At 46.7% G+C, this 71,895-nt stretch overlaps 1 protein-coding gene and 1 non-coding gene across 2 annotated transcripts; both read left to right on the forward strand.

Moving 5' to 3' along the window:
* The first annotated feature begins 27,563 nt into the window (after nt 1-27,563).
* LOC148144841 (uncharacterized) lies at nt 27,564-53,462 on the forward strand. Its single transcript, XM_087975097.1, has 5 exons — nt 27,564-27,714; nt 29,308-31,320; nt 33,780-33,851; nt 34,546-34,718; nt 50,858-53,462. The coding sequence occupies exon 5, from the start codon at nt 51,231-51,233 to the stop codon at nt 52,365-52,367; it is 1,137 nt and encodes a 378-aa protein (XP_087831223.1). The 5' UTR covers nt 27,564-27,714; nt 29,308-31,320; nt 33,780-33,851; nt 34,546-34,718; nt 50,858-51,230; the 3' UTR covers nt 52,368-53,462.
* Nucleotides 53,463-62,576: 9,114 nt separating this feature from the next.
* trnae-cuc (transfer RNA glutamic acid (anticodon CUC)) lies at nt 62,577-62,648 on the forward strand. The gene has a single exon. It is a non-coding gene; the product is annotated as a tRNA-Glu (tRNA).
* Nucleotides 62,649-71,895: the final 9,247 nt, after the last annotated feature.

Consider the following 71,895-nt stretch of genomic DNA (forward strand, 5'->3'; position numbering starts at 1 on the left):
GGCAAGTAACATGAATGCCATGCAAATGTCACAGAATGACTCATCCCCAAAAGAGATAATCTGACCACTGACCTGTGATTCAACAATGTTACTGTCACTAAATACCCCACGATCAACATCCTTGGGGTCTACCATTGAACAGAAACACAACTAGATGAACCATATATACACAGTGGCTACAAGAGCAGGTCAGAGGCCAGAAATACTGTAGTGAGTAACTCACCTCCTGACTCTCTAAAACCTGTTCCAACTTCTACAAGCCACAAGTCAGCAGTGTAATGGAATACTCCCCACTAGCTTGGATGGGGTTGCAGCTTCAACTGTATTTGAAACACTGCTTCCATCCAGGTCAATGTTGCCTGCTTGATTGGTACCATATACACTGTTCAGAAGCAGTCGTGTGTAGTGTCTGCAAGATGCACTGCAAGAATTTACCAAAGCACCTTACAAATTGCCTAACAACCACTTCCATCTAGAAGGACCAGGAAAACAGATACATGGGAACACAACCTCTTGCAAGTATCCCTGCAAGCCACTCACCATCTTCACTTGGAAATGTTCCTTCAGTGTCACTGGTCCAAATCCTGGAATTCCTTCCCTCAAGACATTGTGGGTCACTGTACAGGATGTGGACTGCAACGGTTCAAGAAGGCAGCACATTCTCAAGGAGAACCAAATGCTGGCCAGCCAGTGACGCCCATGTACCAGAAGTAGATTTTAATAAATTATTGAAACAGTGTTGGAATCTGCAAACTAAAGAAAATCAACGTTAAGAAGGGTCAGATGGAGTGCATTGATTCGGTGCTTATTTTAGAGCAGATAAAAAGCGATTATACTGACACTGAATTGGAACTAGAGTTTAGAGTTAAACACCTGTAGTGTTCCACTCAATGTATAAATCTAAAATCGATGAATGATTTACCCCTGACGTGTACTTCATTAAGGAGGAGAAAGTGAGGACTGCAGATGCTGGAGATCAGAGCTGAAAATGTGCTGCTGGAAAAGCGCAGCAGGTCAGGCAGCATCGAAGGAGCAGGAGATTCGACGTTTCGGGCATGAGCCCTTCTTCATTAACACGTGAATAGGACAGTTAAGAAGGCATATGGGATACTGGATTTCACGACATTAATGGCGCCTTCAGTTCCCACGATCCCATGCGATCGAGAAACCTCTCTATGGGCCCCTGGCAGTGCGCATGCGTGCGGTGAGGCAAAGTTACTGACTGCGGGAGAGTAATGGCGCCGGCAGCGGAAGGAGCAAGAACAGGAGCCGCTGGAAAAGCTGAGCAGGTCCGGCAGCTCGTGTCGGGAGGAATGTGAGGAGGTGTTTCGGGTCCGGGGATCCTCCTTCAGAACAGGACCAGGTTTCAGGAACATCCCGGGGAGGTGGCCAGGCCCGAGCGCCAAGACCTGGCTCCTGCCCCCGGGGAGAGGAGACAGTGAGACAGGGTAGGATTGGGAACCGCGGGAGGAGGGAGACTGGGGAGTTTGTACACTCCTGGGGGAGGCCTGAGGCCGTGAATAAAACCTCCCCAGGCCCACTTCACCACCGAAGGAGCTCTCGTATTGCCCGGGCAACAGGGCGCCATCATTGTAAGGGTAAGGCGCATGTTGACTTGGGGCGGGGAGCGCGGGCGGCCATCTTGGTGAGGGCACCATCCGCTGTCATTTCCGGGAGAGAAGTGACAGTTGGTGTCATTCAACTAGAATTTCCTCATTTCACTCTGAGAGACCTGGCCCTGAGCTTGGTCTGTGTGGCCTTAAAACAGGAAAAGGGAGTGGGAGGGAGAGAGACATCTAGAATGACACGAAGGCGGACTGTGAATTTGAGGTGAATGAATCTGATCATTTGAGGCGCTGGAACAGAAACTGGGTACTTCCAAGACCGCAATGACCAGGAGAGCATTGATGTGTTGATGTTATTTTCAGTTTGTAGACAGGAGAAAAGAGAACGCCAGGAGTGGAGGAAAGACATGATGAAGATGGATTTGAAATTCAATGCAGGAGGAGGGATAACTTGAGCCAGCACCCAGCCCATATCCCTCCGAACCCTTCCTGTTCGTATACCCATCCAGATGCCTTTTAAATGTTGAAATTGCACGAGCCTCCTCCACTTCCTCCAGCAGCTCATTCCATACACTTGCCACTCTCTGCGTGAAAAAGTTGCCGCTTACATCTCCTTTAAATCTTTCCCCCCCTCACCCTAAACCTATGTTCTAGAGTTATCAACTACCCCACCCCAGGGAAGACTTTGTCTATTTATTCTATCCGTGCACCTCATCATTTTATAAACCTTTAGAAGGTCACCCATCAGCGTCCGACTCTCCACGGAAAACTGCCAGCCTGATTAACTTCTCCCTATAGCTCAAATCCCTCAACCCTAACATCATCCTTGTAAATCTTTTCTGAATCCTTTCAAGGTTCATACATCCTTCTGATAGGAAGGAGACCAGAATTGCATGCAATATTCCAAAAGTGACCTATTCAATGTCATGTACAGCTGAAACATGACCTCCCAACTTCTGTACTCAATACTCTGACCGATGAAGGAAAGCATACCAAACACCTTCTTCAGTATCCTATCTATCTGTGATTCTACTTTCAAGGAGCTATGAACTTGCACTCCAAGGTCACTTTGTTCAGCAACACTCTGTAGGACCTTACCATTAAACAGTTCTGCTAAGATCAGCCCAAGATTTGCGAATTGCATGACCTCGGACCATTGTTTGGGGTGTGGATTACCAGCACCAGGATTTGTAAACTTTTAATCCCATCAGTTTCCCCAACACCACTTCCCCACAACTGCTCATTTCCTTCAGTTCTGCTCTCATTGGACCATGTGTTCCCCAACATGGGATGTTACCTGTGTTTTGATAGAAGCAACATATGTGGTTAATTGGTCTGCCATCTCTTTGTTCCACATGAGAACTTTGCCTGTTCTCATTGTTATTGTTTATTTTGAGCCAATTTGTACGCCAATCCTTTGGATCTCGTCCTATCCATCATGTCCCTTGTTAGCCGTGGCTGTGCCACCTTCTGTGTTTTATTTTTTCAGACAGGAATGGACAACTGTCGCAGTTCCTCCAGGTGCTCTTTAAATGTTTGTCATTTCTTTCAATAATGTTCCCTCATTTGTTGTGGCCTGTTTGTGCCTCTGCCATTGTAATTTCCTTGCTTTAGATTTAAGTCCCCAGTCACAGAATCACCTCTGTTCCTCTCCATTTTAATGGAAAGTTCTCTCACTCAGTTCTTCACTCTTCTGCAAGAGGCCTCTTACAGCTACATTGCCAACTATCCCCTTCTCATGAAGAAATTAATATTTTGGAATTAAATTGCCATTGTTCAGAAGAACCATAGCCACTTTTGGAATGTTGTGTGCAGTTCTGGTCTCCCTCCTATCAGAAGGATGTTGTGAAACTTGAAAGGGTTCAGAAAAGATTTACATGGATGTTGCCAGGGTTGGAGGGTTTGAGTGATAGAGAGAGGCCAAGCAGACTGAGGCTGTTTCCCCTTGCGCGCTGGAGGCTGAAGTTGATAAAATCATGAGAGGCATGGATAGGGTAAATAGTCAAGGTCTTTTCCTTGAAATGATACTGCAGAATGTAAGCGTAATAGGTTCAGGGTGGGCAGATGGGGTGAGGAAGGGAAGGTTTAAAAGGGATGTAAGGGGCAACGTTTTCATTCAGAAGGCAGTGTGTGTAAGGAATGAGCTGCCAGAGGAAGTGGTGGAGGCTGGTACAGTCACAACATTTAAAAGGTATCTGGATGGGTATATGAATAGGAAGGTGTTAAAGGAAAATGGGCCAAGTGCTGGCAAACGGGCCTAGATTGTTTCTGGATACCTGATCGGCATGTTACCTTTCTCTCTGGTGTCTGTGTCAATACCTTGATGTCTCCTTTTCTTCCCCTTCCTGGGGATGTTAACCATTTCGTGTCTCATTGTTCGTCAAGAAGCTGCATTGCAGGTTCACCCTGAATTGACACAGTATTTGTTTCCCAAAATCAGACCTGTTCAGTCTCAGCAGTATTCCAATGTTGGGAAAGATATTAACTTTCAAGTGGAGTTATCCAAAATTCAGAGAGATGTCAGTCTTGACATTTTTCCTTTTCTGCCCCTGTAAGATCCTGAATCGGCACGTTCAGGGGAATTAAAGTGGAGTGAGAACAGAGGGGGAGAGAGAGAGAGTGGGATGATGCTTTCAATTTTGTGGAGTAACAAAAGAAAAGAACGTTCTGCAGAAAGTAGAGTTGCTTGTTCTGAATTTCTACCCTGCACTGACAGTGATGATTTTTGTAATCTCTTTTTACAGATTATTTGAAGATCTGAATTTGGAAGTTTCAAAATCAACAAATGAAGGGCTTATGCTTGAAACATCGACTCTCCTGCTCCTCGGATGCTGCCTGACCTGCTGCGCTTTTCCAGCACCGCACTTTTCGACACTGAGTGTCCAGTGTCTGCAGTCCTCACTTTGATGTCAATGTCTGACAGTCACTCAATCCATTGGGAACGCAACGATTTTCAACTGTGATTCTGTGAGAAGGAGCAAAGCTTTTTAGTTCCTGTTTCTGTATGTTTTCAGAATCAGTGGGACTGGATGAGAGACCGTACTGTTGCACTGCACTGAGTGTGGAGCCAGAAATAGTTATACAGCCTGGAAAGAGGAATTCACGGCAGGGAGGGGCTCTACACATTTTTGTGCGTAGTTTTGGCCATGGAAAAACCTGAGGGATCCTGCCCCGTAGAGAAACCATGAAAGTGTGGTGACTGTGGGAAAAGTGTCCATTTCCCGTCTGCCCTGGAGACTCATTGGCGCACTCACACCGGGGAGAGGCCGTTCCCCTGCACAGAGTGCGGTCAGGCCTTCAGCAATTCCTCTGACCTGCTGAAGCACCAACGGGTCCACACGGTGGAAAGGCCCTTCAGCTGTCCCAAATGCAGGAAGGGCTTTACCCAGGCCTCCAGTCTGCTGACCCACCGGCAGGGCCACATCGGGGAGAGGCCGTTCCTTTGCACCGAGTGCAGGAAGGCCTTCAGCAATTCCTCAGCCCTGCTGAGGCACCAGCGGGTCCACACGGGGGAGAGGCCCTTCAGCTGCCCCGAGTGCGGGAAGGCCTTCAGCAATTCCTCCGACAGACTTAAGCACCAGCGGGTCCACACTGGAGAGAAGCCCTTCAGCTGCCCCAAATGCGGCAAGTGCTTTTCCCATGCTGACCCACCGGCGGGTCCACACCGGGGAGAGGCCCTTCACCTGCCCCGAGTGCGGGAAAGCCTTCAGCAATTCATCCGACGGACTGAAGCACCAGTGGGTCCACACTGGGGAGAGACCCTTCAGTTGCCTGAGTGTGGGAAGGGCTTTACACAGGCCTCCACCCTGCTGGCCCACTAGCGGGTCCACACTGGGGAGTGGCCATTCACCTGCTCTCAGTGTGGGAAGGGATTCACCCGCTCTTCCCACCTGCAGAGGCACCAGTGAGTTCACATGCCATGGCAGGAGGATTGAAGGAGCAATGGCAGAGTCCCATTATCGACTGGACCCCTGGGTTTGAATCCCGTCGTGGCAGATGGCGGAATTGGAATTCGGTCAGAAGTCTGGAGTTTGGAATCTAACGATGAAACCATTTTTGGGGGCTGGGGCGTGAGATCCCCCATCTGCATCACTCATGCCCTTGTTAGGAAAGGAAACTGCCTTTGCAGGAAAGGATTCACTCAGTTGTCCCAGCTGCACCCTTTACCCGGGTGGCCTACATGTGACTCCAGACCTAGAGCAGTGTGGTTGACTCCCCCACCTGCAGAAATGAACAGGGAGAAACTTACTTGGATACAGGGTATGGGTTGAAATTGCTGAGTGAGGCAATACTTCCTCCGGGTTAAGGCTGTACCAAGGATCCAATTACAAAGGGATAACTTGGTGCTGACTAATAGTAAAGAAAGTGGGGGGTGGGGAGACTGTGTACTCTTTGACCTTGATCTGTTTTAAAAAAAAAAGCTACTTTATCTACACCTTATTGCTGGGGGGATCTGAAGCTGTAATAAAGTTGGGTCTTGATAAAGGTTACCTGAACTTACTGCTGGGCTCAGACTTTCATTGAAAGCTTTGAGCTCCAAGAGGTTTTTATTTTAAAGCTGCTTATTTCTTTCAGCCTCCTGCACTAAGTTTGCAATGTCATGTATCAGATGGAGCAGTGAATGAGAAGCTAGTATCATTAAAAATTGTAAATTTTTCATGAGTGCAGGCACTGCGTCATTTCATCAGCATTGTAAAGTTTACTGGCAGCACCGGGAGGGGTGGGCTGTCTTCATGAGAAATGATGTGGAGGAGCCAGAGATGGACTGGGTTGGATCAAGTTAAAAAATCACACATCAGGTTATAGTGGTTTATTTGGAACCACTAGCTTTTGAAGTGCTGCTCCTTCATCAGGAAGCTGTGGAGCAGGATCATAAGACAGAATTTATAGCAAAAGATCACAGTATAGTGCAACTGATCGGATATATTGAACAAACCTAGATTGTTGTGAAGTCTTTTGTCTTTTAGAATAGGTTGCAAGTTTTAGTTCATTAATGTGTAAATCCCAGAAAGTCTTTGAAGTCAGATTCTCGAGATGACTTAAGGTTTTATATAAATAGGTTTCATCTCAGTTCAGACAATAATGAAATGTGTGAGGTTTGAGTCTGTCTGTATCCCAATCTTGAATCAGACTGGTTCTATTTCCAAAGTGGGAATTTACAAATATTACATGTATCAACTGCGTGCAGGTTGTGTGCTTTTTGATCAAAATTGAATGTATCTGCAAATGCAAATTCACCCCATAGACCTGTGTGTGCATGAGAGAGTGTGTGTGCATGAGAGCGCGTGTGTCTGTTTGCGTGTGTGCATGCTTGAAGTGTGAGTGTGATGGAGGAGAAGCCTGTGAGAGGGTGTGAGTGTCTCAGAGAGAGCATGTGTATGAGAGAGGTATGGATAAAAGCGAGGGGTTGCATTTTGCTAAAACAAGGAAGGGCAGGATTTGTATAGTTAATGATAGGGCCCTGGGTTGCGTTGTAGAACAGAGACATGGTGGGTTTCAGGTACATTGTTCTATGAAAGTTGCATCATTGGTAGACAGAGTGGTTAAGAGGCGTTCATTACACTTGCCTTCATTGTTCACAGCGTTGTGTATAGGAGTTGGGACATCATGTTGGTAAGACCACTTTCAGAGTACTGAGTACAGTTCTGGTCGCCCTGTTATAGCATGTCGGAGAAATTTGCCCAATAAGATAGAGATCACAAAGCACAGTTCAAAGTGAAATTAACAAACAATTTATTACAAGCAATGTCACTGGAAGAGAAACTGACTAGGCTGACACAGAACTGACAGTCTGTACAGGTAGATCAGAATTTCTCTTCTAAGAGCTGAGGATGAGACCAGTTTTTATAATAATGCTGTACAATAAGGCTGATTAAGAAATGGGGAATATACAATGTATCTGGAAATGGAGTAATCTAGTTACAAGGATGCTAATTGGAAAACAGTTATCAGATGAATGTCCTGTTCCTTCACACAGTGTAACATCCTGACTATCGATGGTTCCATTCCTCTTCACAGGTAGGTGTTAACTTCTCCTCTGAAGTGGTGAGGTGCTTCCATTTCTTGTTCCGGAAGCAAGTCCTTGCTGGTGCCTCTCTGTCTGACCTGCTCTTTGTGTGGCTTTGGTATTGTTGGGTTGTGAAACTGCCCTTGGGGCTTTGAGATACCTGTGGTGCTCTGTCATTGTTAGTGAGGTTGAAGTGCATTCCTTTGTCCGTGTGTGCTGTCAGGTTTGGTTTGCGAGCCTGCATGGGCATTCTGGGTGTTTTAGGTACAGTTTGGCCAATTTTGCTTTTGTGGGCCTATTGTGGGTTGGCAGAGTGGCAGATCTTTTTTCACAACTTCCCCCCCACTTTTCTTTTTGTTTTGCTTAGGGGAGGGACGAGAAGGGGCAATGTAGCCGGAGCCAGGGGGATTGTCGGGTGGGGGGTCTCGGTATCAGACAGATAGCTCTCAGTGTCCGAGTCTGGTCCAGGAGAGGCTATTTTAGGGACAGGGATGTTCTCCCAGTGGATCTGTGCTAGCTGAGTGGTGAGGGGGGACAGAGGGTAACACAATTGTACGTACGTGTGAACAGCACAGTCGGATAGCCATGGCTAGCACTCTAAGCCTGGCAATGATAGCGATGAGGGCTATCAGTCCCTGCAGTCAGGCTCTGCGCGTGCCCTCTTTCACAGTGAATAGGTAGTCCAGAGCCATCCTGTTCTGCAGAGTCACAGTACAGATGGCAACAGCCTCCACATTCAGCTGGGCGAATGCGTCTGCTGTGGAGTTTGCCACCTCCTGTACTGTGACAGCAAGTTTGTGGGCTTCTACCTGTAACTGTAAGGTTGCGGAGTGGGGTGACATCAGGTAGAGAGCTGCTTCAATGGCAGCGAGGGCTCGTCTGCTGCCTGGCATGGGCTTTGGGAAGGGAGGGGACTGGAAGTGATAAATGAATGGTACCGCATACCCAACATTGTAGCTCCCAGTCCAAGACAACAGCAGCCAGGGGTAGGCTTTGTGGCCACAGATAAAATAGGTGCCGTTGTCGGTCTGGAGATGGAGTGTCTGGGTCCCTGTCCAGCTGGTGAGGAAGGTGGTATTCTGGGTGATCCTGTTGAGGACCTGTCGGTTTAAAATGCTGCCTTCTGCAGCGGATCTGCGTGCTGCGGGAGTTTGGAGCAGGGAGTCAGTGCACCGGCTCCAGCCAGCCTCCCATCCAGATGGCTGTGTATGTTTCAAACAGATGGATCCTGCAGGTGGCCCGTGTGTGTTAGTGTCAGCAATGGTCAGGGCTGGGGGCTCATGGGAGAGGTTGTAGGCCGGGTAAAACCACCCTTTATATTTTTCCAGGTGGTAACCCGCAGACCTCCAGCGGGCTGGGCTGTTGCCTCTATATTTGGTCATTGCTGGTGGTATTTTGAGTGTGGTAACTTCAGGGGACCTGTCCAGTTCGAGGCACCATTCCGCCATGTCAGAGATATTTAAGGGGATTGAGGCTAAGGAAATGCCCCCCGTGAGAGTGGACAGGGACCTAGTGCAGACCCAGCAGCGGGTCTGATTAAATCGCTGGGCATACCCATGGGCCATTTTGAGGAAGGTGTTGGCCTGCAAATCACAGTGGGTTATGAAATATGCTGCCCCTTGGGCCTGTTTACCAGCAAGCCACAGTGTGATGGTCAGACAGATCAGATGGTGATGGCTGCCGCGAGCAGCTGGATCCATCCTCGGTGGTCGGAGTGGTGCCTTCCTCTGTGTGGTCCCTGTTCAGAGGTTGTGGAGCCCTCTTGCAGCGGGTGGCATGTGTCTATTCGGGCCATCCTTCCGGTTTCACAGCAGTCTGGATTGTCATCAGGATCCGGTACAGACCTTTTCACCGAGGGGAGAGAGAATCTTTTTCTAGTGATTTTATCATGGCATAGTCCCCAGGTCAGAACAGATGAATGGGCACTGATTGGGGTGTGGGCAATGCAGACCTGACCTGGTTGTGTGAGCACTAATGCTCCTGCTAAGGGCCTGGACATACCCTAGTGGGGCCTCTTGTGTCAGAAGCAGGGCTGTGTCTGTGGTGAGTGTCAGGGGTCTGGTGGCAGTGGGCATAGGCTGCCCCATAAGTACTTGAAAAGGGGTGAGCACAGCTGTTCAGTTTGGCTGCGCATGTGTAGCATAGAGGGCAAGTGGCAAGGTGTCTAACCAGGTCAGTCCTGTTTTCTGGGTGGTTTTAGTCAGTGTGGTCTTCAGGATGCCATTCATCCGCTCGACCATGCCTGACGACGGGTTGGTTGGGGATGGGGTGTCGCCGTGGTATCCCTAGTGCCTCGCTAATGCTGGTCACAAGCTAAGCCGTGAGTGAATCCCCCTCTCCGTCTCTATGCTACTCGGAACTCCAGATCTGGGGTGACATCCTTTAGAAGACATTTTACTACCATGCATGCATCATCCTTTCTTGTGGGAAATGCTTCCACCCATTTGGAGAACATATCTCTGATGACCAGAATGTACTTGTAACCCTGTTTTTGGGGCATGTGTGTGAAGTCAATCTGTAAGAGGCTGAAAGGCCCTTCAGGAACTGGCAGGTACTTGGCAACTGGCTTCCCTGCATTGTTCTGCAGGCAGATGAGGCACTGTGACAGCAGGACTTGGGCAGTGGCAGTGAATCCTGGTGCATACCAGGACTGCAATACAGTGTGTATCATGCCACTCTTGCCTGTATGGCCAATGCTGTGGGCTGCTAGGGCCAGTGTGTGTAGGTGGGCACTTGGGCAAATGATGTGGCCATCAGTGTGTATTAGAAGTTGAGGGAAGGAGATTGTGTGGCCCCAATGCAGGCCCAGCTGTCCTTTTCCTGCTGTGGAGCAGTTTCTTGGGTATCTTGCACAGCCTCCATGGGGTCAGGGAATACTGGGGCCTGCGCTATTCTGGGAGCCTGCAGGATGTAGATGGTGGGGTGCAGTGCGACTTCCGGGCTGCTGTGTCAGCTTAGGCATTCCTGAGGGTGACCGGGTCAGTGGCTGAGGTATGGGCGCGGCATTTGATAATTGCTAGGACTGAGGGTAACAGGGCTGCTTCCAGGAGATTAGAAATCAGCATAGCATGTTGTAGTGGCCTCCCTGCTGACGTGATGAAGCCTCTCTGTTTCCAGAATGTGGCAAAATTGTGGATGACTCCAAAGGCATATCTGGAGTCAGGATAAATATTTGCTGTGTGTCCTTTAGCAATGACACCAGCCCTAGTGAGTGCAAACAGCTCTGCAGCTTATGCAGATGTGCCATTTGGCAGTGCAGCTTACTCTAGAACTGTGAAAGGAGTACAGAGGGCATATCCTGCCAGTGTGCAGTGGTCTGAGGGCCTGAAGGATGAGCCATCTGTATAGAGTATGAGGTCAGAGTTGTCTAGAGGTGTTTCAGAGAGGTCAGGGCACGGGACAACGACCTGCTGGACAAGGTCTAAACAGTCGTGGTCATCCGTAATGGTGGTCAGAGTGAGTGGGAGCAGGGTGGTGGGATTCAGGGCAGCGGTACGTTGTAGGGACAGGATGGCTTTGGATCGTAAAGCAACCTCATAGCCAATTCTCTGGGTGGCAGTGAAATGTTGTTGCTGGAAATGGAGTAATCTAGTTACAATGATGCTAATTGGAAAACAGTTATCAGAGGAATGTCCTAATTCTCTACACAAAGAAACATTCTGACAGTATCGATGGATCAGGAGCTTCCGTTCCTCTTCGCAGGTAGGTGCTAATGTCTCCTCTGAAGCGGTGAGGTGCTTCCATTGTCCTGTCCTGGGAGCAATGCTCTTGCTGGTGCCTCTCTGTCTGACCTGTCCTTTGTGTGGCTTTGGTATTGCTGGGTTGTGAAACTGCCCTCAGGGCTTTGGGATAGATGTGGTACTCTGTCATTGTTAGTGGGTGCTTGAAGTGTACAGGTATTCCCTTGTCTGCAAGTGCTGTCTAGTTTCGCTTGTCAGCCTGCTTGGTCCCTGCTGAGGCATTCTGGGTGTTTTGGTACAATTTGGCCAATTTTGCTTTTGTGGGCCTATTGTGGGTTGCCAGGGTGGCAGATCTTTTCTCACATACAATTACCAGGAATACTTGGAATCCTGAGAAGGATTCAAGTGAATCCTAGAGAGATGTTGCATCCCTTGGACTATTCCCAGAAAGTGAATGAACTATCAAGACACTTGTAAAGATTTGTGGGAACTCTTGAAGGGATGTAAAGGGAACTAGATTTACAATTTAAGGCCAGAAATCCCATTCTGCTAAGTTACTCCAGTTAATTGGTAATTTTTATTTGTTTAAAAATGTGAAAACTTAATGAAGAGTTCTTCCAGTTAATCATTGGGTATTCAAATTTCTCTTCAGAATTAAAGATCATAACAAAACTGGGTATCATTGTGGGATGTTGAATCTGTAGTATGTGCTTGGTAATATTTGGATGAACAATATTTCAAAGTGAATTTTATCGTGTTAAGTACTAAGACTTTCTGGAGAGGAAAGATTTGCCCTTGTGTGTTTTGCAACACTTAATCAAGGTCAGTTCAATAGAATACGCAGACAAGTTGATGCTAGAGTTGAGAGCTGTGGCAAAATATCAGAAATAATGCAGGCAGTAGCACGGCAATTAGGGTTAGTAAGTTAGCTAAAAAAATTTATAAAAACAGGTTGGAAAGTTTTGTCAGCTTTTCTTAAAAAAAGTTAACAAAATAAGTGTTGGCTCTGCAGAAAATGAGTCTGGGGATTCAGTAACGGAGGATAAAGAGATGGCAGATGAATTGAAAAGAGTTTGAATCTGACTTCACTAGAAAGGATTCAAGTAACACACTAGAACTAGCTGTAAATCAGGAATTGAAAGGGAGGGAGGAACTGAAGAAAATTACAATTACCAGGGAACTAGTACTGAGTAAACTGTTGGAACTACGAGCTGATAAGTGCCGGGTATTTGAAGGAATTCATCCTGGACTCTTAAAGAGAAATTAGCGAATGAAATAGTTTATGTAAAGGTTTTATTTTACCAAACCTCATTAGTTTCAGTCATGGTTTCTTTAGATTGGAAAATCCTTTCTTCCAAAAGGGAGGCCGAGAACAGGAAACTGCAGACCATTTAACTTAACATATGTAATGGGAAAAATGCTCAAAGCTATTATCAAAGATATTATGACAGGGCACTTGTCTAAGTTCAAGGTAATCAGGCAGCGTGAATGTGTTTTTGTCAATGGGAAATAATGTTGTAATAATTTTTTGAAGAACGGCCTCTCCGCACTGCGACTGAGCTGATGAATCTCCAGTGCCCACGGGGAATGGAATCCCTTCCCTCAGTCCCCACATTTCCACAACTTCTCCGCAGTTCTGGTGTCCTTTTGGCTCTGTGTTTCCGATGAACAATTGAAAGTGTGATCACACTCAGGAAACGTGTACAGTCACTCCCTCCTGCGAATAGTGTAATGTTTCTTCAGTCTGTGTAACTGGTTAAAGCGCTGCCCACAGTCAGCTCACGGGGAGACTCTCTCAACAAGGGGAAAAGACATACAAAGGTGGGGCAGCGAGACAAAATGCAAAAGCAATAAAATGTTGAACCACCGGGAAAAAATATTGTGGACCAACCCTTTTTTTTCTATTGGCATTTGGACATTTAAAATCTGTCAGTAACACCATCCCGATAGAGCATACAGCGCATGTTTGCCGGTGTCAGCAACGCCATGCGCATGCTCGCCGGGTGTCAGCAAAACACTGGGCATGCTCATCGCAGTCCGCACAAAAAAGGGCGCGATCTTCTTTTGATTGACCAATAGGGAGTACTGGAGGACTGGAAGGAGTCTAGTCCTCCTGCCAATCAGAGCCATCCCATTGTCTGAATGCGGAAGTTGGACCATGAGCTTCTGAAACTGCTGCTGCTCCTGTTTCCCATCTATGAAGATTGAGCTTCACCCCAGACTGCAATCTCCTTTCTCTGTCCAACATTTGTGAGTACGGCACTCTCTTTTCTCACCACCTTTTCCATTTCTTTTTTTCATTCTGGGGTTCAGTTGTTGACTTGCAGCAACTGAAAGGAAAGGGAGTGAATCGGGGTGGGGACAGACTCTGGAAACTTTGCTCCACGTCTGTGTCGCAATTGGCAAAATAGACAGAAGGCTGGAAGAACAGAACAAGCCAGGTAGCATCAGGAGGTGGAGAAGTCGACGTTTCAGGTGTAACCCTTCTTCAGGATTGGGGATGGGTGCAGATAAAGGGTGTCCTGGGAGCAGGGATGGGAAGTGGGGACAGGTGAAGGGTCTGACCTGGTTGGTGAATGGGAGGAATAAATCTGGTTAGTGTCAGGGAGGAGTGGAAATGAGGGGGAGGGGCTGAGAAGGGAGTCTAAGGGGGGGGGGGGGGGGGGCGGTGGATGGGAAGTGAGGTTATTTGAGACTGGAGAACTCAATGTTGAGTTCTCTGGGCTGTAGGCTGCCCAGGCGGAAGATGAGGTGTTGTTCCTCCAATTTGCTGTTTGGTTCATTGTGGCAATGGATAAGGCCTAAGATAGTCTTTTCAGAAAGGGAGTGGGAAGGGGAATTAAAGTGGGTAGTGACTGGGAGGTCCAGTCAACCTCTGCGGACCTGCCTGCGACGCTCAGCAAACCGTTCCCAAGTTTATGCTCAGTCTCCCCAATGTAGAGAAGACCACAATTGGAAAACATGTGAGAAAGAGTACAACAATGTGAAGTTGTGAAAAAGAGCAGAAAGGAAGTGTATTATTTAAATGGTGATATACTGAGATGTGGAGAAAGTGAGATCTGCAGGTACTGGTGATTAGAGTCAGTAAGTGTGGCGCTGAAAAAGCACAGCAGGTCAGACAGCATCTGAGGGGCAGGACAGTCTATGTTTCGGGCAAAAGGGAATAGGGAATGATACGTGGATATAGAAAGGGGGCTCAGTGTCTTTCTACACCAGTCACTGCCAGTTGTTAGACAGGTGCAGCAAGCAACCAGCAAAGCAAGTGGTATATTAACAAGAGGAATTGTGTTCAGAATTGTGGATGTTTTCCTGCAGTTAGGGGTCATTGAATATATTCAAGGCTGAGTTCATCTGAGTTTTGAGCAACAGTGAAGTGGATGTTTATGGGGGGAAGCAAGAAAATGTTTTTAAGACAACTACAGAACAGTTACAGAGTCATACAGCACAGAAACAGACCATTCCGTCCAACTAGTTCACGCTGAATATATTCACAAACTAATCTAGTGCCACCTGCCAGTGTTTGGCCCATATCCCTCCAAACCTTTCCTGTTCATGTATTTAACCAAATGTCTTTTGAAAGTAACATCACTTCCTCTGGACATTCATTCCACACATGAACTACTGTATTTAAAAAAAAAGCTGCCTCAAGTCTTCCCAAAACCAGTCTCCTCTCTCCTTCCAAATTTGCTGCCTAATCCTGAAACCCCCACCTGAGGGAAATGACACCTGCCATTCACCTCATGTATACTTCTCATGATTTTATAAACCTCTATAAGGTCACTTCTCAACCTCCTGTGCTCCAGTGAAGAAAGTCCCAGCCTATCCACCGAGATGTAGGAAGATTCATATCCAGTTATGGTCTGTTCAATGCTGGTTCAGGCTCCAAAGACCAAATGACCAACTCCTGCTCCCAATTCTCACGCTCTGTGTCCAAAGTTAAAAATCATAAACACAGGGTTATGGTCCAACAGGTTGATTTGGAAGCACTAGCTTTGAGACTGCTGCTCCTTCATCGGGTGGTTGTGAAGAATAAGATTGTAAGACACTGAATTTATAGCAAAAGTTTACAGTGGGGTGTAACTGAAATTATATATTGAAAAAGACCTGGGTTATTTGTTAAGTCTCTCATCTTTTAGAATAACCATGTTGGTTTTAGTTCTTTCATATGGAAATAGCAAAACCTTTTTTAAAAGTTACATTCCCAATTGGTGTCATGTTGTTCCAGATAACGTATTGAAGGTGTGAGTTTCCCTGTTTGAGGCTATCTGTACCACAACGGTTAGACTGATTCTAATCTTAAAAAATGGATTAACAGAATCTTACTTGGATTCATGCAGTTTGTGTCCAGGACAGCAAGAGACCATCAGATATAGGAACAGCAATTAGGCCATTCAGCCCATTGGGTTTGCTCATACCATTCAATCATGGCTGTTAAGTTTCTTATCCGCGTTCTCCTGCTTTTTCCACGTAACCCTCGATCCCCTTGATACTCAAGAACCTATCTATCTCAGTCTTACATATCCTCAGTGACCTGGCCTCCACAGCCTCCTGTGGCAGTTAATTCCATAGATTCCACTCTCTGGCTGAAGACGTTTCTCCTTATCTCCAATGTAAAGAGTCTTCCCTTTACTCTTAGACTGTGCCTCGAGCCCTAGTCTCTCCTCCCAATGGAAAGATCTTCCCAACGTCTACGCTCTCCAGGCCATTCAGTATTCTGTATGTTTCAATTAGATCTCCCCTGAGTGTGGGTCTGTTAAACAGCATGAACCAGACCCTTCAGGATGAGATACAGCAGGATTAGGTTTTACAAAGTGAGAAGGGAGTGAGAGTGTGTGGGATGGAGATTTTCAGCTTCGAGAGAATAAGAGAGGAAGCAGAATTCACTATAAATTGGAATTGATCGGATGGACCAATGGGCTAAGGAATGGCAGATGGAGTTTAATTTAGAGAAATGTGAGGTTTTGCATTTTGATCAAGCAATCCAGGCAGGACTGGCACAGTGAAGGGGAGTGTTGCAGAACAAAGAGACCTTGGAGTGCAGGGTCATAGCTCCTTGAAAGTGGAGTTGCAGGTAGACAGGATAGTGGTGGTGGTGTTTGGTATGCTTTCCTTTATTGGTCAGAGTATTGAGTATAGGTGTTGGGAGATCATGTTGTGGCTGTACATTGGTAAGGCGACTTTTGGAATAGTGTGTCCAGTTCTGGTCTCCCTGCTTTAGGAAAGAACTTGTGAAACTTTGAGAGGAGTCAGAAAAGATTTGTGAGGATGTTGCTCGACTTGGAGGATTTGAACTACAGGGAAAGGCTGAGTAGATCCAGGATATTTTCCATGGAGCATCAGAGCCTGAGGGGCAGCCTTATAGAGGTTTATAACGGGCATGGATAGGGTGAATATCCAAGGTCTTTTCCCCAAGGTAGGAGAGTCCAAAACTAGAGGGCATATGTTTGAGGTGAGAGGGGAATGATTTAAAAGGGCCCTGAGGGGCAACTTTTTCATGCAGAGGGTTGTGGATGTATGGAACGAGCTGCCAGAGGAAGTGGTGAGGCTGGTACAATTATCTTTAAAATGTATCTGGCTGGGTACATGAATAGGAATGGTTTAGAACCATAAGAGCCACATGCTGGCAAATGGGACCAGATTAATTTCGGTTATCTGTTTGGCACAGACGAGTTTGACCAAAGGGTCTGTTTCCGTGCTGTATGACTAATTGTCTTCGGTGAAAGCAGGAGTGTGGTTGTGAAGACTGGACTTTCAGAGCAACTTTCAAAGATGTTTTGCCCTTACTGGGAGCAGAAGAAGTTACAATGAAATATTTGATTTGTGAGAGAGCAACTGAGTGAGTGTGGACATTTGGGATTTTGGTGGAAAGTGGGAATTCATTGCCCTGTGGGGATCAAGCCCTCCCTATCCAGTCATTTCAGCTGGTGGATGAGACTCGGCAGTTCATGCAGGCAGTCAATCCAGATAATATTTTATAAATTCCGGCTTTGGAAATAGAACCAGTCCGACTCACGACTGAGATACAGGCAAACTCTGACCTCATACCTTTAATGCATTGTCTGAGCTGAGATGCCACCTTTTGTTGTAAAGCCTTATGTTATCTTGAGAGGGTGCCTTACAGGAAGTTCTGGGACTTACATATTAATGATACCTGCAATCCATTCTAAAAGATGAAAGACTTAACGATCCAGATTTGTTCAATATATCATTTCAGTGGCAGGCCACAAATGTCTTTCCATAAATTCTGTGCCTTATGGTCTTATTCTCCACAACCACCTGATGAAGGAGCAGTGCTCCGAACGCTGGTCCTTCCAAATAAACCTGTTGGACTATAACCCGGGTTTGTGTGATTTTTAACTTTGTCCAGGTTAGGGTGGCTTGATCATGCTAACTTACACATAGTGCCCAGGGATGTGCAGGTGAGGGTGGATTGGCCGTGTTAAAGTACCCATCGTGCCCAAGGAGGTGCAGGTTTGTGTGGGTTAGCCATGCTAACTTACAAATAGTGTCCAGGGATGTGCAAAGTAGGGTGGATTGGCCAAGGGATATGGGCCAAGTGCTGACAAATGGGACTAAATTGATTTACAATATCTGGTCAGCATAGACGAATTGGACCAAAAGGTCTGTTACTGTGCAGTATATCTTAATGACTCTGGCTTTCTACTAAAGTTTGCCACGTCTCTTCTGTTCAGTTTCTCTCTGGTGTCTGTGTTAATACCTTGATGTGTCTGGTTATTCCTCAAGCTGCATTCCCGATTCATCCTGAATTGACACATTTTGTTTTGCTTCCCAAAATCAGACCTGCTCACTCTCAGCAGTATCCCAATGTTGTGAAAGATATTAACTTTCAGTGGAGTTATCCAATATGTAAGTCTTGACGTTTTTGCTGTTCTGATCCTGAATCAGCACCTTCAGGAGAATTACTTAGAGCGGAGTGAGAACAGAGGGGTGAGGGGGTGGGGAGAGAGAGAGAAGGAAGTTGCTTTCAATTTTGTGGAATAACAAAAGAAAAGAATGCTGCACAGAAAGTAGAATAGCTTGTTCTGAATTTCTACCCTGCATTGACAGTGATGACTTTTGTAATCTCTTTTTCCAGAGTATTTGAAGATCCGAAGACAGAAGTTTTAATATGAACAGATGAAGGGCTTATGCCCGAAATGTTGACTCTCCTGCTCCTTGGATGCTGCCTGACCTGCTGTGCTTTTCCAGCGCCGCACTGTTCAACACTGACTCTCCCCCATCTGCGGTCCTCACTTTCACGTCAATATCTGACAGTCACTCAATCGATTGGGGCAGCCACGATTTTTTATTACAATTCTGTGAGAAGGAGCAAAGCTTGTTGGTTCCTATTTCAGTACATTTTCATTATCAGTGGGACTGGATGAGAGACCTTACTGTTGCTGCGCACTGAGTGTGGAGCCTGAAACTGTTATACGGCCTGGAAAGAGGAATTCACAGCAGTGAGGGGCAGTACATGCATTTGCTTGTGGCTGAAACTTCGGACATGGAGAAACCGTGGAAGTGTGGTAACTGTGGGAAAGGCTTCCGTACTCCGTCTGACCTGGAGATTCATCGGCGCATCCACACCGGGGAGAGGCCGTTCTCCTGTCCCAAGTGTGAGAAGGGCTTTACCCAGGTCTCTGCCCTGCTTAGGCACCAGCGGATCCACACGGGGGAGAGGCCCTTCAGCTGTCCCGAGTGTGGGAAGGCCTTCAGCGATTCCTCCACCCTGCTGAGGCACCAGCGGGTCCACACGGGGGAGACCCCTTCAGCTGCCCCGAGTGCGGGAAGGCCTTCAGCCGTTCCTCCAATTTGCCGGCCCACCAGCAGGTCCACACGGGGGAGAGGCCCTTCTGCTGTCCTGATTGCGGGAAGGCCTTCAGCGATTCCTCCTCCCTGCTGACCCACCAGCGAGTCCATACGGGGGAGAGGCCCTTCTGGTGTCCCGAGTGCGGGAAGGCCTTCAGCGATTCCTCCTCCCTGCTGACCCACTGGCGAGTCCATACGGGGGAGAGGCCCTTCAGCTGCCCTGAGTGTGGGAAGGCTTTCACCTGCTCCTCCCACCTCCGGAGCCACCAGCGACTTCACGTGCCATCGCAGGGGGACTGACAAAGCGACTGCCGAGTGCCGTTATCGACTGGACTATTAACCCAGTTCTGGGATCTGTTGGGTTTGAATATCACCGCGGCAGATGGCGGAATTGGAATACGGTCAGAATCTAACGATGAAACGATTTTCTGTTGGGGGGGGAGGGGAGAAAACCCCAATCTGATTCACGCCCTTTTTAGGGAAGGGAACTGCTGTTGTAGGGAAGGATTCACTCAGTCGTCCCAGCTGCATCCTTTACCTGGTCTGGCCTACACGTGACTCCAGACCCACAGCAGTCTGTTTCACTCCACACTACCCCCTATTCACGGCCCCATGGGTTAAGTCTGTACCAAGGATCCAATTACAAAGGGACAACTCTGTGCTGACCGATAGTAAAGAAAGTGAGGTGGGGTGGGGTGGGGAGGGGGAGTGAGTGCGCTTTGACCTTGAGCTGTTTAAAAAGCCGCTACCTTCTCTCCATCTTTTTGCTGGGGGCGGATCTGAAGCTGTAACAAAGTTGGGTCACAATAAAGATTACCTGAACTTACTGCTGGGCTCAGACTCTCATTGAAAGCTTTGAGCTCCAGATGGATTTTTGTTTTAAAGCTGCTCATTTCTTCCAGCCTCCTGCACCAAGTTTCTAATGTTGTGTATCAGATGGAGCAGTGAATGAGTAGCTAGTATCATTAGAAATTGTAAAGTTTTAAGGAGTCCAGGTACTGCATCGATTTATCAACATTGTAAAGGTTACTGGCTGCACTGGGAGGGGTGGGCTGTGTTCACTCGAAACTCTTATCTTTAAAATTGAGAATAGCTAAAATGATATATTCAGAAACATCATTGAAGTCTAAACGCATTTCAGTTTTTTAAGAACTGCTGAAATCTTTCTGAAACTTGCACTGGAATATGTGCAGTTAGGCCACAGCTCAGGACAGGCTGTAAGGGGTGAATGACCTATTCCCCATTTTATGAAATTGGTTTCCAACTATGTAGACCTAGTCATAGAGTTGTAGAGCCTGAAACAAACCCTTCAGTCCATATCTTAAATGAATCTGGTGACCCATTTGCCAGCATTTGGCCTATGTTCATCTGTACCCTTCCTATTCGTATCCCCATCCAGGTGCCTTTTAAATGTTATTTGTTAAATGTACCAGCCTCCACCACTTCTGCTGGCAGGTCATTCCATACACGCACCACCCTCTGCGTGAAAATGTTGCCCCTCCGGTCCCTTTCACCACTCACCTTCAACCTATGCCCCTTTAGTACTGGACTCCCCTACCTGGGGAAAGACCTTGGGTATTCACCCTGTCCATGCCCCTTACAAATGTCTACAATTTTGAGGAGAAAATGAGGACTGCAGATGCTAGACATCATTTTCCATCCACCCCCCCCCCCACTTTATCCCAGTCCCATGCCTTCAACTCAGCACCGCCCTCCTGATCTGTCTCTGTCCATCAACTTTTCAATCTATCACCTCCACCCACTTCTCCAACCTATCCATTGCCAAACCGTTACTACCCGATGCCTGGAAGAGGAACGCCTCATATTCTGCCTTGCGATCCTGTCCGCAAGGACAAATGTGGAATTCAACAGTTTCCTCACTTCGGGGTAAAAACAATGACTGCAGATACTGAAAACCAGATTCTGGATAAGTGGTACTGGAAAAGCACAGCAGTTCAGGCAGCATCCAAGGGGCTTCGAAATCGACGTTTCGGGCAAAAGCCCTTCAGGAATAAAGGCAGTGAGCCTGAAGCGTGGAGAGATAAGCTAGAGGAAGGTGGGGATGGGGATAGAGTAGCATAGAGTACAATGGGTGAGTGGGGGAGGGGATGAAGGTGATAGGTCAGGGAGGAGAGGGTGGAGTGGATAGATGGAAAAGGAGATAGGCAGGTAGGACAAGTCATGGGGACAATGCTGAGCTAGAAGTTTAGAACTCGGGTGAGGTGGGGGAAGGGGAAATGAGGAAATTGTTGCAGTCCACATTGATGCCCTGGGGTTGAAGTGTTCCGAGGCGGAAGATGAGGCGTTCTTCCTCCAGCCGTCTGGTGGTGAGAGAGCGGTGGTGAAGGAGGCCCAGGACCTCCATGTCCTCGGCAGAGTGGGAGGGGGAGTTGAAATGTTGGGCCACGGGGCGGTGTGGTTGATTGGTGCGGGTGTCCCGGAGATGTTCCCTAAAGCGCTCTGCTAGGAGGCGCCCAGTCTCCCCAATGTAGAGGAGACCGCATCGGGAGCAACGGATACAATAAATGATATTAGTGGATGTGCAAGTAAAACGCATCTCGTCTACATCCCGCACCACCGCCCTCAGACCCCACCCCTCCAACCGTAACAAGGACAGAACGCCCCTGGTGCTCACCTTCCACCCTACCAACCTTCACATAAACCAAATCATCCGCCGACATTTCTGCCACCTCCAAACAGACCCCACCACCAGGGATATAATTCTCTCCCCACCCCTTTCTGCAAAGACCATTCCCTCTGTGACTACCTGGTCAGTTCCATGCCCCCCCCTACAACCCACCCTCCCATCCTAGCACTTTCCACTGCCACCGCAGGAACTGTAAAACCTGCGCCCACACCTCCTCCCTCACCTCTATCCAAGGCCCTAAAGGAGCCTTCCACATCCATCAAAGTTTTACTTGCACATCCACTAATATCATTTATTGTATCCGTTGCTCCCGATGCGGTCTCCTCTACATTGGGGAGACTGGGCCCCTCCTAGCAGAGCGCTTTATGGAACATCTCCGGGACACCCGCACCAATCAACCATACCGCCGCGTGGCCCAACATTTCACCTCCCCCTCCCACTCTGCCAAGGACATGGAGGTCCTGGGCCTCCTTCACCGCCGCTCCCTCACCACCAGATGCCTGGAGGAAGAACGCCTCATCTTCCGCCTTGGAACACTTCAACCCCAGGGCATCAATGTGGACTTCAACAGTTTCCTCATTTCCCCTTCCCCCACCTCACCCTAGTTCTAAACTTCCAGCTCAGCACTGTCCCCATGACTTGTCCTACCTGCCTATCTCCTTTTCCATCTATCCACTCCACCCTCTCCTCCCTGACCTATCACCTTCATCCCCTCTCCCACTCACCCATTGTACTCTATGCTACTTTCTCTCCACCCCCACCCCCACCCCCACCCTCCCCTAGCTTACCTCTCCACGCTTCAGGCTCACTGCCTTTATTCTTGATGAAGGGCTTTTGCCCGAAACATCGATTTCGAAGCCCCTTGGATGCTGTCTGAACTGCTGTGCTCTTCCAGCACCACTAATCAGTTTCCTCACTTTCCCCACTTTATCTCAATCCCAAGCCTCCAACTCAGCGCTGCCCCTTCTGACCTGTCCATCATTTTTCCTATCTATCTGCATCATAGGTCGGAGGGGGTTATCATCTTGCCACCGCACCTCTCTCTCTCTCTCTCTCTCTCTCTCTCTCTCACACACACTCTCACACACACACACACATACACACTCACACCTTCATCTACCTATGGAATTCTCAGCTACCTTCTCCCCCAACCCCACCTTCTTCCCATTTATCTCAGCACCCCAGGCCCACAAACCTCGTTCCTGATGAAGGGCTTATGCCCAAAACGTCAATTCTCCTGCTCCTTGGCTGCTACCTGACCTGCTATAGTTTTCCAGCACCACACTCTCAGCATAATTTTAAGATAATTGGAGGAAGGTTTCGGGGAGATGTCAGAGTAGTTTCTCTACTCAGATAGTGGTGGCCGTGTGAAATGCACTGTCAACAGTGGTAGTAGAGTCAGATACATTAGGGACATTTAATCGACTCTTGGATAGGTACATGAAAGTTAGTGCAATAAATGGTATGTAGGTCAGTCTGATCTTAGAGTAGGATAAAGGACCGGTACTGCATCGAGTGCCGAAGGGCCTGTACTGTGCTATGTACCTAAGTAGAGTTAAAAGTTTTGTTTTATCAGCAGTACAGTCAGATCCGAGCAAACCAAGGACATGCAGGTCATACTGCACTTAGACAGAGTGAGGCGTACAGGGTTACAGCTGCATAGGAGGTGCGCAGAAGCAAGGTCAACAGTAGATTTCAAATTGGAGAGCACCATTCAGCAGTCTAATAATTGCAGGGAAGAAGCTATTCTTGAACCTGTGGTACATGTGTTCAAGCTTCTGTATCTTCTGCCTGACAGGAGATCATTCCCGGGGTGGGAGGGGTCTTTGAGGTTGGTAGCCTTTCCATGACAATGAGAAGTGAAGATGGATTTCATGGGTGGGAGGTTGGCTTCCGTGATGGACTGTGCTGTGCACACCACCTTCTGTAGTTTCTTCCGGTCCTGGGCAGAGCAGTTGCCGTAGCCGGACGTGATGCACCCAGATTCAATGCTTTCTGTGGTGCATCTGTAAATGTTGGTGAGTGTCATTATGGACATGCCGAATTTCTTGAGCATCTTGAGGAAGAAAAGGCGTTGTTGTGCCTCTTGACCGTTGCATGGGTACGTTTAGATATTTAGCCACTCCTTTCTCATTCTTACTAACTCCTTTTACTTGATGCAGTCACAGTCAGTTTCATACCTTGTGCTTATCTCTTTTGAAGGTCTTCTTCAGAAGGATAAAATATTATAAGGGGCAAAGGTAGTGTACATACATAATATGAAATCTTTAAACTTGTATTCATTTTAAAGAACAGAACAACGTATTTATGGTAAAAATGGGTAAACTTAACAGGTTTTATAAAGGGTGAGTGTTGGAAGTATGTGGAGGTGCATGTTAAAACAGGACCGAGTCTGCATGGCTTTGACAACAGGAGGTCATGTCTGACAAATCTATTAGGATTCTTTGAGCAGGTAATGAGTAAGTTAGACAAAGGGAGAGCCAGTGGACGTGAGCGATTTGGATTTCCAGAAGGCCTTTGACAAGGGGCCGTGCAGGAGGCTGCTAAGTAAGATAAGAGTCCCTGGTGTAGGAGCAAGGTACTGGCACGGATAGAGGATTGGCTGACTGGCAGAAGGCAGAGAGTTGGCATAAAGGGGTCTTTGGAGTTCCAAAGGGGTCCATGCTGAGAATGCTTGGACAGCCCAGGAGAATGGTCAGAGAAGGGGCAGATGGAATACAATGTGGTAAAGTCTGAGGTTATGCACTTTGGTGGGAAGACCAGAAACAGACACTGTTCTCAAAATGGGAAAGGCTTCGGAAATGTGAAAAAGAAAGGGATAGGGGAATCCCAGCTCAGGGAGAGGATTGTACCATTCATTCGGGGTGGTGTAGAAAGGATCGTACCATTGAGACTTTGGAGAATTGTACCCTTAATGGCTGTGGGGGAGTAAAGGATTATACCATTCAGAGGGGGCGATTGCATCATTCGAAGGTGGAGGGGTGTGGAGGAGGAAAAGGGGAGGGGAGATTGTACCATTCACATCACGGGGTGTGGATTGTACCATTCACAGGGAGAATTATTTATTTTTATTTTTCAGAATTTCCAGGATACAGGACATATGCCAATTTTCCCCACCAGAAATCGACTGAAACTGGGTGCACTAAAAAAATCCAGCAGGAAGATTATCAGTAAAAAGGTCTCGTTTCGGTCATAGCAGTTATAGATTTAGAGTCACAACGCACAGAAACAGACACTTCAGTTCAACTCATCCATGCCGACCAGATGTTCCAATCTGGCCCAGTCCCAAGTTCCAGCATTTGCTCCATATTCCTCTAAATCCGAACTATTCATCTAGACACCTTTTAAATATTGTAATTGTACCCATCTCCACCACTACCTCTGGCTGCTCATTCCATACACGCTCTACCTTCTGCGTGAAAACGTTGCCCCTTAGTTCCCTTTTAAATCTTTCCCCCTCTCATCTTAAACTTATACCTTCTAGTTTTGGACTCCTCCATTTCGGGGGGTAAAAGACGTTGGCTGTTCGCCCTATCCGTGATTTTCATGATTTTATAAACCTCTCAGGTCACCCCTCAGCCGCCTCCACTCCAGGGAGAACAGCCTCAGCCTAGTCAACTTCTCCCTATAGCTCAAATCCTCCAACCCTGGGAACATCCTTGTAAATCTTTTCTGAACCCTTTCAAGTTTCACAACATCCTTCCAAGAGGAAGGATGCCGGAATTGTACACTTATTCCAAAAGGGTCCTAAACATTCTCCTGTACAGCCACAACATGACCTCTCAAATCCTATACTCAATACTCTGACCAATAAAGGAAAGTATACCAAACACCACCTTCACTATCCTATCTATCTGCAACTCCACTTTCAAGGAACTGTGAACCTGCACTCCAAGGTCTCTTTGTTCAACAACACTCCCTAGAACCTTACCATTAAGTGTAGATGTGCTGCTCTGATTTGTTTTTCCAAAATGCAGCACCTTGCATTCATCGAAATTAAACTCCATCTGCCACCCTTCAGCCCATTGGCACATCTGATCAAGATCCCATTGTAATCTGAGGTAACCTTCCTCGTTGTTCACTACACCTCCAATTTTGGTGTCATCAGCAAACCTACTAACTATACATTTATGTTCACATCCAAGTCATTTGCATAAAAAATACAGAAAGTAGTGGACCTTGCACTGATCCTTGTGGCACTCCACTGGTCATAAGCCAGTGGAGTGCCACAAGGCAACTGAAAAACAACTCTCCACCATTACCTTCTACCTTTGAGCCAGTTCTGTATCCAAATGGTTAGTTCTCTCTGTATTCCATAAGATCTAACCTTGCTAACCAGTCTCCCTTGGGGAACCTTGTCAAACACCTTACTGAAGTCCATATAGATCACGTCCATTGCTCTGCCCTCATCAATCTTCTTTGTTACTTCTTCAAAGCACTCAATCAAGTTTGGGAGACATGATTTCCCATGCATAAAGCTATGCCGACTATCCCTAATCAGTCCTTGCCTTTCCAAATATGTGTAAATCCTGTCTCTCAGGTTTCACTCCAATAACCTGCCCACCACCGATGTCAGGTTCCCTGGCTTTTCCTTATCACCTTTCTTAACTAGTGGTACCATGTTAACCAACTTCCAGTTTTCTGGCACCTCTCCTGTGACTATCACTGATACAAATATTTCAGCAAGGGGCCCCACAATCACTTCCCGTAGCCTCCCACAGAGTTCTTGGGTACACCTGATCAGGTCCTGGAGATTTATCCACCTTCGTGTTTCAAGACATCCAGCACCACCACCTCTGTAATATGGACATTTTTAAAGATGTTATAATCTATTTCCCTACATTCTATATTTTTCATGTCCTTTGCCAGAATAAACATTGATGCAAAATATTCATTTAATATCTCCCCTATCTCCTGTAGTTCCACACATTGGCTGCCTTGCTCATCTTTGATGTGCTGGAAATGTGTTGCTGGAAAAGCGCAGCAGGTCAGGCAGCATCCAGGGAACAGGAGAATCGATGTTTCGGGCATAAGCCCTTCTTCATCTTTGATGTGCCCTATTCTCTCCCCAGTGACCCTTTTGTCCTTAATGTATTTGTAAAAACCCTTTGGATTCTCCTTAACCCTATTTGCCAAAGTTGGGGGGATTTGTCTCAGTCAAATCCCTCGAACTCAGCACCGCCTTCCTAACCTGCAATCTTTTTCCTGACCTCTCCACCCCCACCCCCACCCCCACCCCCACTCCGGCCTATCACCCTCACCTTGACCTCCTTCCACCTATCACATTTCCAAAGCCCCTCCCCCAAGTCACTCCTCCCTGCCTTTTATCTTAGGCTGCTGGACACACTTTCCTCATTCCTGAAAAAGGGCTCATGCCCGAAACGTTGATTCTCCTGTTCCTTGGATGCTGCCTGACCTGCTGCGCTTTTCCAGCAACACATTTTCAGCTCTGATCTCCAGCATCTGCAGCCCTCGCTTTCTCCTCTTTCGTAATTTACCTGACCTATTTCTATTCATCTTTGAAAATCCCTTTGTTTGTGTCTGGAAGTTTCCCGATGTTTCAGCTTTCCAAACATTCCTGAACAGGCTGAAAATTAAAAAGAAACCCACCTTTCAGGTGGCTGGGGGCGGGGACAACCAACCCCCATTGTCCCCTATTGGTTGGACGGCTCCCCAACCACGCCCCCTCCGTTGGTGACGACGTCGTCGGGACCACGCCCCCTGTGTGTTGGCGCATGTGCAGTGTCGGTCCCGCGGCCGGACAGAGACAGTGTTACTGAGTGTGGGGGAGGGATGGCGCCGGCGGCTGAAGGAACAAGAACAGGAGCCGCTGGAAAAGCTGAGCAGGTCCGGCAGCTCGTGTCGGGAGGAATGTGAGGAGGTGTTTCGGGTCCGGGGATCCTCCTTCAGAACAGGACCAGGTTTCAGGAACATCCCGGGGAGGTCGCCAGGCCCGAGCGCCAAGACCTGGCTCCTGCCCCCGGGGAGAGGAGACAGTGAGACAGGGTAGGATTGGGAACCGCGGGAGGAGGGAGACTGGGGAGTTTATAAACTCCGAGGGGGAGGCCTGAGGCCTCCAATAGAAGCCCCACAGGCCCAGTGTTTACTTCACCGGCGAAGGAGCTCTCGGGTTGCCCGGGCAACCGGCCGCCAGCTTTGTGAGGGTCAGGCGCCTGTTGTCTTGGGACGGGGTTGTTGGATTGTTGTATAATATTGATCTCCTCTGTGCTTTTAATCTTAAATATTATAAAAATGTGCACTGGCTTCAATTTATGAATTCTAAGTACAGAAGCAAAATATAAACGTCTCCTTACGTGTATCCCAACATGTGCATAGGAGCCAAGACTGTTTCAAGATTTACTGAGGTGCTGAATCAATAGCTCTTTCCCTTTTGATTAATGAAGGTGGTGCCCAGCAGACTCCTGTACACAGCCTGTTCTGTCAGCCTTTATGGGAAAGATAGGATAGCAAAACCGAGACACCAATGTAGCCAAGTAATCTGAAGTCACATTTTGGTGTTTTAATCGCCTCAAACGCATGCCATTCAGAATAATGTCAAGGCTATAGGGGTACCAGGCTCCCCAAGATAGCCAGGATGGATAACAAAGAGGAGAGCTGAAGTGTTATCCTTATCAAGCCTGGAACGTCTTCACAAATCTCTAACAAGTTAGTTAAATGCAGTGTCCCCGTCAGAAATCCCATGCAGACTCTTCCTAATCAATCCACCTTTCTCCATGTGACTACTAATTTTGACCAGAATAAGTATTACTGGAAGCTTCTCCACCAAATTTAAACTGGCAGGTGGGACTAGATTGGGTTGGGATATCTGGTCGGCATGGACGGGTTGGACCGAAGGGTCTGTTTCCAAGCTGTACATCTCTGTGACTCTATATTTGCTGAGATTAACTTTACAACCTTTCTTAAACCAGGCTGCAATGTTTGCAATTCTCCAGTCTTCTGACACCTCCTCCAAGTCCCTTCCTTCAAGATTGTTGGATGCATTTCATCAGTGCCTTGTCAAAATTTAAGTACCAAATGCTTATCGAAGACTTCTTTCATGTTAATTTTGAACTCTTGGGAGGTCATGTTGCGGCTGTACAGAACATTGGTTAGGACACTGTTGGAATATTGCGTGCAATTCTGGTCTCCTTCCAACGAAAAGATGTTGTGAAACTTGAAACGGTTCAGAAACGATTTACAAGGATGTCGCCAGGGTTGGAGGATTTGAGCTATAGGGAGAGACTGAACAGACTGGAGCTGTTTTCCCTGGAGTTTTGGAGCCTGAGGGATAACCTTATAGAGGTTTACAAATTTATGAGGGTCATGTATAGGATAAATAGACAGTCTTTTCCCTGGGTTCAGGTCTGTTTCCATGCTGTACATCTCTATGACTCTATGTTGGTTGCATCTGTAAGATCCTGAATCAGGACCTTGAGGAGAATTAGAGCGGAGTGAGAACAGAGGGGGTGAGAGTGTGGGATGGTGTGTTCAATTTTGTGGAATAATAAAAGAAAAGTATAATCTGCAGAAAGTAGAATTGCTTGTTCAGAATTGTTACACTGCACTAAGTGTAATGACTTTTGTAATCTCTTTTTACAGAGTATTTGAAGATCTGAAGACGGAAATTTCAAAATCGCCTTCTGCTTCTCTGATGCTGCCTGACCTACAGTGCTTTTCCAGCGTCATACTTTTGAACTCTTGACTCTCCAGCATCTGCAGTCCTCACTTTCACATCAATGTCTGACAGTGACACTGGGACATCGGGACTGCAACGATTTTTGACTGTGATTCTGTGAGAAGGAGCAAAGCGTTTGCTTCCGGCTTGAATACATTTTCAGAATCAGTGGGACTGGATGAGAGACCCTACGTTGCAGCGCAGTGAGTATGGAGCCTGAAACAGTTATACGGCCTGGAAAGAGGAATTCACGGCAGGGTGGGGCTGTACCCACGTTTGTGTGCGGCTGAAACTTCGGCCATGGAGAATCCCGAGGAATCCCGCCCCGTGAAGAAACCGTGGAAGTGTGGCGACTGTGGGAAAGGCTTCTGTGCCCCGTCTGCTCTGTAGACTCATCGGCGCAGTCACACCGGTGAGAGGCCCTTCAGCTGCCCCGAGTGCAGGAAGGGCTTTACCCAGGCATCTGCCCTGCTGACCCACAGGCGGGTCCACACGGGGGAGAGGCCTTTCAGCTGCCCCGAGTGTGGGAAGGTCTTCAGCAATTCCTTCGCCCTGCTGAGGCACCAGCGAATCCACAAGGGGGAGAGGCCACTCTCCTGCCCCGAGTGCGGGAAGGCCTTCAGTGATTCCTCCCACCTGCTGACCCACCGGCGGGTCCACACGGGGGAGAGGCCCTTCAGCTGCTCCGAGTGCAGGAAGGCCTTTACCCAGGCCTCTGCCCTGCTGATCCACCAGTGGCTCCACACAGGGGAGCGGCCCTTCAGCTGCCCAGAGTGTGGTAAAGGCTTCAGTGATTCCTCCACCCTGCAGACCCACCAGCAGGTCCACACATGGGAGAGGCCCTTCAGCTGCTGTGAATGCGGGAAGTGCTTTACCCAGGCCTCTGCCCGGCTGAGACACCAGCAGTCCCACACCGGGGAGAGGCCCTTCAGGTGCCCCGAGTGTGGGAAGGGCTTTGCCCGGGCCTCCAACCTCCAGACCCGCCAGCGGACCCACACGGGGGAGAGGCCCTTTCGTTGTCCCGAGTGCGGAAAGTGCTTTACCCAGGCCATCACACTTCAGAAACACCAGCAGGTCCACATAGGGGAGAGGCCCTTCAGTTGCCCCAGGTATAGTAAGGTGTTCACTCACCTGCAGAGGCACCAGCAAGTTCACGTGCCATAGCAGGGGCATTGAAGGAGTGACGGCTGAGTGCCATTATCGACTGGAGTATTAACCCAGTTCCGGGGCCTTCCAGGTTCCAATCCTGCTGTGGCAGATGGTGAAATTGGAATTCAGTCAGTAATCTGGAGTTCCAAGTCTAATGATGAAGCCATTTTTTGGGGGGAGGGGGAAGAAAACCCCCATCTGATTCACTCACGTCATTTTTCAGGAAGGAAACTGCCGTTGTGGGAAAGGATTCACTCAGTCGTCCCAGCTGCATCCTTTACCCTGTCTGGCCTATGGTTGACTCTACACTGCCTCCCCCCACCCCTCCCACCCTCCTCCCCCACCCCATCCTCCCCCCCCCCCTCCCTCCCCCACTCTGTTCTCTCCCCCACTGGGCCCCTCCCTCTCCCCAGCAAATGAACAGGGAGAAACCTACTTGGATATAGAGTATATGTTGAAATTGCTGAATGAGGCAATACTTCCTACAGGTTAAGAAAGGGAGTGTGCGCTTTGACTTTGAGCTGTTTTTAAATAAAAAGCTACTTTTTCCATGCCTTTTTGCTGGGGGGAATTTGAAGCTGTAACAAAGTTGTGTCACAATAAAGGGTTACCTGAACTTACCGCCAGGCTCAGACTCTCATTGAAGGCTTTGAGCTTCAAATGGTTTTTGTTTTAAACCTGTTGATTTCTTTCAGCCTCCTGCACTAATTTTCCAATGTCGTGTATCAGATGGAGCAGTGAATGAGTAGCTAGTATCGTTGGAAATTGCAAATATTTCAGGAGTGCAGGTACTGTGTCGTTTTATCGGCATTGTAAAGTTTACTGGCAGCACCAGGAGGTATGGGCTGTGTTAATTAGAAATGATGTGGAGTTGCTGGTGTTGGACTGAAGTGGATAAAGTTAAAATCTACACAACTCCAGGTTATCGTCCCAACAGATTTATTTGGAAGTGCTAGCTTTCGGAGCGCTGCTCCTTCATTGGGTAGCTGTTGAGCAGGATCATAAGACACAGAATTTATCGCCAAACATTACAGTGTCATGCAGTTGATAAGATTTCCTGAACCAGTCCAGTTGCAATTCAGTCTTTCATCTTTTAGAATGGGTTGCAGGTTTCGGTTCATTAACATGTATATCCCAGAATTACTTTTAAGTCACATTCTCCCGATGACTTAAGATGTTATAAAATTAGGTGACATCTCAGCTCAGACAATGCAAGAAAGGTGTGAGGTTCAAGTCTGTCTGTATCCCAGTCCTGAGTCACACATGTTCTATTTCCAAAGTAGGAATTTATAAAATATTACATAGATTGACTGCCTGCAGATTGTGTTTTGCTCAAATAGCACAATGTATCTGCAAATGCAAATTCACTGCATAGGTTTGTGTGTGTGTGCGCGCATGAGAGAGACAGTGTGTGTGTTTGCATGTGCATGCTTGATAAAGTGTGTCGATGCAATGGAGTATAAGCCTGTGAGAAGGTGTGTGCATGGATTTGAGTGTGGGAGGTGTATGTGTGTGAGAGAGGGTCTGCGTGACTGGGTGTGTTTGTGTGCGTGTGGGAGTGAGAGACAGTGTTAAGTGCAGTGAAGGTCCCGGTTGAGACCGTCCTCATGGGTTCCAAACTTGCCTATCGGCCTCTGCTTGGCCAGTAGAAACAATTAATCAGTTACTGGGTGGCATGGTGGCTCGGTGGTTAGCAGTGCTGCCTCGCAGCACCAGGGATCCAGGTTCGATTCCCACTTTGGGCAACTGTCTATGTGGTGTTGGCACATTCTCCCCAATGCTTGCATGAGTTTCCTCCGGGTGCTCCAGTTTCCTCCCACAATCCAAAAGATATGCAGGTCAGGTGAATTGGCCATGCTAAATTCCACATAGTGTTGGGTGCGTTAGTCACGGGTAAATATAGGGAGGGGAACGGGTCTGGGTGGATTACTCTTTGGAGGGTCAGTGTGGACATTTTGGGCCAAAGGGCCAGTTTCCATACTGTATGGAATCAAATCTAATCTACACGTACACACATTGGAGCGGGCAGGGTGAGACTTGTCTTTCACTTTGCAGAAGGTGGGAGGTTCTGGATGCTGTGATTTAGGGTAAACACACGCTGGAAGACCTTTGGCTCAGAGAGATGGAGTTGGAAGCCAGGCTGCAGAGATGTCACGGGGAAAGTTAACCGGACACTTTATTCCAGAAGATAGTCATTCCCCTCTGGACAGAGCCTTCTGATTAGGTCATTGGACAGGCTCAGAAGGGTGAGAGTGTGAATCACACAGGTAAAGGGGATCTGAGATTGGGCAGCGGGGAGGAGCTAACTGGCTGAGTGGTGGGAGGGGGGGCGCTGGGGGTAAGGGGCAGAATATTGACAGGTGATTGTCGTCTTTCTCTGCAGTTAGCAGCAGGAGGCCAGATGGCATCGGTGTCTGGCACCAGGTTCAGGAACCGACGTGCTCAGGACAGGAGAAGTGGGAAAGGGAGGCTGCAGTGGGTGTGGTCCACAAATCTCAGGAGGGGAGAGCTTCTGCTGAGGGCGCATGAGAAGTCAGAAGCTATGAAGACAAAGCAGAACATCAAAGCTCTGGGTGGCATGATGGCTCAGTGGTTTGTACTGCTGCCTCAGTGCTGGGTTTGATTACAGCCTCAGGTGACTTTGGTACATTGTCCCCCTTGTGTCTGCATGGGTTTCCTCCAGGTGCTCCAGTTTCCTCCCATAGTCCAAAGATCTGCAGTTTAGGGTGGATCAGCTGTGCTGAAATGTCCAGGGATATGCATTTTCGGGTGTGTAAGCCATGGGGAACTGCAGGGTTTTATGGTAAGTGCGTTGGTCTGGTGGGATGCTGTTTGGAAGATCAGTGTGAGGTGAATGGGCTGAATGGCCTGCAGGGATTATGTGATTCTACTGCTTTAGCCATTTGTATATTGAGAAATGATTACTGTGGTCCTGGGAAAGGTGGGATTTGTAGTGTCACTGTCCTCTGTCCATTCTCTTTCTGTCCCCCGGTCCATTTTCTCTCTCTTGACACCCACCCTCAGCTCCTCCTCCCCCCCCCCAACCATTCTCTTTCCCCACCACCTATTATTTCTCGTGCCTCCATCCCTCTTTGTTCGCTGTATCAAGCCCTTCTAAGAAGAGAGAGACAGATGGTGATGACTCTACCTGGGAGATGGGGGTGCACAAGAAATGGCTGATCTTTAACATTGAGAATAGCTACTCAGAAACAACATTAAAGCATGTTCAATTCTATTTTTAAAAAAGCTGCAGGCATCCTTCTGAAACTTGCGTTGAAAAATGTGCAGTCTGGCCACAGTTGAGGACAGGCTGTAAGGGGTGAGTTGCCCATTCTAATATTGTCAAATTGGTTCTGATTATGAAGAAATAGAGTCATGGAGCATGGAATGAAACAGTTTGGTCTGTGCCGACCAGATATCCTAAATTAATCTACTCCTATTTGCCAACACTTAGCCCAAACCCCTTTAAACCTTCCTATTCGTACACCCATCCAGATGCCTTTTAAAAGTTGTAATTGTACCAGCCTCCACTCCGGTAGCTCATTCAATACATTTACCATCCTCTGCGTGAAACAAGTTACCCCTTAGGTCCCTTTTAAACCTTTCCCCAATCACCCAAAACTAATGTCCTCTCGTTCTGGCATTTCTTGACGCAAATTAAATGTCTCACGTTTTTTCTCTCCTTTGGTCCCTCATCTTTCCCCACTCAACCTAAACCTAACCCTCCAGTTTGTGACTCCTCTAACCGAGGGAAAAGATATACAAAATATATACAAAAGATATACAATGTCGAGCCACAGGGGGGAAAAAATTGTGGTTCAACTTTTTTTTCCTCCGATTGGCATTTGGACACTTCAAATCTGTCAGTAACGTAAGCGTCTCTGAAGAGCATAATGCGCATGCCCCTCGGTGTCAGCAAGCACTGCGCATGTCCGCTGGTGTCAGCAAAAGACTGTGCATGCTCCTGGTTGTACACACAAACGACTCATGACCTACTTTTGATGTACCAATAGGGAACTCGGGAGGACCGGAAGGTGTCTTGTCCTCCTGCCAATCAGAGCACCGCTATTGCCTGAATGCGGAAGTTGGACAATGAGCTTCTGAAGTTGCTGCTGCTGCTGCTGTCTCTCTGAATGAAGATTGAGCTTTACCCCAAACTGCAACTTTCTTCCTCTGTCCAACAACTGTGAGTACAGCACTCTCTTTTCTCGCCATCTGTTCCACTTTTTTTTTCATTCTGGCGTTCAATTGTTGACTTGCAACAACTGAAAGGAAAGGGAGTGAATTCAGGGAGGGGACAGAGTGTGGTGCTGGAAAAGCATAGCAGGTCAGGCAGCGTCCGAGGAGCAAGAAAATCGATGTTTCGGGCAAAAGTCCTTCATCAGGAATTTTCCTGTTCCTCAGATGCTGCCTGACCTGCGTGCTTTTCCAGCACCACACTCTCGACTCTAATCTCCGGCATCTGCAGTACTCACTTTTTTGTCTAGAAATGTTGATCCAGATCTGTGTCTCAATTGGCAAACACATGGCAAATGCATTACCATAATGTGATAATATAGCCTTTGCTGTGGAAAGGAGGTGCATTGTTTTAATGGTGACATGTTGGGATATGGAGAAAGTGAGGAGTGCCAATGCTGGAGATCAGAGTTGACAAGTGTGGCCCTGGAAAAGAACAGCGGGTCAGACAGCATCCGAGGACCAGGAGAGTTGACGTTTTGGACACGAGCCGTTCATCAGGAATGTTATGTGGATGTACAAAGAGGTTTCAATGTCTTTCTACACCAGTCAATACCCGTTGTCAGACAGGTGCACTAAGCAGTCAGCAGGGCAAATGGTTTATTAGCAAGAGGAATTGAGTTCAGAAATGGGGTGGGGCCTTCCTGCGGTGAGGGGGTCATTGAATATATTCAAGGCTGAGTTCATCTGATTTTTGAACAACAATGAAGTGGATGGTTATGAGGGAACAGAAAAAAATGGTTTTAAGAACAGTTACAGAATCATACAGCACAGAAACAGATACTTGATTTCATGCTGACTATATTCATAAACTAAACTAGTGCTACCTTGTTTGGCCTATATATCTCTGAACCTTTCCTATTCATAAGAGCAGAAATTAAGCCATTCAGCCCACTGGGTCTGCGGCTGATAAGTGTCTCAGCCCCATTCTCCTGTTTTCTCCCTGTAACCCTCAATCCCCTTGATACTCAAGAACTGTTTCTGTCTCAGTGTTAAATATCCTCAGTTACCTGGCCTCCACAGCCTTCTGTGGCAATGAATTCCATCAGTTCACCATTCTCTAGCTAAAGAAATTTCTCCTAATCTCCGTTCTGAAATGTCTTCCCTTTACTCTAAGGCTGTGCCCTCGGCTGCTAGTCTCTCCTTCCAATGGAAACATCTTCCCAACATCAACTCGTCCAGGCCATTGAGTATTCTGTTTGTTTCAGTTAGATTCCCCTGAGTGTGACCCTGTTAATCAGCATGAACCAGACCCTTCAGGATGAGGTACAGCAGGGATTAGGGTCAATAAAGTGAGAATGGAGGGAGTGTGTGGGATGGAGATTTTGAACTTCCAGGGAATAAGAATTACAGAGAGTTTGCTATAAATTAGAATTGATTGGATGGGGCAATGGGCCAGGGAGTGGCAGATGGAGATTAATTTAGGGAAATGTGATGTTTGCATTATGGTAAGGCAATCCAGGCAGGACAGTTAAGGGAGTGTTTCAGAACAAAGAGACCTTGGAGTGCAGGTTCATTGTTCCTTGAAAGTGCAGTCTCAGGTAGCCAGAACAGTGAAGAAGGCATTTTGTATGCTTTCCTTTATTAGTCAGAGCATTGAGTATCGGAGTTGGGAGGTCATGTTGTGGCTGTACAGGACATCGGTTAGGCCACTTTTAAAATACTGCATTCAGTTCTGGTCTCCCTGCTACAGGAAGGATGGTGTGAAACTTTGAAAGGGGTCAGAAAAGACTTGAAAGGCTGTTGTCAGAGTTGGAGGGTTTGATCTACAGAGAGAGGCTGAATCGGTCAGGGATATTTTCCTGGAGCATCGGATGCTCAGGGGTGACCGTATAAATATGTATAAGGAGCATGGATAGGGTGAATGCAAAACTAGAGAGCATATGTTTGAGGAGAGAGGGGAATGATTTAAAAGGGACATGAAGGGCAACTTGTTTCACGCAGAAGGTGGTGCATGTATTGAATGAGCTGTCATAGGAAGGGGTGGAGCCTGATACAATTACAGCATTTAAAAGGCATCTGGATGGGTACAAGAATAGGAAGCATTTAGAGGGATATGGGCCAAATGCTGGTAAATGGGACGAGATTAAGTTAGGATATCTGGGCGGCACATATGAGTTGGACTGAAGGGTCTGTTTCTGTGCTGTATGACTCTCTGGGTCTTTGGTGAAACCAGAGTGTCATTGTGAAGACTGGACTTTCAGAGCAGCCTTCAAAGATGTTTTGTCCTTACTGGGAGCAGAAGAAGTTACAATGAAATCTTTCATTTGAGACAGCAAAAGAGTGAGTGAGTACATCTGAGATTTTGTGGAAAGTGGGATTTCATTGCACTGTGGGGATGAAACCCTACCCTATCCAGTCATTTCTGCTGGTGGGTGAGACCAGACCTCAAGATTAGTTGGAGTAGATTTAGGATAGAGATGAGGAAGAACTGTTTTTCCCAGAGAATCGTGAATCTATGTAATTCTCTGCCCAGGGAAGCAGTAGAGGCAGCTTAATTGAGTATATTCAGGACACAGTTAGATGGGTTTTTGCATGGTAACGGTATTAAGGGTAGTTGGGACAATGCAGGGAGGAGAAGCTGAGACAATGGAGAGATCAGTCATGATCTAAATGAATGGCGAAGCAGGCTCGACAGGACAAATGACCTACTCCTGCTTCTATTACTATGAATCTCTAACCCTGCACTTCCCATGGCTAACCCACCTAACCTGCACATCTCTGGATACTATGGGCAATTTAGCATGGCCAATCCAAATCCAGGCCAGTGGGCAATACAGTGATGTGAAAAATGAACATCCGAGAATGACAGAAAGACATGGAGAGTAAATGTCCCAGCAATCAAAACTGGATTCTAAAGATCACAAAAACTGAAACTAAAAATGGTATGTCTGAATGTGTGCTGCATTGCAGCAAAAGCGAATGAATTGACTGCACACGTTGAAGGGAACTCCTTCAATTAAAATATGGGACTCCTTACAGAGATATGGCTCCAGGATGACAAGGATTGGATCCTCAATATTGAGGAGGTGATCAAATGGAAAGCAAGATAAAGGTAGAGGGTTAGCACAGGTAATCAAAGCACTGATCACAGGGTAATCTGGTGTCAGCTCAGATTTCAGGTCCTGATTTCTCACCTCTCCTGGATTTCTGCTGACGCTTTGGACCCCCTTTTTTTTTACACCTTCTGGAACAATAAGTCAATCCAGACCCACAATCTCCCAGCCTGTTAACCATCCAGACACCGAGTGTAGTCATAGCAGGGAATAAAACAAGAAATGTGAACCAAAATTAGAAATAAGTAGGTGCTTTTGCTTAATATTGTTCAATAGGACGTAAACCAGAAATACTATTCTCCCTGGATTCCTACAGTGCCTTATTTGAGGAATTCTCTCACCCTTACATCGAGCTATTAGTCCCCACTATGATCTACAACAATATTTATACCATCAGAAAAAAAAGTATCTGTTGTCAAATTCACATAGAGATATACAGCATGGAAACATACTTTTTCTCTCTCTCATGCACACACATGCACAAGTCCATGGGGGTGAATTTGTGTTTGCAGAATGATATTTGCATATGCATTCTATTTTCCTCAAAAAATGCACAATCTGCAGGCAGTTAATATATGTAATATTTTGTAAATTTCACATTGGAAATGGAACCAGTCTGACACTAGACTGGGATACAGACAAATTCTGACCTTACACCTTTAATGCATTGTTTGAGCTGAGGTGTCTCCTTTTGTTATAAAGTTATCCTGAGAAGGTGCCTTACAGGAAGTTCTGGGATTTACATATTAATGGTATCTGTAATCCATTGTAAAAGATGAAAGACTTAACGATCCAGGTTTGTTCAATATATCATTTCAATGCCAGGACACTGTAATGCTTTTCCAGAAATTCTGTGTCTTATGATCTTACACTCCACAGCCACCTGATGAAGGAGCAGTGCTCCAAATGCTAGTGCTTCCAAATAAACCCATTGGACGATAACCTGGTGTTGTGCGATTTTTAACTTTGTCCAGGTAAGGTTTGATTGGCCAGGTCAAATTACACATAGTCCCCAGGGATGTGCAGGTTAGGGTGGATTGGCGATGCTAAATTACCCACAGTGCCCAGGGATGTGCAGGTTAGATGTGTTAGTCAAGGGGTAAATGTAGAGCAATAGGAGTAGGGGAATAGGTGTGGTGAGGTTGCCATTCGGAGGTTGGTGTGGACTTGTTAGAACAGTGAGGGTTGTGTGAAGAGAAGGGATTTTTGTTAACTGTTCAGGAAGAGGGGGGAGGGGGGAAGCGGTGGGTGGAGTGCGGGGGGGAAGTAATTTGTTCACTTGTAGCAACTAGAGTGAACCCAGGGAGGGAGCAGACTCTGTAAACTCAGATATGTGTCTTAATTACCCAGGGAAGGAGGGTTGGAAGGATAGGGTGTTGCTGTTTTCCCTAGTGCATCAGAGTGTGAGGAGTAACCTGATAGACTTTTTTTAAAATCATGAGGGGCATGGATTGGGTAAATAGACGAGGTCTTTTCCTTGGGATGAGGAGTCCAGAACTCGAGGGTAATAGATTTAAGGTGAGGACAGGGGGAGGGAGACTGCAAAGAGACCTAAGGGGCAACATTTTCACGCAGAGGATGGTGCATGTATGGAATGAGCTGCCAAAGGAAGTGGTGAAGGCTGGTACAATGACAACATTTAAAAGTCATCAGCATGAGTGTATGAAAAGGAAGGGTTCAAAGGGATATGGGCAAAGCGCTGGCAAATGGGACGAGATTAATTTTGGATATCAGGTTGGGCACAGAAGAATTTGACCGAAGTGTCTGTTTCTGTGTTGTACATCTCGATGACTGTGGCTTTCCACAAAAGTTTGTCATGTCTGTATGTTCAGTTTCTCTCTGGTGGCGGTGTCAATGCCTTGATGTCTCATTTTGCTTTCCCCCCCACTTCCTGGGAATGTTAACCATTTTGTGTCTGGTTGTTCTTCAAGAACCTGCATTGCAGGTTCACCCTGAATTGACATTTTTTTGCTTCCCAAAATCCGACCTCACTCTCAGCAATATCCCAGTGTAGTGAAAGATATTAAATTTCAGGTGGAGTTATCCAAAACTCAGAGATGTCAGTCTTGACGTTTTTGCTTTTCTGCCCCTATAAGACCCTGAATCAACACCTTCAGGAGAATGAGTTAGAGTGGAGGGCGGGAGAGAGAGAGTGTGGGATAGTGCTTTCAATTTTGTGGAATAACAACACAAACAAATTGCTTGTTCTGAATTTTTATTCTGGACTGACAGTAATGAATTTTGTAATCTCTTTTGACAGAGTATTTGAAGATATGAAGACGGAAGTTTCAAAATCAACAGATGAAGACCTTATGCCCAAAATGTCGACTCTCCTGCTCCTCAGGTGCTGCCTGACTTGCTGTGCTTTTCCAGTGCCGCACTTTTCGATACTGACTCTCCAGTGTCTGCAGTCCTCACTTTGACGTCAATGTCTGACAGTCACTCAATCCATCGGGACCACAACCATTTTTGACTGATTCTGTGAGAAGGAGCAAAACGTTTTGGTTCCTGTTTCAGTCCGTTCTCGGCATCAGTGGGACTGGACGAGAGACCCTACTGTTGGAGTGCACGGAGTGTGGAGCCTGAAACAGTTATAAGGCCTGGGAAGAGGAATTCACAGAGGGGAGGAGCTCTACACGTGTTGTGTGCGGCTGAAGCTTTGGCCATGGAGAAACCAGAGGAATCCCGCCCCGTGGAGAAACCGTGGAAGTGTGGCGACTGTGGGAAAGGCTTCCGTTTCCCATCTGCTCTGGTGATTCATCGTCGCAGTCACACCGGGGAAAGGCCATTCCCCTGCAGAGAGTGTGGGAAGGCCTTCAGCAATTCCTCCGACCTGGTGAGGCACCGGCGGGTCCACACCAGGGAGAGGCCCTTCAGCTGCTCCGAGTGTGGGAAGGCCTTCAGCAATTGCTCTGACCTGTTGAGGCACCGGCGGGTCCACACAGGGGAGCGGCCCTTCAGGTGCTCCGCATGCGGGAAGGGCTTTACCCAGGCATCCACCCTGTTGGCCCACCGGCAGGTCCACACTGGGGAGAGGCTGTTCCTCTGCACCGAGTGCGGGAAGGGCTTCAGCAATTCCTTCGCCCTGCTGACCCACCAGCGGGTCCACACAGGGGAGAGGCCATTCCCCTGCACAGAGTGCAGGAAGGGCTTCAACAGTTCCTCCGACAGGCTGAAGCACCAGCGGGTCCACACGGGGGAGAGGCCCTTCAGCTGCCCAGAGTGCAGGAAGGGCTTTACCCAGGCCTCTGACCTGCTGAGGCACCAGTGGGTCCACACAGGGGAGAGACCATTCACCTGCTGTCAGTGCGGGAAGAGCTTTAGCCGCTCCTCCCACCTGCGGAGGCACCAGAGAGTTCACATGCCATCGCAGGGAGTTTAAAGCAGTGACGGCTGAGTGCCTTTATCGACTGGACTATCAACCCAGTTCTGGGAGCTGCCAAGGCTGATGGCGGAATTGGAATTCGGTTAGATTCTGAACTCCAGATTTCTAACAATGAAACAATTGTCAGGGAGGGGAGGGGGAACCCCCATCTGATTTACTCACAACCTTTTAAGGGAAGGAAACTGCTAATGTGGGAACGGATTCACTCACTTGTCCCAGTGCATCCTTTACCCGAGCTGGCTTACACGTGACTCCAGACCCACAGCAGTCTGGATGACTATTCTGCACTCCTTTCCCCCTCCCCACCCGATGAGGGGGGAGAAACTTACTTGGAGACAAGGTATGGGTTTAAATTGGTGCATGAGGCAATACTTCTAGTTTATGGCTATACTAAGGATCCAATTTCAAAAGGACAACTCTGTGCTGACAAATAGTAAAGAAAGTGGGGGTGAGGGGGAGAGAAGTGTGTGTGCTTTGAGCTTGAGCTGTTTTTTTAAAAAAAGATACTTTTTCTAGACCTTTTTGCTGGGGGGATCTGAAGCTGTAACAAAGTTGGGTCGCAATAAAGGTTACCTGAACTTACTGCCGGGCTCAGACTCTCATTGAAAGCTTTGAGCTCCAAGAGGTTTTTGTTTTAAAGCTGCTCATTTCTTTCAGCCTCCTGCACTAAGTTTCCAATGTCATGTATCAGATGGAGCAGTGAATGAGTAGCTAGTATCATTAAAAATTATAAAGTTTTTAGGAATGCACGTACTGCGTTGTTTTATCAGCATTGTAAAGTTTCCTGGCGGAAGTATGGACTGTGATCACTAGAAACGTTGTGGAGGTGTCACTGTTGGACTGATGTGCACAAAGGTAAAATCTCACAACACCAGGTTATAGTCCAACAGGTTTATTTGGAAGCACTAGCTTTCAGAGCACTGCAGTGAAGCAGGATCAGAAGACACAGATTTTATAGCAAAAGATCACAGTTTCATGCAACTAATAGGATGTATTGAACAAACCTTGATTGCTGTTAAGTCTTCCATCTTTTCGAATGGGTTGCAGGTTTCTGTTCATTTAATATATAAATCCCAGAACTACTTTTAATTCAGGTTCTCAAGATGACTTAAGGTTTTATAAAAATAGGTGACATCTCAGCTCAGACAATGCATGAAAGGTGAGAGGTTCAGTCTGTCTGTATCCCAATCTTGAATCAGACTGGTTCTATTTCCAAAGTATGAGTTGATAAAATATTACATGGATTGATTGCCTTCATTAACTGCCTGCCGATTTTTCCACAAAAAGCACACATTGAATCTATCTGCAAATATGATACTGCAAACGCAAATTCGTCCCATGGACTTGTATGTGCGTGCATGAGAGTAGTGTGAGTGTGTGTTTTTGCATGTGTGTATGATGGAGTATGAGCCTGTGAGAGGGTGTGTGCATTGGTGGATTTGTGTGTGTCTGAGAGAGACCGTGAGTGTAGAGTGTAGTGGGGTCACCCAAGGTTATCCTCTTGGGTTCTGAACTTGGCCATCAACCTCTGCTCAGTCACTGGAAACAGTTAAGCAGTGACACAACACACATCGGAGAGGACAGAGTGGCACTTGTCTCACAGAAGGTGGGAGGCTCTGGATGCTATCATCCAGGGTAAACACGCTGGAGAACCTTCGGCTCAGATTCAGCTGGACGCCAGGCTGCAGACACGGTGGTGGTGGTGGGTGGGGGGATCTTAACCGGACACTTTATTCTGGGAGACGGTCATTGCCCTCCGGACAGCCTTCTGATTGGGTCAGGGATTGTCTCCGTTCTCTGCAGTTGCCAGCAGGAGGCCAGATGATATTGGTGTCTGCCTGGTGCCAGGATTCAGGAACCGATAAGAAGAGGGAGAGAGAATGGATGGTGATGACTCTACCTGGGAAATGGCTTATTTTTAAAATTAAGAATAGCTAAAATGATATATTCAGAAACATTATTAAAGCATGTTTAATTTTATAAAAAACCTGCAGACATCTTTAGAAACTCGGATTGAAATATGTGCAGTTAGGCCACAGCTGAGGACAGGCTGTAATGGGTGAATGGCCTATTCCTAGTCTTGTGAAATTGGCTCAGACTATGTCGAAAAAGAATCATAGAATTGTAGAGCACAGAAACAAAGCCTTTGGTTCTGACCGAACAGATATCCCAAATTAACCTTGTCTCATTTGCCAGCACTTTGCCCATATCCCTGTAAACCTTCCTGTTCATGTCCCCATCCAGATACCTTTTAAATGTTGTAATTGTACCACTTCCTCTGGCAGCTCATTCAATTTACACACCACTCTCTGTGTGAAACAAGCTGCCCCATAGGACACTTTTAAGTTTTCCCCCCTCGCCCTAAAACTAATGTTTTCTACTTCTGGACCTCCCCACCCCAGGGGAAATACCTTGTCTATTTACATTATCTATGCCCTTCATGATTTTATAAACCTCTATAAGGTTACCCCCTCAGCCTCCAATACTACAGGGAAAACAGTCCCAGCCTATTCAGCCTCTCCCTGGAGCTCCAAACCTAACAACATCCTTATAAGTGGGCGGCCCGGTGGCACAGTGGTTAGCACTGCTGCCTCACAGCGCTTGAGACCCGGGTTCAATTCCCGCCTCAGGCGACTGACTGTGTGGAGTTTGCCCGTTCTCCCCGTGTCTGCGTGGGTTTCCTCCGGGTGCTCTGGTTTCCTCCCACAGTCCAAAGATGTGCAGGGTCAGGTGAATTGGCCATACTAAATTGCCCGTAGTGTTAGGTAAGGGGGTATGGGGGGGTATGGGGTGGGTTTCGCTTCGGCGGGTCGGTGTGGACTTGTTGGGCCTGTTTCCACACTGTAATCTAATCTAAAAAAAAGTCGTTTCTCAACCCTTTCAAGTTTCACAACATTCTTCCCACTGAGTGATCCAATAGGCTGTGAGCAATCTATTTTTGTTGTGGTGTAAGGGAGGGTATTTCTTAAGGACAATTAACTTTCACACGGTTTTTCTTTCTAATCCGAAGTCCCTCAAATTTTCCCCCATTTACCCTAAACCTATGCCCTCTCTTTTAGGACCCCCAACCCCGGGGAAGAGATATACAAAAGTTGAGCAGCCAAACAAATGCAAAAGGGCTAAGAAGTCGAGCCACAGATGGGAAAAGAAAGTGGCTCCAGCCTTTTTTTCTCCTATTGGCAATTGGACACTTCAAATCTGTCAGCAATACCACCTCCCAGGGTCTCCAGCGTCTCTGTGGCAGCAAGCACTGCGCATGCTCCTCGGAGTCAGCAAGAAAACTGCGCCAGCTGCTCGGTGTCCGCGCACGCGGCTCGCGCCCTTCTTTTGATGGACCAATAGGAGGCACTGGAGGACCGGAAAGAGACTGGTCCTCCTGCCAATCAGAGCGCCGCTATTGTCTGAATGCGGAAGTTGGAACATGAGCTTCGGAAGTTGCTGTTGTTGCTCCTCTCTCTCTCTCTGAATAAAGATTGAACTTCACCCCATACTGCAACCTCCTTCCTCTGTCCAACATCTGTGAGTACGGCACTCTCTTTTCTCACGTCGATTCTCCTGTTCCCTAGATGCTGCCTGACCTGCTGCGCTTTTCCAGCAACACATTTCCAACTCTCTTTTCTCACCCTATTTTCCGTTTCTTTTCTAAATTCTGAGATTCAATTGTTGACTTGCAGCAACTGAAAGGAAATGGGGTGAATCGGGGGTTGGGGGAACAGACTCTGCACACGTTGGTCCAGGTCTGTGTCTCCATTGGCAAACGCGTTACCACAATGTGATGATTTTGCCTTTGCTGTGGAAGAAAATGCAGAAAAAAAGGTCATTTGTTTAAATGGTTATATATTGGGATGTGGAAAAAGTGGGGGCTACACATGCTGGAGATTAGAGTTGAAAAGTGTGGTGCTGGAAAAGCACAGCAGGTCAGGCAGCATCCGAGGAGCAGGAGTGTTGGTGATGTGGACACGAGCCCTTCACCAGGAATGATGTGTGGATGTACAATGGGGTCTCGGCAACTTTCCACACCAGTCACTGCCAGTTGTCATACAAGTGTAGCAAGCAATCAGCAAGGCGAGTGGTACATTAGCAAGAATTCAGAAGTTGGGATGGCTTTCTGCGATCAGGCAGTCATTGAATATATTCAAGCCTGCGTTCATCTGATTTCTGAACAACAAAGAAGTGGATGGTGATGGGGGAAGGCAAAAATAATGGTTTTAAGACCAGTACAGAACAGTTACAGAGTCATACAGCACGGAAATAGACACTTCAGTCCAGCTAGTCCATGCTGGCTGTATTCATAAACTAAACTAGTCCCATGTAGTTTGGCTCATATCCCTTTGAACCTTTCCTACTCATGTACTTATCTAAATGTCTTTTAAATGTTATTACTGTACCTATATCCACCACTTCCTCAGGACATTGATTCCACACACAAACCACACTCTTTCAAAAGAAAGGTGTTCCTCATCTTTTTTTAAATCTTTCTCCTCTCTCCTTAAAAGTTTGCTCCCTAATCTTGAAACCCCCACCAGAAGGCAACAGCACCAGCCACTCACCTCATTGACACCCCTCTTGGTTTTATAAATTTCATAGGTAACCTCTCAACTTCCTGTCCCTCAGTGGAAAAATGTCCCAGCCTATCCACCTAGATGTAGGCATATTCATATCCAGTTATGATCTGTTCAGTGCTGCTGCATGCTCAAAAGACCAAATGGCCTACTCCTGCTCCCAATTCTCTCTCACTCTGCGTCCAAGACAGCAAGAGACCATAAGACACAGGAGCAGAAAGTAGGCTATTCAGCCCATCAGGTCTGCTCATACCACACAATTGTGGCTGATATGTTTCTCAACCCCATTCTCCCACTTCCTCTCCATAACCCTTGATACTCAAGAACTTATCTATCTCAGTCTTAAATATCCCCAGTGACTTGGCCTCCACAGCCTCATGTGGCAGTGAATTCCATGGATTCACCACTCTCAGGCTGAAAAGTTTCTCCTTATCTCCCTTCTAAAAGGTCTTCCCTTTTCTAGTCTCTTTCAGGTCCTGGTCTCGCCCACCAATGGAAACATCTTTCCAACGCCCACTTTGTTTAGGCCTTTCAATGTTCTGTATGTTTCAATTGTATCTCCCCGAGTGAGAGTGTGGGCCTGTTATGGACTAAGCCAGACCACTCAAAACATTCTTAAGCAGGCAGTCCCAGACCATAACTTTGTAATTTGATTTGGTAAGTGTACAGTGAAAATTATCTGGAGTAAGTTAGCTCAGTTGACTACTAGATTTTAAAACAGACAAAAATTTATTCTCAAAACTACACAATGAAACACAAAGATCAGAATAAAGAACCCCTACAACACTCAGCCTATCCAACGAGACTCAGTTATGCTGTTCTGAATATACAGTCCCAATAAGCCAACTCCCTTTGAAAACCAGTATAAATGGAACACATGCTTATAGGTTGAAATTGAGAGAGAGAGAGAGAGAGTTTCCACACAGCTCCCTGTTGAACTTACAGCCAGTTCAAGACTGAACTAAAACTGCTCAGCTCACTCCCCTTTCTTTATACAAGTCACTTCTAAAACATGACCAATTTGGCCTGAAGTCACATCTGTTTACATATAAACAAAAGGCCTCTCAAAATTCTTTTCATCTCTGTTCAAACCAGACTGAATGGAACCCGGCCTGTTTATTACCTCTCTGAAAAAAGTCATGGACAGAGTCTCCTTGAGCCAGGGAAAAGCTTTTAGTCAAAAACGGAACTACCTTTGTGACACCTGTTAATCAGCATGAACCAAACCCTTCAAGATGAGGTGCAGCAGGAATTAGGTTCAACAAAGTGAGAATGGAGGGAGATTGCGTTGGATGGAGATTTTCAGCTTCCAGGGAATAAGAGAGGAAAAAGAGTTTGCTGTGAATTAGAATTGATCGGATGGGCCAATGGGCTGAGGACTGGCAGATGGAGTTTAATTTAGAGAAATGTGAGGTATTGCGTTTTGGTCAAGCAATCCAGGTAGGACTGGCACAGTGGAGGGGAGTGTTGCAAAACAAAAAGAGACCTTGGAGTGCAGGTTCATAGTTCCTTGAAAGTGAGTCTTAGGAGGTCATGGAGTGGCTGTACAGGACATTGGTTTAGGCCACTTTTAGAATACTGTGTTCAGTTCTGGTCTCCCTGTTACAGGAAAGATGTTGTGAAACTTTGAAAGGGTTCAGAAAGGTTTTTCAAGGCTGTTACCAGAGTTGGAGTGTTTAAGACACAGGAAGAGGTTAAATAGGCCAGGAACATTTTCTGTGGAGCATTGGAGGTTGAGGGGTGACCTTATAGATGTTTATAAGGGGCAGGATAGGGTGAGTACCCAGACTAGGGGAGTCCAAAACTAGACGGCATTTGTTTGTGGTGAGAGGGAATGATTTAAAAGGGACCAGAGGAGCAATGTTTTCAAAGAGGGTGATGGAGTCTGATACAATTACTACAAAATTTCAAAGGCATCTGGATGGGGATATAAAGTGGAAGAGTTTAGGGGGATATGGGCCAAATGCTGGCAAATGATTTAGATTAATTTAGGATTTCTTGTTGGCACAGATGAGTTGGGTTGAAGGGTCTGTTTCTGTGCTTATGACTCTAATCATCTTCGGTGAAAGCAGATGTGTGGTTGTGAAGACTGGACTTTCAGAGCAGCTTTCAAAGATGTTTTGCCTTGACTGGGAACAGAAGAAGTTGCAATTAAATCTTTTATTTGTGAGACAGCAACTGAATGAGTGAATACATCTTGGAAAGTGAGAATTCATTGAACTGTGGGGATGAAGCCCTACCCTATCCAGTCATTTCTGCTGGTAGATGAGACTCTGACTCAATAGGGGGAATAGATTTAGGACAGAGATGAGGAGGAACTGCTTTTCCAGGAGAGTAGTGAATCTATGGAATTTTCTGCCAAGGAATCAGCAGAGGCAGCTTCATTAAGTATATTCAAGACACAGTTGGATGGGTTTTTGCAATGGTAGGGGAATTAAGGGTAGTTGGGACAATGGAGGTAGGAGTAGCTGAGACGATGGATAGGTCAGCCATGAGCTTAATGAATGGCTGAGGAGGCTCGATGAGCCAATGGCCTACTCCTGCTTCTATTACTATGGAACTATAACCCTGCATTTCCCATGGCTAACCCACCAAACCTGCACATCCCTGGACACTGGGCAATTTAGCATGGCCAATCCAAATCAAGGCTGGTGAGCAATGTCGTGATGTGGAAATGAACATCAGAGAATGCTAGAAAGGGACAAGGAGAGTAAATATACCAGCAATCAAAACTGGATTCTAAAGATCACAAAAATGGAAACTAAAAATGGTGTGTCTGAATGTGTGCTGCATTGTAACAAAAGCGAATGAATTGACTGCACACATTGAAGAGAATAATTATGATCTGTGACTCCTAATGGAGACATGGCTTCAGAATGACAAGGATTGGATCCTGAAAATTGAGGGGGGTCGTCAAATGGAAAGCAAGACAATGGGAGAGGTGCTAATGAAAGCACTGATCACAGGGTAATCTGGTGTCAGCTCGGATTTCAGGTCCTGGTTTCTCTGTCCTCTGTTGATTTTCCTGTTCCAACAGAGTAAAATGTGGGTCTGCTCTCAGCTCTGCTGGATTTCTGCTGAAGCTTTGACCCTACCCCCACCCCTTTACACCTTCTGGAACAATAAAACATTGTGAATTGAGACCCAACCCACAATCTCCCAGTCTCTCAAACCAATCAGACACAAGAGTGTAGTCATAGCATGGAATCAAACAAGAAAAATGAAACAAAGTTAAATATAGAGGTGCTCGTGCTTAATTAGATTAGATTCCTATAGTATGGAAACAAGCCCTTCCACCCAAAAAGTCCACACTGACCCTCCGAAGAGTAACCCACCCAGACCCATTCCCCTATATTTACCCCTATCTAATGCACCTAACATTATGGGCAATTTAGCATGACGAATTCACCTGACCTGCGCAACTTTGGACTGTGGGAGGAAACAGGAGCACTAGGTGGAAACCCACTCAGACCCGGGGAGAATGTGCAAACTCCACACAGAATCAAACCCAGGTCCCTTGTGCTGTGAGGCAGCAGTACTAACCACTGAGCCACCATGCTACCCCCAAATGTTTGTTCATTAGGAAGTAAACCAGAAATAGAGATTTCCCAGGATTCTTATACTGCCCTACTTGAGGAATACTCTCTCCCTTACATCTAACTATTATCACCCAGCTATGATTTACAACAATATTTACACCAACGTAAATAAAGCATTTGTTATCGTACAGACATAGAGATATACAGCACGGAAAGAGACTTTTTCTCTCCCTCATGCATGCATGCACACACGTAACTGACAGGAAGTTCTAGGATTTACATATTATTGATACCTGCAACCCATTCTAAACGATGAAAGACTTAATCCAGGTCTGTTCAATATATCATTTCAGTGGCAGGACACTGTAATGTTTTTCCATGAATTCTGTGCCTTATGATCTTATTCTCCACAATCACCTGATGAAGGAGCAGCGCTGTTAACACCAGTCCTTCCAAATCAACCTGTTGGGTGTTTGATTTTTAACTTTGTCCAGGTTAGGTTGGATTGGCCAAGCTAAATTACTCATAGTGCTCAGGGATGTGCATTAGTCAGAGCACTAGGGGAATGGGTGTAGGTGGGTTACCCTTCGGAGGGTCGGTATGGACTCCTTGGGCCGAGTGGCCAACTTCCACACTCTGGGAATTCTCTGAAAGGAAGGGATTACCCAATTGCAAACTGCAGAGCAGCGCAGGCGCAGTGCGCGGAGCTGTTGTCGGCCTTTCCCCGCCTCCTCGCTTTATCTATGACGTCATAACGCGGAAGTGACCCTGTCCGTTTCAGAGTGAAACTCCCTCCCTCTGGGCAACCCTTCATCCTGGGAGGGAGTGGGGATAAAATCTGTTCAGTTCGAGCAACTGGAGTGATTCCAGGGAGGGGGCAGACTCTGCAAACTCAGGAATGTGTCTTAATTACCCGGGTGAGGAGGGATGGGATGGGGCTGTTTTCCCTCCCGCGCCAGAGACTTAGGGGTGACCTTATAGACTTTTTATAAACGCATGAGGGGCATGGATAGTGTAAATATACAAGGTCTTTACCTTGGGATGGGGGAGTCCAGAACCAGAAGATAATAGGTTTAAGGTGGGGGGAAGATTTAAAAGGGATCTAAGGGGCAACGTTTTCATGCAGAATGTCATGTGTGTAAGGAATGAGCTGCCAGAGGAAATGGTGGATCTTGGCATCTGGATGGGTGTTTGAATAGGAAGGGTTCAGAGGGATATGGGCCAAGTACTGACAAATGGGACTAGATTGATTTTGGGTATCAGGTTGGCACGGAAGAGATTGACCGAAGGGTCTGTTTCTGTGCTGTGTATCTCTATGACTCTGGCTTTCTACTAATATATGTACAGTTTCTCTCTGGTGTCAGTGTTAATGCTTTGATGTCTCCTTTCCCCCCACTTCCCAGAGACGTTAATGTGAGAACCGAGAGAGAGAGAGTGAGATGGTGCTTTCAATTTTGTGGAATAACTAAAGAAAAGAAAGTAGAAATGCTTGTTCTGAATTTCTACCCTGGACTGACACTGATGACTTTTGTAACCTCTTTTTACAGAGTATTTGGCGATCTGAGGACGGAAGTTTCAAAATTAACAGATGAAGGGCTTATGCCTGAAACGTCGACGCTCCTGCTCCTCAGATGCTGTCTGACCAGCTGTGCTTTTCCAGCACTGACTGTCCAGTAACTACAGTCCTCACTTTGTTGTCAATGTCTGACTGCAACAATGTTTGACTGTGATTCTGTGAGAAGGAGCAAAGCTTTTTGGTTCCTGTTTGAGTACATTTTCAGCATCGGTGGGTCTGGGTGAGTGACCCTACTGTTGGCAGCGCACTGAGTGTGGAGCCAGAAACAGTTGTACAGCCTGGAAAGAGGAATTCACGGTGAGGAGGGGCTCTACACGCATTTGTGTACAGCTGAAGCTTCGGCCATGGAGAAACCTGAGGAATCCCACCCCGTGGAGGAATCGTGGAAGTGTGTCGACTGCGGGAAAGGCTTCCGTGCTCCATCTGCCCTGGAGATTCATCGGCGCAGTCACACCGGAGAGAGGCCATTCATCTGCCCCAGGTGTGGGAAGGCCTTCAGCAATTCCTCCGCCCTACTGAGGCACCGATGGGTCCACACCGGGGAGAGGCCCTTCAGCTGCCCCGATTGCGGGAAGGACTTCAGCTATTCTTCTGACCTGCAGACCCACCGACGGGTCCACACGGGGGTGAGGCGATTCTCCTGCACTGTGTGTGGGAAGGCCTTCAGCACCTCCTCCACCCTACTGACCCACTGGTGGGTCCACACTGGGGAGAGGCCATTCCCTTGTTCCGAGTGCAGGAAGGGATTCACTCAGGAGGGCAAGTTGCGGACGCACCAGCGGGTCCACACTGGGGAGAAGCCTTTCAGCTGCCCTGAGTGTGGGAAGGCCTTCAACGATTCCTCTGCCCTTCAGACCCACAAGTGGGTCCACACACAGGAGAGGCCTTTCCCCTGCACAGAGTGCGGCAAGATCTTCAGCAATTCCTCCTCCCTGCTGAAGCACCAGCGGGTCCACACAGGAGAGAGGCCCTTCAGCTGCCCCGAGTGTGGGAAGGGCTTTACCCAGGCGTCGGTCCTGCTGATCCACCAGCGGATCCACACAGGTGAGAAGCCTTTCTGTTGCCCTGAGTGTGGGAAGGGATTCCCTCAGATGGGCAACTTGCGCACGCACCAGCGAGTCCACACGGGGGAGAAGCCCTTCATCTGTCCCAAGTGCGGGAAGGCCTTCAGCGATTCCTCCACCCGACTGAAACACCAGCGGGTCCACACGGGGGAGAGGCCCTTCAGCTGTCCCGAATGTGGGAAGGCCTTTAGCAATTCCTCTGACCTGCTGAAGCACCAGCGTGTCCACACGGGGGAGAGACCATTCCCCTGTCCCGAATGTGGGAAGGCCTTCAGCGATTCCTCCGCTCTGGTGAAGCATCGGCGGGTCCACACGGGGGAGAGGCCCTTCAGCTATCCCGAATGTGGGAAGGGCTTTACCCGGGCAGCCACCCTGCGGAGGCACCAAGGAGTTCACGTGCCATCGCAGGGGGATTGAAGGAGCGACTGTCGAGTACCATTATGGACTGGGCTACCAACCCAGTTCTGGAACTCCCAGGTTTGAATCCCACCGCAGCAGATAGCGGATTTGGAATTCGGTCAGAAATCTGGAGGTCAGAATCTAACAATGAAACCATCGGGTGGGGTGGGGGGGGAAGCCCCATTCTGATTCAGTCACGTCCTTTTTAGGGAAGGAAACTGCTGTTGTGGCAAAGGATTCACTCAGTCATCGCAGCTGCATCCTTTACCTGGTCTGGCCTACACGTGGCTGCAGACCGACAGCAGTGTGGTTGACTCCACCTGCTTCGCCCCACTTCTTTCCCTCCCGGCACATGGGCGGGGAGAAACTTACTTGGAGACAAGGTCTGGGTTGAAATCGCTGAGTGAAGCAATACTTCCTCCGGGTTAAGGCTGTACCAAGGATCCAATTACAAAGGGACAAGTCAGTGGTGACCAATAGTAAAGAAAGTGGGGTGGGGGGCTGTGCTTTGACCTTGAGCTGTTAAAAAGCAGCTACTTTTTCAACACCTTTTTGCTGAGGTGATCTGGAGCTGTAACAAAGTTGGGTCACAATAAAGGTAACCTGAACTTACTGCTGGGCTCAGACTTTGAAAGCTTTGAGCTCCAACAGGTTTTTGTTTTAAAGCTGCTCATTTCTTTCAGCCTCCTGCACTAAGTTTCCAATGTCGTGTGTCAGATGGAGCAGTAAATGAGTATTGTTAGAAATTGTAAATTTTTCAGGAGTGTAGAGTGTGTCGTTTCATCGGCATTGTAAAGCTTACTGGCAGCACGGGGAGGTGTGGGCTGTGTTCGCGAGATATGATGTGGAGATGCCAGCATTGGACTGGGGTGGATAAAGTTAAAAATCACACAACACCAGGTTATAGTCCAACTGGTTTCTTTGGAAGCACTAACTTTCGGAGCGCTGCTCCTTCATCAGGTAGCTGTGGAGCAGGATCATAAGACACATATTTTATTGCAAAAATCACAGTGTCATGCAACTAATAGGATATATTGAACAAACCTAGAGTGCTGTTAGGAGAAAGTGAGGTCTGCAGATGCTGGAGATCAGAGCTGGAAATGTGTTGCTGGAAAAGCGCAGCAGGTCAGGCAGCATCCAGGGAACAGGAGAATCGACGTTTCGGGCATAAGCCCTTCTTCAGGAATGGGGAAAGTTTGTCCAGCAGGCTAAGATAAAAGGTAGGGAGGAGGGACCTGGGAGAGGGGCGTCGGAAATTTGATAGGTGGAAAGAGGTCAAGGTGAGGGTGATAGGTCAAACTGGGGTGGGGGCGGAGAGGTCGGGAAGAAGATCTCAGGTTAGGAAGGCGGTGCTGAATTTGATGGATTTGACTGAGACAGGGTGGGGGGAGGGGAAATGAGGAAACTGGTGAAATCCGAGTTCATCCCTTGTGGTTGGAGGGTTCCTAGCCTTGTGGTTGGAGGGTTTCTATTGCATCCTCTGTACCCGATGTGGCCTCCTCTATATTGGGGAGACAGGCCGGCTACTTGCGGAGCGTTTCAGAGAACACCTCTGGGACACCCGGACCAACCAACCCAACCACCCTGTAGCTCAACATTTCAATTCCCCCTCCCACTCCACCAAGGATATGCAGGTCTTTGGACTCCTCCATCGTCAGACCACAACAAAACGACGGTTGGAGGAAGAACGCCTCATCTTCCGGCTAGGAACCCTCCAACCACAAGGGATGAACTCGGATTTCACCAGTTTCCTCATTTCCCCTCCCCCCACCCTGTCTCAGTCAAATCCATCAAATTCAGCACCGCCTTCCTAACCTGAGATCTTCTTCCCGACCTCTCTGCCCCCACCCCAGTCTGACCTATCACCCTCACCTTGACCTCTTTCCACCTATCACATTTCCGACGCCCCTCTCCCAAGTCCCTCCTCCCTACCTTTTATCTTAGCCTGCTGGACAAACTTTCCCCATTCCTGAAGAAGGGCTTATGCCCGAAACGTCAATTCTCCTGTTCCCTGGATGCTGCCTGACCTGCTGCGCTTTTCCAGCAACACATTTCCAGCTAGAGTGCTGTTAAGCCATTCATCTTTTAGAATGGGTTGCAGGTTTTAGTTCGTTAATACGTAAATCCCAGAACTAGTTTTAAGTCATAGTCTTGAGATGACTTAAGGTTTTTATTAAAAAAGTGATATCTTAGCTCAGACAATGCATTACAGGTGTGAGCTTCGAATCTATCAGTATCCCAATCTTGAATCAGACTGGTTCTATTTCCAAAATAGGAATTTATAAGATTCTGTGCTTTTTGAGCAAAATTGAATGTATCTGCAAATATAATTCTGCCAAATTCACCCCATAGCGTTGTGCATATGTGTGCATGAGAGTGTGATTGTGTGCATGTCAGTTTGTGCATGCGAGTGTGCGTAAGACTGTGTGAACATTTGGTAGAGTGTGAGTGTGATGGAGTATAAGCCTGAGAGAGTGTTCGAGGGGGTGGGGTGTGTGTACATGTATGTGACTGAGAGAGGGAGCGTGTGTATGAGAGAGGTATGAATAAAAGCGAGCAGTTGCGTTTTGCTAAAACAAGGAAGGGCAGGACTTGTACAGTTAATGGTAGGGCCCTGGGTCATGTTGTAAAACAGAGACATTGGGGGAGTTAGGGTACATAGTTCTTTGAAAGTTGCATCATTGCTAGACAGGGAGGTTAAGAAGGCATTCAGCAGCATTGCCTCCACTGTTAACACCATTGAGTTGGGACATCTTGTTGAGGTACAGAATGTTGGTGAGGCCACTTTCCGGGTACTGAGTACAGCTCTGGGTGACCCTGTAAGAGGAAGAATACTATTAGAGAGGGTTTGGTAAAGATTTACCAGGACTGGAGGGTTTCAGTTGCAAGGAGAGGTTGGGACTTTTTTCATGAGAACACAGGAGGTTGAGGGGTGCGCTCACTGAGATTTATAAAATCATGGAGTGGAGGTAAGGTGAATAGAAAGGGTCTTCTTAGCGTAGGGGAGCTCAAAGGTGGGAGGATTTTTTTAAGGTGAAAAGAGAGGTGTAAAAGGAACTGGGGAGCAACATTTTGACAGAGGGTGGTTTACATGAGGAATGAACTTGCTGAGGAAGTGGGAGATGCAGGGACAGTTACAGCGTTTAAATTACATTTCGATGGGTACATGAAAAGAAAGGTTTAGAGGATTATGGGCCAAATACAGGCAAGTGGGATGAGTTCACTTTGAGAATCCATGGATGATTTGGACCAAAGGGTCTGTTTCTGTGCTGTATATCTCTCTGAATCAGAAGTGAAACCAGTAGAATTCTGAAAGGGGTTTGAAAGGATAGATGCAGATAAAATGTGCCTTTGTTGGGGAGGGTCACAGAATCCTGACAATGTGAAAGCAGGCCATTCGGCCCATCTATTCCACATTGGCCCTCCATACTGCAGAGGTTAAAAACAATGACTGCAGATGCTGGAAACCAGATTCTGGATCAGTGGTGCTGGAAGAGCACAGCAATTCAGGCAGCATCCGAGGACAGGCAAAATCGACGTTTCGGGCAAAAGCCCTTCATCAGGAATAAAGGCAGAGAGCCTGAAGCGTGGAGAGATAAGCTAGAGGAGGGTGGGGGTGGGGAGAGAGTGGCATAGAGTACAATAGGTCAATGGGGAAGGAGAAGAAGGTGATAGGTCAGGGAGGAGAGGGTGAAGTGGATAGGTGGAAAAGGAGCTGGGCAGGTCGGACAAGTCCGGACAGGTCAGGGGATCGAGTTTCTGGAGGTTAGAAGCTAGGATGAGGTGGGGGAAGGGGAAATGAGGAAACTGTTGAAATCCACATTGATGCCCTGGGGTTGAAGTGTTCCGAGGCGAAAGATGAGGCGTTCTTCCTCCAGGCGTCTGGTGGTGAGGGAGCGGCGGTGGAGGAGGCCCAGCACCTCCATATCCTCGGCAGAGTGGGAGGGGGAGTTGAAATGTTGAGCCACTGGGCGATTTGGTTGATTGGTGCGGGTGTCTCGGAGATGTTCCCTAAAGCGCTCTGCTAGGAGGCGCCCAGTCTCCCCAATGTAGAGGAGCAACGGATACAATAAATGATATTAGTGGATGTGCAGGTAAAACTTTGATGGATGTGGAAAGCTCCTTTGGGGCCTTGGATAGAGGTGAGGGAGGAGGTGTGGGCGCAGGTTTTACAGTTCCTGCAGTGGCAGGGGAAAGTGCCAGGATGGGAGGGTGGGTCGTAGGGAGGCGTGGACCTGACCAGTTAGTCACGGAGGGAACGGTCTTTGCGGAAGGCGGAGAGGGGTGGGGAGGGAAATATATCCCTGGTGGTGGGGTCCTCTGGATCCCATCCATACACACCCCCTTACTCCATATTTTCCATGGCTAATCCACCCGAACCTGCACATCTCTGGGCACTGTGGGTAATTTAGCACTGCCAATCCACCCTAATCTATAATTTACCTTCTCAAGAATGTAATCTAAGTACAGAGCTTTTCTAAGAAAAATGTCAGTCTGACTGGACATTGGGACACAAACAGAATTCACAACTCTCTTCGAAAAGCTCTGCATTTCAATGGCATTCTTGAGAAGGTAATTAAAACCAAACTCTGGGATTAACATACCAAAGAGCAGAAACCCATTATAAAAGATGAAAGATTTAATCTAAAATTGTTTAATGTATCACATTTCCATAATACTTGACTCCTTTGACTATAAATTCCGTGACCATGATCTCAATCTCCACAACCACCTGATGAAGGAGCAGTGCTCCAAAAGATAGTGCTTCCAAACAAATCTGTTGGATTATAACCTGGTGTTGTGTGATTTTTAACTTTGTCCATGGAAACTCACGAGTTGTGGGACTGGTAACAGTTGTCATTTTGTGATCTGTTCCAAGTGAAATTTATCCTCTGCTCAGGCACAGGTGAACAGTCTGTTCTTTGACTTTGGGGATGACCAGGCTGGCAGTTATTAAATGCTTATGTTAACCAGCAGAAGCAAACTGTAGATCAGCAATCGTTCCTCTTTAGCCCTGGTCATCCTGTTGGGTCAACAGAGAGAGAGAGGGAGAGGATGTCACATCTAAAGTGCATATAGAAAAGTTGTTTTGCTTGTTCAGTCAGTTGAGTTGGTTCTGCACTCAGATGAGAGTAGATACTGCTTTTAATGGATCATAATTAAACACTATGATGGAACACCTTAATTTCAAGGAACGCTGAAAGGGCAAATTGAGCTGTAACCTTGAAGAGAGATGTTTTTCCATTTCTAACCTTGGATACCCCAACTGAGACATTTTTACTGATAGCTCCATAATCATTTTACTGCTGGATTTTTTTCACGGCAAATAATTTCTGGGAGAAAATTTCTATCCTGGGAAGACAGGGAAATTTAAAGAAAAGGCTGTTAAAAGCATTTTAACTGTGGCCTCACGAGCTCTCGTGGGACAGTGCATTTGCTATAAACATTTCAGAGAAATTCTGTCTAACTGTTGGACTGAAAGTAGTTTCCCCATTGAATGTTAAACAGCTATTGAGAACATTGCACATTATAAAGTGCATTCCTAAGGAACGGAGGAGGATTGAACTTGCCAACGTGAACCACATTTTGCAGAGAGAGGACATTTCTCAGGATCGAAGAGGTTGATAGAAGTCAACAATTGTCAAATTATTTCATGAAAAGTACAGCTGGTATGGGGAGATGATTGGGGATCACAGAAGAGGAGTATCTGTAATGAGCACATAGAAACAAACCCTTCAGTCCAGGCCAACCAGATATCCTAAAGTAACCTAGTGACCTATTTGCCAGCATTTGGCCCATATCCCTCTGATTCCTTCCTTATTCATGTCCCCATCCAGATGCATTTTTTTTTCTTCAGAGAATACTTGGGTGAGAGCCAAGATATTGCTATTGCTCATCCTTTCCCTTCGTGCTAATTGTAGCTGGAGAAGCCTGAAATCTGAAAAGGATTTCCTGAAAAAAACATTGATTCAAGGTTGGGCTCAGTGATGGATTTTCTAAAGCTTTGCTATTGTAGTTTTCAATTTGCCAAAAAAACTTTCAGTCATTGTTGTCCAAGACAGAGTAGATATTCATTTAAGATATAATTGAGATATATATGTTCTTCACAATGTTTTTCCTTCATTACCAGTGATTGTCTGTCATTGGTACATTGAGCATCATCTTTTAGTGATTCAACAGATATGATTTGAATTGAATTCTGTAAGATGGTTTTGTATTTTATTTAACTTTGTGTTAAAGATTTCGTTTTCATGACTTTATTAAAATATCTTAATGTATTATAATGAAGCAGCTAATTTATTCTGAAATTATTTCAATTAGTTGGTCAATTGCCAAATAATAGCTGCATAACTGTTGTCAATATTAACACCCAGGAAAGCTATTTTGTTTAATATATTTGTAAAGATCTTATCAAAACTATAAAATTGTTTTTCATAGGAAATAAAATTTGCAATGTTTTATTAAATGGTTGAAAGTAACTTTGCACTTAATTGCTCTGTTTGGGATTAAACATTGTGACTTTGAAAGATTATTTTTATCAGAGTTTATGGTGAGTGTATTAACAAACGAATGTTGCCATTTTCTCTTGAATTACCTCAAGCTCAATTTGAAATTCTTGAATGAGTTGAGTAAGGGGTACAAAGTGAATATTTATTGCACTTTGCTGAAATTCTCTGCACTGCCAATGTATTTGATTAAACAAGATATGTATCTCTCTTGATAACTTTGTATTTCTTTGATATTTTATTTGTCAGTGCTAGTGCCCAAACATCCTAAATAAAAACGTTTTGGCATTTGGTGAAGTTGTGAATTTTCAGTCTGTTTCACAATTAAAGACACAACCAATCTAAAGATTAAATACATATAACAACGTCAAAGAGATTGTGATAATAGAAAGTCAACATGTAGAATTGCCAATGAAACATAAACCGTGGCTGCTCTGAATTTGGTACAGACTGAATATCAATTGAAATGATCAGAATTAGTAGACATGATGGCATTGTGCACAAACTGTGTGTAGTGTGAGTTCAGAATTTTTCTGATCACTTAATTCTGACACATGCAGTGATGGCAGCACCATAATCTGTTTTATTTGTTCATGGACTGTGAGCATCACTGGCAAAGCCGGTATTTTTCATCATCCCTTATTTTCCTTAAATATTGGGTGAGGACAAGATGAGGTTGAGATGCAAGGTCTATTGGCTTACCCTGTCCCCGACAAAACAGAGACTTTGGCAGGAGAACAAAAATTGGAAGTTTACTTAAATATTGATCCTCTCGTTTATCTCTCTCAAAAGGCGATTGTTTGGTCCATCAAATTTGTAATGGATCTTTTATAGAGTCATAGAGATGTACAGCACAGTATTCTTCCAGTAACAGAGTGACCAGAAGTGTACTCAGTACTCTAGAAGTGGCCTCACCAACATCCTGTACAACCTCAACATGATGTCCCAACTCCTATACGCAGTGGGGGGAACAATAAATGCAATGGTGCTAAATGCCTTCTTAACCACCCTGTCCACCAATGATGCAACTTTCAAAGAACTATGTATCTGAATGCCCCTCCACCTCAATGTTTCTCTGTTTCACAACATGATGCAGGGCCCTACCATTAACTGTACAAGTCCTGCCCTTCCTTGTTTTAAGAAAATGCAAGCCGTCACTTTTATTCATACCTCTCAGCTAACCGACGAAGGAGCAGCGTTCCGAAAGCAAGTGCTTCCAAATAAACCTGTTGGATTATAACCTGGTGTTGTGTGAATTTTAACTTTGTACACCCCAGTCCAATACCAGCTACTCCACATTGTTTCTCGTGAATACAGCCCACATCGCCCAGTGCTGCCAGTAAACTTTAAAATGCTGATGTAACAACACATTACCTGCAGTCCTGAAAAGTTTACAATTTCTAACAATACTAGCTCCTCATTCACTGCTCCATCTGATACACGACATTGGAAACTTAGTGCAGCAGGCTGAAAGAAATGAGCAGCTTTAAAACAAGAACCTCTTGGAGCTCAAAGCTTTTAATGAGAGCTTGAGCCCGGTGATAAGTTCAGGTAACCTTTATTGTGACAACTTTGTTACAGCTTCAGATTCCCCCCAGTAAAAAGGCATGGAAAACGTAGCTGCTTTTTAAACAACTCTCGGTCAAAGCGCGCAAACACCATCCCACCTCACTTCCTTTACTATTGGTAACCACCAAGTTGTCCCTTTGTAATTGGATCCTTGGTACAACCTTAATCCAGAGGAAGTGTTGCCTCAGTCAGCAATTTCAACCCAGACCCTGTCTCCATGTAAGATTCTCCCAGCCCATCTGCTGGGGGAGGGTGGTTGGAGAGTTGGGGCAGGAGAGAGTCAACAAGACTGCAGTGGTTTTGGAGTCACCTGTTGGTGAGACCAGGTAAAGGATACAGCTAGGGTGGAACAAGCAGATATCCACAGAGCTGCTTTTGAGGCGATGAGCCAAGAGTTTGGAAATGAGACTAGAACAGTGAGGGGCTTTAAATCGTGATCGAAATGAAGCAGGCATCTGAGGATTAATGTGTTTTATTTCCCAATGCAAGATACTGCTTCACAAAGTTGGGACAATGGAAGAAGCAATGATGGTGATTATCTTTGGCTGTTCACCTTGTGAATGTTCCCATTGCTGCGCATGTCCGTGTTAACGTCAGAACTCTGCAGCATGGGGGCGCAATGGATGACGTATCTGACTCCACCTACCTGTTTGAAATGCAGCTCACTGCTTCTTCACACACCCCAATTCATCTTTCTCATTGTCCTGAAGCCGGGATACGGTTTGAATTCCTGATCTGCGGGAATGGGAATCTTTTCACTGTCTCGCGTCAGTAAGTGTCCCTGAGAACATCAAAGTCACGTCACAGCGCTGTCAGAGGAGGGGAAGCTGAAAGAGCCCCACACGCTGCTCACGGGCACATTTCACTTTCCCCAACTCACCGCCCCAACCACTGCGGCTCCTGGGAGTGGAAAGGGAAGAAACGCCAAAACCCAGTCTCAGCTTTGTAAATCTTCAGGAAATAAGAAAGCTGTTCATCCCTTTGGATCTTCCATCCTGGCCTGACAGCGTTGATTTTAAATGGCTGTCCAGTTAGTGCCGATTCGTTTTGGCTGAAAAAAATATTCCTTATCTCATCCCAGCATTTCTTGCCACAGAGAACTGTGCGGCAGAGTTCATGTATATATTTCCTTGTATGGTATTTTGTAAATAACATTCGTTTGCGGGTTGTTTGTATCGGGTATTTCAGGTTCATTAGCCGCTGTTTAAGTGTGTTGGTAGGTTTGTGGGCTACCATGATGCTGAGAGGGTTGAGTTGTCTGGACATCATTTCACAGATGTCTTTAATGTAAAGTAATGTGGCTAGGGTTTCTGCACACGTTGTGTCTGCTTGTGTCAATTTGTTGATGTGAAATCGGCACACTGGGTTTATTGGTTCGGCAAAAGTGAGGACTGCAGATGCTGGAAACCAGAGTTTAGATCAGAGTGGTGCTGGAAAAGCACAGCAGGTCAAACAGCTTCCGAGGAGCAGGAAAATCGCCGTTTCGGGCAAAAGCCCTTCATCAGGAATAGAGGCAGGACGCCTCCAGGGTGGAGAGATAAATTGGTGGGGGGGGTGGGGGGGGGGGGTGGTGGGGAGCTGAGCAGAAGGTAGCAAAGAGTACAATAGGTGAATGGGGGTGGGGATGGAGGTGGCAGGTCAGAGAGGAGGGTGGAGCGGATAGGTGGTCAGGGAGATTGGCAGGTAGGACAGGTCAGCTGTAAGGTTGGAACTGAGGTAAGGTGGGGGGAGGGGAAATGAAGAAACTGGTGAAGTCCACCTTGATGTCCTGGGGGTTGAATGTATCCGAGGCGGAAGATGCGGCGTTCTTCCTCCATGCATCGGGTGGGGAGGGAGCGGCGATGGAGAAGGCCCAGGACCTGCATGTCCTCGGCAGAGTGGTGAGGGGGGGGGGGGGGTGTTGAAATGTTGGGCCATAAGGCGATGGGGTTGATTGGTGCGGGTGTCCTGGAGATGTTCCCTCAGCGCTGTGACTTGACTCTGCGAGGAGTCTCCAGTCTCCCCAATGTAGAGGAGACCGCACCGGGAGCAATGGATACAAGAAATGATATTGGTGGATGCACAGGTGAAAGCCTTCGAAATACCGCGGCTCAGGTTCGATTTTCGGGCAGGTAAGTCATTTCTAGCAGATCTGACACCATGCATCGATATCTCCCTGGTGGTCTAGTGGTTAGGATTCGGCGCTCTCACCGCCGCGGCCCGGGTTCGATTCCCGGTCAGGGAAGCAATTTTCTGTGGGGTCTGTTGGCGACCCGTTCTTCTTAAATGCGCTGTACAGTTATTTTTTGGTCTTCGAAGTTCCTGGGTGCTCCAGTGTGTCGTGTCTCGTTGAAATAGTGTCCTGATTCAGATTTGTTTGTATGTGTAGGGATGATTGCTTCTGTAGTTAAGTTCTTGGTTCGCGTGCGTTGTTTTCCTGTAGACGCTGTTTTGAATTTACCATTGACTGTTCGCTCTGCTGTGACATCGAGAAATGGCACTTTGTTGTTGTTCTCCTCTTTTGTGAATTTTATGCCAGTAAGGAGATTGTTGATGGTGTTGTAGGTTTCCTCTAATTTGTTTCATTTTTTGATGACAAAAGTGTCATCACTGTAGTGGACCCAAAGTTTGGGTTGGATCGTTGGAAGGGCTGTTGGTTTGAGCCTCTGCATTATTGCTTCTGCTAGGAATCCTGACACTGGTGGTTTCATGGGTGTTCCGTTGATTTGTTTGTAGGGCTTGTTACTGAATATGAAGTGGGTGGTAAGGCACAGTTCCACGAGCTGGATAGTGCTATCTTTGCTGATGAAGTTGGTGCTGTGTTTGTGACTTTGGTTCTTCGAGTAGTGTCTTCAGTTTTCTTTGGCCACGTTGATGTTAATGGATGTGAACAGGGCTGTTATGCCAAAGCACAACATTATTCCATCATCTTCGATCTTGGTGTCTTTGGTGTTCAGGAATTCTTGGATGGAGTAAATGGAGTGGTGTGAATCTTCGACTTGGTGATTTAGTCTTCAATGGAGGCCTTTGACTAGTCTGTATATTGGTGTTCCAAGTAGTGAGACTATGGCCTGAGGGGGGCTCCTGGTTTGAAGAGGAGGGGAACAACAACAAAGTGCCATTCTTAGATGTCACAGTAGAGCGAACAGTCAATGGGGAACTTCAAACTAACGTTGACAGAAAAACAACACACACAAACCAAGTGCGAAACCATAGAAACAATCATCCCAACACCCACAAACTAAGCTGCATCAGGACATTATTTCAACGAGCCACTACACACTGCAGCACAGAGAAACTACGAAGAGCAGAAGAGGAATACGTATATAGTGTATTTAAGGAGAACGGGTACCCAATAAACCCAGTCCGCCGATTTCTCATTGATGCTTCCAAGCTGACTTTCAAAAATTCGGTTTGTCCCTCCATTCTTTCCTGCTTGTTTTTTGTAGGGTTTGTAAGTTTTCACAATCCTCTGACTGAGTATTGGAGTTGGGAAGTTATGTTGTGGCTGTACAGGACATTGGTTAGACCACCTTTGGAATATTGTGTGCAATTCTGGTCTCCCTCCTATCAGAAGCATATTGTGAAATTTGAAAGGGTTCTGAAGCACAATGGTTCCGCAGAGGGGAAGAGGCCCTTCTGCTGCCCTGAGTGCGGGAAGGCCTTCAGTGATTCCTCTGCCCTGCTGACGCACCAGTTGGTCCACACCGGGGAAGGCCGTTCTCCAGCCCCAAGTGCGAGATGGCCTTCAGCAGTTCTTCCCACCTGCTGAGACACCAGTGGGTCCACACCGAGGAGAGGCCATTCTTCTGCCCAGATGTCACAGTGCAGGAAGGGCTTTGCTCTTTCCTCCGACCTGCTGGCCCATTGGTGGGTCCACATTGGGGAGAGGTCGTTCAGTTGCCCTAAGTGCAGGAAGGCCTTCAGCAATTCCTCAGCCCTGCTGAGGCACCAGTCCGTCCACACCGTGGAGAGGCCCTTCAGCTGGCACGACTGTGGGAAGAGGTTCATGTTTTCCTGCAACTTGCGGAAGCACCAGCGGGGGCACCAGCGCTCCCAGCAATCAGATCCCACTGGTGACGCTGCCTTCGGTCACACCCCAGGACTGAACCTCTGCCAGTTCTGACAGTGGGTGCAGTGGGAGAGTAGGTGGGCTGTTTTTGTTTTCTGCTGGACTGCAAGTGCCTCCCCTACACCCCACAACCACAACCCCATGGTGCCTCAGGGTTAGCACTGCTGCCTCATGGCACTGGAACCCAGGATCAATTCCACCCTAGGGGGTCTGTGTGCAATATACGGAGGGTAGAAAAATGGATCTGAGTAGGTTACTCTTCGGAAGATCAGTGCAGATGTGTTGGGCTGAAGGTCCTGGTTCCACATTGTAGGAGTTCTACGATACTATGAGCTTTGCTTTCAATGGACACTGCTGCTCATTGAGCCAGGGACTGCACATTGCCAATGAAATGTTCCAGAGAAACCTAAGACCGCAAGACCATCGGAGCAGAAGTTAGTCCATTCGGCCCGTCAAGTCTTCTCTGCCATTCTTTAGTGACAAAAGTAGTGCAGATGAGATTAGCTACAGTGTGGAAGCAGGCCATTTGTCCCAACAAGTCCACACCGACCCTCCGAAGAGTAACCCATCCAGACCCGTTTCCCTTTGACTAATGTACCTAACTCCATGGGCAATTAAGCATTGCCAATCCACATGACCTGCACATCTTTGGTTTATGGAAGAAAGCAGGATCATCCAGAGAAAACCCACGCAGACACTGGGAGAATGTGCAAACTCCTCACAGACAACCACCCAAGGCTGGAATCAAACCTGGGTCCACGGCACTATGAGGCTGCAGTGGTAACACTGAGCCACTACATGTTGCAACCCGTAGCAGGCAAACAGGAGGTTGGGAGAATACAGCAAGCCAGGCAGCACCAGGATGTGGAGTAGTCAGCGTTTTGGGTATTAACCCTTCTTCAGGACTGAAACGCTAACTTCTCTATGAGAAACGATTTACGGGAATATTGCTGAGGGTTGGAGGGTTTGAGCTACAGGGAGAGGCTGAATAGGATGGGGCTGTTTTCACTGGAGCATCGGAGGCAGAGGAGTGACCCAATAGAAGTTACAAAATTATGAGGGATATTGACAGGGTAATAGACAAGGTCTTTTCCCTGGGATGGGGGAGTCCAGAACTAGAGGGCATAGGTTTAGAGTAAGAGGCGAAATATATTAAAGGGACAACGTCTTCATGCAGAGGGTGGTATATATATGAAATAAGCTGCCAGCGTATATGGGTCAGGTGCTGTCAAATGGGACTCGATTAATTTAGGATATCAGCTCAGCATGGACAAGTTGGACAGAAGGGTCTGTTCTCTTCGAGGAGAAAGTGAGGTCTGCAGATGCTGGAGATCAAAGTTGAAACTTTATTGCTGGAACAGCACAGCAGGTCAGGCAGCATCCAGGGAACAGGAGATTCGACGTTTCGGGCACAGGCCCTTCTTCAGAAGGGTCTGTTTCCATGCTGTACGTGTCTCTGACTACTGGTCCTGAAGTAAGTTTAAAAGAGAGTCCAAGTAAATTTGAATAGTTCAATCTTGTTGAGCTCACCTCCTGAAAAGTTTCAAATGAATCCCTCTGAGAGATACTGTTTAAACATGCTGAGTTGCACAAAGTATCCCATCAAGGTTCAAAACAAACCCAGAGTTGAAGACGTCAGAAGTCAGAACACCAAGGGGACAAAACTGATCACAATATTCCAAGTGCAGCCTCATCAACGTCCTGTATAACTACAACATAACTTGCCAACATCTATACTCAATTCCCTAATTGATGAAGGCCAGTGTGCTGAAAACTTTCTTCATTGCCTTGTGTATCGATGTTATCAGAGATATAGGACCTACTTTAAACTGATCCACAATCCAGTTTCTGGGAGCACAGAAGCAGAGTAGTGCTGCGTGAGTGTGCTGGGCAGATGAACCAGAGATCGATGGGTCAAAACCATGTGACCCTATTGCTCAATGTCTCCGTAAGCTGCTTTCATTTACAATGGTGCTCTGTTCTGTATCTTGCCTTTGCATCTGCTTCCCAAAGCTTCTTCAGTGGAGGAGTGGCAGCTGGAGCCCAGGAGTTCAACGACCCCCCCCCCCCCCCCCCCCCCAAGGAAGGTCCAAGCTCCAAGAAGCGGGCGGTAAGGCTGCAGGCTGGGTTTGATCAAGGATTGTATTTTTAACTCATTTAAATGGTATCTACTGTATGGGGTTATGGTTTACATTAAAACCAGAGGATCATATCAGAGTGTTTATATTTAGCAGTGCTAGTTGGTAAAATACACTCTCTGGAGGAGCACCTTCTATGATGCTGCATTTCTTGCCTTAATGCACTTCTCCCATTTCTTATCTCCCATCTTGATTTTATATTTTTTTGGTCAAATTTAATTTCATATTAATCAGACTTGGTATTCAGTGAGTGCTATTAATTTGTTTCTTCGAATATTGTAAGTCAAAGTTAATGCTGTAATTTCATTTCTGATGTCAGAGTTTGACATTGAATGTGCAGGTGTGAATACCAGTAAGTTGTGAAAATACATCAAGAACTTGTGGATTTTAACAAAAACAGCAGTTCACTGATATTCATGGCATTGTCTCATTTGGGAGTGATGATTCAAATCTGACCAACAAACCGTTTCATGCAGTGACCCAATTTAATTAAAATATTCTTTAATTTAATTAAAGAGAATAACTCTGGCAGGCTAAGATTTATGCAATCTATTTATAAGATTATTTCCACTGCGCGCAATATGGTCTCATCCAGATTGGGGAAACTGGACGCCAACTAGCGGAACGTTTCAGGGAACAACTCTGGGACAATAAAACCAAACGACCGACGGCCCTGTGTCTGAACAATTTAACTCCCCCTCCCATTCCACCAAGGACATGCAAGCCCTGGATCTCCTACACTGCCAAACTCTTGCAACCCGACGCTTGTAGGAAAAACGCCTCATCATCTGCCTTGGGACCCTCCAACCACATGGGATCAGTATCGATCTCATCAGTTTCCTAATTCCCTCTCCCCCACCTTGTCCAAGATCCAACCTTCCAATTCGACACCAACCTCTTGACCTGTCATACCTGTCCACCTTGCTTCTCACCTATTTGCTCCACCCTCATCTCTGACCTATCACCATCAATCCCTACCTCTATCTATCTATTGCACTCCCAGCTGCCTTCCCTCCAGCCCCACTTCCTTCCCAGTTATCTCTCAGCCCCCTTGGGCCACCCTTTATTCCTGATGAAGAGCTTATGCTCTAAACCAAGACTGTGATGAAGCAACATCCTCAACAAATAGGAAAAAGCTCCCAAGTCAGATTTCATTCCCTCTTCTGTTTCCCCATTCTTTCAGAAATAAGAAATGTCTTTTTTCACCATTACTTCAGCCAGCTTTAAAGAATCATTTCAACCTGTTTTTCTAACAATTGTGGAGGTGACCAAAAGCAAACATTTCACTCCTCCTCAATGTCCCATTTCTCCTCCTATGAGCCATTTTGTCATGTTGTCTCTGTTACAAGCAGCCTAGTGCACTTGGTTTCTGAATTGAAATTTGGTCGTTGAAGTGAACAGGATTAATATTTATCGATGGCTAGCTGTGTTTGCACTAACTGTAATTATCCACCAATATGATGTATTTTGTTCCACCAAAACTGGAAACAATGATCTGTGTTTATATTAGGATGTAGAAAGTCATCCCAGCGATCTTCACGTTATTATAGTTTACTGAGGCCATAACAGCGTTCTGTGGCAGTTTGATGTGACTAAAACTTGGATGGAAAGAATGTAGATTGATGAGAAGTCGAAATGGCAGAGTCTCTGGCCACAATCGATCTGTCTGGCTTGATTATATGAGTGGCGACTGTTCAAGAGCAACTTCCACTCCATCACTTCAACCAGCAAGAGGAGATAAGTGTAAACACAACATTCCAACTGTGACATATACGCATTACTTCGATGTTATTGATCAAAATCCTGGAACTCGCTCCTGAACATTTATTATAGACCACATCATATTTGTGAAGCAATTTAAGAGGCAGCTCACCACCACTTTTTCAAGGACAGTTTGGAAAGATTTGCTGGCAGAGCCAATGATATTCGCACGATATCGAGGACAGTCTAATCGTATGGATAGATGATTGGCTAACCAATGATGCAGTAGGGATAAGGGGCATGTTCAGGATCGCAACTTGTAACGAGCAATGTGCCACAGGGATCACGGACATGCGCAGCAATGAGAACATTCACAAGAGGAACAGCCAAAGATAATCACCGTCACTGCTTCCCTTCCATAGTCCCAACTTTGTGAAGCAGTATCTTTCATTGGGAAATAAAACACCTTCGGCCTCAGGTGCCTGCTTCATTTCGACCACGACTTCACGCCCCTCACTGTTCTAATCTCATTTCCAAACTCTTGGCTCATATCCTCAAAAGCAGCTCTGTGGATATCTGCTTGTTCCACCCTGACAGGCAGTGGGTTGCAGATTCCCGACCAGTCACAACGTGATTGAAATATTCCAACTCCTCCACTGATTTGCATCTTTAAAAAAGCCGTGGAGCAATCTCCCTTTCTTTTTGACGACAGTTCTCAACTGTAGTCGGCAGGGTTCACACCTGCGTGGGGAACCCGCAATGGATTTCATGTCCATCGCATTCGCTATTAGGCCCACCAATACAGAACCACTGTCGAAAGAGAATCAGAGACAACATTTCAGAACTTTTTTTTTCCTCATCCAGGTACAGCCAAACCTACTGAGTTGCTCCAGCAGTTTCGCTTTCTGTCTCGGACTGTCAGCATCCGCAGTCCTTTACGTTAGAAATTCAATCAATTCAGAAATCCCTTTGTGCTTCCTCAGTGGAAAAGATTTCCGTTTGGGAAACATTTTCCTGACACCATTAAAAACACGCATCTTTGCAGCCTAGAAACGAGAACAACAAACGCTCCGTCCCGGTGTGGCCTCAAACCACCAACCTCCTGGTTAATAGCCGAACGCACTGACCAGTTGCGCCATAGAGACAGGCTCGAACCGGCACGCACAGTCTCGTTGAGGAAGCTACTAATCAATTCATCATTCAACCTGCCCCGCCCAGAATTACCATTGTCAAAGCACTGATAACATGGTCGTCTGGTGTCAGCTCGAATTTCAGGTCCTGATTTCTCTGTCCTTTGGTCTCCCTGTTCAAACAGAGTTAAATGTTGTCTGTTCTCAGCTCTGCTCGATTTCTGCTGAATCTTTGACCCCCTTTTAAACCTTCTGGAGCAATGAAATATTCTGAGCCTCCTGGAAATGACAACTTATCTATACCTCTCCTGATTTTAAAAATCTCGATAAAGTTATCTGTCAACTTGCTAGGCTTCGTTGGAAAAATGTCCCAGCTTCTTCTTAACTCAAACCCTCCATTCCCAGCAGCACGCTGGTAAAGTCGGGAATAGGGATTTGTAGCAAATCACATAAATGTACTGTCTGAAAAAATCTGGCTGTGTTCTTGCCTGAGATATTGAGAGTCCCTCGTGTAAGTAATTCCGAATGCAATTATTTTGGTCACAGAATTGAACAATCATTTTGCAAAAAAGGGGTCTACTCTGATAAGGAGGTAGTGGTCACTTCTAGGGTAAGTGAACAGTTTGTAGATCAGGGAGATGAAGTTCCAGACACTTGGGAAAGGCAAGAAATGACTGCGATAAATAAGACAAAGAACTGTGGATGCTGGAAATCTGAAACAAAAACTGAGAACACTGGAAAAACTCAGCAGGACTGGAAGCATATGTGGAGAAAAAGCAGAGAAAAGGTTTCCAGTCCAACAACTCCTCTTCAGGATTCTGAAATAGTTTGTGAGAACCTCTTAAGACTACTGCTCCGCTTTAAGACCATAATACACAGGAGCAGGATGAGGCCATTTGGCCCATCGAGTCTACTCCACCAGTCGATCATGGCTGATATATTTCTCCATCCCATTCTGCTGCCTTCTCCTCATAACCCTTGACCCCTTACTAATCAAGAACCTATCTCTGTCTTAAATGCCCTCAATGACTTGGCATCCTCAACCCTTCTCCTAGTGGAAACATCATTTCCACATCCACACTATCCGGTCATAGAGTAGCACAGCGCTGCCTGACCCACTGTGATCTTCAGCATTTGTTGTTTTCAGGAAGGATTCCAGCATCTACAACAACACGCTTCTAAATTTTGTACCCAAGTGGTTAGCTCTCCCTGGATCGCGTGAGATTTAACCTTACTCAACAATCCACTGTGTGGTACAATTAACAAAGTTCACAGTCCCCACCTCTTTTTGCATACGTAGTTTGCACGATGGATCAGTGGTTAGCACTGCTGCCTCATAGCACCAAGGACACGCGTTCGATTCCAGCCTTGGGGCGACTGTCTGTGTGGAGTCACCCGCACATGAGCGTTTGCACATTCTCCCTGCCATGTCTGCGTGGGTTTCCTCCGGCTGCTTTGGTTTCCTCCCAAAGTCTAACGATGTGCGGTTTCGGGAGAAGTGACCATACTAAATGGGCCCAGAGTGTGCAGTAAGTGTAGTGTAATGGGATAGGTGAAATTGTATGCATGGGTTACACTTTGGATGGTCTGTGTGGACTTGTTGGGCTAAATGGCGTGTTTCCACATTGTAGGAATTCTACGTGGCATTCCCCCAACTCCAGAGTCTCAGCACTCTTGGCTTTTCCCATGGACAGTGTTGGGGAGGGAAACATTGTTTTACACGGGAGGAAGGTTCAGCGAGTGTGAAGCTAAAAGTACACGCAGTGCATCGCTTGAGCTGTTTACCCCGGTATACCAGAGGCTGAGGGGTGACCTTACGGACGTTTATAGAGTCATGCAAGGCATGGATAGGTTAAATAGACAAGGTCATTTCCCAGGGATGAGAGAAGTCCAGAACAGGAGGGTAGTATGTTTGGCGTGAGAGAGGCAAGTGTAAGGCATGATCTGCCGGAGGAAGTAGTGGATGTAGGTCCAATTATAACATTTAAAAGGCGTCTGGATGGATATATGAATAGGAAGAGTTCAGAGGGATATGGGCCAAGTGCTGGTAAATGAGACCAGATTAATTTAGGCTATCTGGTCGGCACGGATGAGTTGAATCGAAGGACCAGTTTTTGTGTTGTGTATCTCTATGACTCTGGCTTGCCCATAATGTTTGCCATGCCTGTATGTTCAGTTTCTGTCTGGTGTCGGTGCCAATGCCTTGATGTCTCATTTCCTCCACCTCCCCAGATGTTAACCATTCCGTGTCTAGTTGTTTCTCAAGAAGCTGCATTGAAGGTTCATCCTGAATTGGTACTTTTTTTGCTTCCCAAAATCAGACTTACTCACTGCTTCATATCGTGAAAGATACTAACTTTCAGGTGGAGGGATCCAAAATTCAGAGGTGTCTGTCTTGATGTTTTCACTTTTCGGTCTCTGTAAGATCCTGATATCAGTACCATCGGGAGA

This window comes from Chiloscyllium plagiosum, unplaced genomic scaffold (assembly GCF_037043375.1).
Source record: "Chiloscyllium plagiosum isolate Xiang-an unplaced genomic scaffold, Cpla_swu_hap1 HiC_scaffold_27, whole genome shotgun sequence".
In the NCBI taxonomy this organism is placed as follows: Eukaryota; Metazoa; Chordata; class Chondrichthyes; order Orectolobiformes; family Hemiscylliidae; genus Chiloscyllium; species Chiloscyllium plagiosum.

Bases quoted from the DNA above. Each gene is read 5' to 3' on its own strand.
- LOC148144841 (XM_087975097.1), top strand. From the start codon at position 51,231: ATGGAGAAACCTGAGGAATCCCACCCCGTGGAGGAATCGTGGAAGTGT.